This window comes from Lathyrus oleraceus, chromosome 1 (genome assembly GCF_024323335.1).
Source record: "Lathyrus oleraceus cultivar Zhongwan6 chromosome 1, CAAS_Psat_ZW6_1.0, whole genome shotgun sequence".
In the NCBI taxonomy this organism is placed as follows: Eukaryota; Viridiplantae; Streptophyta; class Magnoliopsida; order Fabales; family Fabaceae; genus Lathyrus; species Lathyrus oleraceus.
Genome location: NC_066579.1, coordinates 384,230,177 through 384,302,265, shown reverse-complemented (window position 1 = coordinate 384,302,265; position 72,089 = coordinate 384,230,177). Strand labels below are relative to the sequence as shown.

The window sequence follows — 72,089 nt, the reverse complement described above, 5'->3', positions numbered from 1 at the left end:
TTTGGTGGGTATTTATAGGAAAAATTTTGGAAGTTGGAAAAATAGGTGGTTGAAAAGTGAATAATTGTGGGTAAATGTGAATAAATGGGGAAGGTAAAAAGTTGAAGGGGTGTAACGTTCGTCTCCAACGGCTCCTTAACGTTCACCTAGTCTGAAGGGCGTTACGCTCGTTACAGGTGCATGACGGGCGTCACAGGTACTTAGCGTGACGTCCGTGACAGGATGTGTGACGCTCGTCACACTGTCGGTTTGGCATGGTTTCAACTACCGTCCTTCAGAGTGACTGGTAAGTTATTATTTTTTTTGTTTTGCTATGGGTTGATTTATTCTGCAATTTAATTTCTCCTGCATGCTATTCTACTTTGTATAATAGTGCATATATAATTCAATAAGTCGTAGGTAGCAACAGTAGAGAACATAATAGCTATTGCATAATAAAATTAAATAAATAGCTTCAATAAAATGATCATAATGTAATATTGGAAAGAAAAACAAAAAAAATGCGAAAGGGAAACAAATGCGAACATGAATTCAAATAACATTAATGAATAATCTAACTTAAAACTAAATAACTAAGAAGAATAATTTCTATCCATCTGCACGATCTCTGGCCGGAGGAGCAAAAGAGTTAACACGGTATAGCAACTCGTGAAACTGATTTGTCATACTGCTCATGTATCCTAGAACTTCGTGTCTCATTTCAGTAAACTCTTCTCTGAGGGCGTCTTGTTCTGACATCAAAGCTTCAATGGCGGTGTTATAATCAGTTCCGGGCATATTATGTCAGAGGTCGGATATTGCTGATTCTTCGGTCTGAACAGGCTGAGGAGGAGGGTCAATATCATAATAGCCAGATGGTGTCTGAGGGTCAGATTCAGCATAAGGGATCTGGTCATCACAAATCTCATAGTCCTGGATGGATTCAGCGGATCTAGCTGGAGAGGGTGTCGCGTTCAGATTGTAGAGCCAGTTATTGCGGTTATGAACATTAGTCCTGGGATTGGGTAAGGTGAATAGGCAAAGAACTTGGTTATTAATTATAAGCTCGAACTCGTCAGACCCTTGGTTTGCTATAAACATGGCATTGAAGAGGAAGGGTATACTCATAGTAGTAATGCCACAGAAGGGGCTTAAGTCAAGCATAGGCTGACGTAATCCGAGTGCATTACCAATCATGGATATCAAACCGCCTACTCTAATAGGTGCTCGCTCATCTTGGATAAGGTGGTCTAAATTTGCTAGCATAAAGGTGGCACCGTTTACTGGACGGTTCTGGGAAGCACAGAATATGATGAAGAGTTCATCACGTGAAACTGAAGTGTTGTATGGCTTCTGTCCAAATAAGGTGTGGGTCAGGATCCTATGGAAGTAGCGGAAGGCCGGGTTATGTATGTTTCCAGAGAGAAACTCATGTTCCTCGGGATCGTCATTTCCAGTCAAGCTACCCCAAAAGTGTTCGAGTTCTCTATATTCAAAAAGTTCTTCCTGGCTCACTGTGAATGTATCAAGGGAGGTAGGGAAACCCAAATGGTTGGTAAAGTCTCTAATATTAAATTGGTACTCCATGTTGAACATTCTGAACTGGATAAAACCTCTGTTAATTCCTTTCCCATGGCTGGGTAGATAGATTAATGAGCTAAGGAATTCTAGTGTTAGTCTCCGGTAGGTGACGAAATGTCGTAGGATAGGAGATGTTTCCCACCCTATCTGATTCAGCAAAAACAGGACACTTTCTCTTAGTCCAAGGGCGGTCATAGCCCAGTCATCAGCATATAAACTAGGTAGCATCTCTCTCGTGGCTAGTTCTTCAAATTTTAGTTTGTGAGCCATTCCTCTGAATTTGATACCCATACGGTCAATTTGTCCCATCTGGTTGGTGTTAGCTAGAGAAAAGAAAACATGAGTTTTAGTCAAGATTTGGCCAAATGCCGAAAGAAGAGAAAAGTTTTTAATAAATTAAAATAAATTAAGAATGAATACTAAACAGAAAAGAATAATTAAGGAGAAAATAGAAAAATAATAATAATAGGATAAGGAAATAAAATAATTTGTGGGTTGTCTCCCACTAAGCGCTTTGTTTAATGTCGCAAGCTCGACATAAAAACAATCAATTATAATCTATAATTTCTGGAGGCATTTCGTCTAAGTGCATGACTTGCGAATCTTCATTGTTTTCTGCATAGTGATAATGTTTTAGACGTTGCCCGTTTACGGTAAATGGTTCCATAGATTTGCCTTTAATTTCTACTGCTCCACTGGGAAAGACGTTAGTGATATGAAAAGGACCTGACCATCTGGATCGTAGTTTTCCCGGAAATAACTTTAGCCTAGAGTTAAATAAAAGGACTGCATCGCCTTGCTGGAAGATTTTCCTTGATATACGCTTGTCATGCCATTGTTTTGTTCTTTCTTTGTAGATTCTGGCATTTTCATAGGCGTCTCTTCTGAGTTCCTCTAATTCGTTTATGTCAAGGATTCTCTTTTCACCGGCGGCCTTATAGTTTAGGTTCAGATTTCTAATAGCCCAATAGGCTTTATGTTCTAATTCTACCGGGAGATGGCAGGATTTTCCATAAATGAGCTTAAATGGGGTCGTCCCTATGGGGGTTTTATAAGCAGTTCGATACGCCCATAAAGCTTCTGGTAATTTTAATGACCAATCTTTCCTTGAAGTGGCGACTGTTTTTTCTAATATTTGTTTAATCTCTCTGTTGGACACTTCCACTTGCCCACTGGTCTGAGGGTGGTAAGGTGTCGCTACTCTATGCCTTACGCCATACTTAAACAGTAGTTTTTCGAGTACCTTGGATATGAAATGTGATCCACCATCACTGACTACTATTCTTGGGATGCCAAATCTCGGAAATATTATATTCTTAAAGAGTCTAGTTACTACTCGGGTGTCATTTGTTGGAGAAGCTATAGCTTCGATCCATTTTGAAACGTAGTCTACCGCCACGAGTATGTATTTGTTACCGAAAGAGGATGGAAAAGGTCCCATGAAGTCTATTCCCCACACGTCAAAAATCTCTACTTCCAAAATACCTTTTTGTGGCATCTCGTCACGTCTAGATATGTTTCCTGTGCGTTGACATCTGTCACATTCCTTAATAGCCGCATGTACGTCCTTCCATATACTTGGCCAATAAAAACCGGATTGTAGGATTTTAGAGCAGGTCTTGGATGTACTTGCGTGTCCACCATAAGGAGCGGAGTGGCAGTGTTGGATTATATTTTCTACCTCTTCTTCGGGTATGCATCGACGGAAAATACCATCGGGGCCTCTTTTGAAAAGTAAGGGATCATCCCAGTAATAGTGTTTTATGTCATAGAAGAATCGTTTCTTCTGCTGGTAGGATAAAGTAGGTGGAACTATTCCGGCAGCTAAATAGTTGACGAGATCAGCGTACCATGGTGTAACAGATATAGCTAAGGTGGTTTCTACTTGCTTGTCAGAGTTATTCTCTTCCAAAGTAGCTATAAGCTTATCGTACGAGAAATCATCGTTAATTGATGTTCTTTCCGGTTCAAGGTTCTCAAGTCTAGAGAGGTGGTCTGCTACTACGTTTTCAGTTCCTTTCTTGTCTTTGATTTCCAAATCGAACTCTTGTAGCAACAAGATCCATCTTAGGAGTCTAGGTTTAGCATCCTTTTTTGTTAGGAGGTATTTGATAGCAGCGTGGTCAGTGTAAACTATTATTTTGGCTCCGACTAAGTAAGAACGAAATTTATCTAGCGCAAACACAACTGCTAGGAGTTCTTTCTCGGTTGTGGCGTAATTCATCTGTGCTTCATCTAGAGTTCTACTTGCGTAATATATAACATGAAGCTTTTTATCCTTTCGTTGTCCTAAAACAGCACCTACAGCGTAATCGCTGGCATCGCACATTATTTCGAATGGTTCATTCCAGTCGGGTGTCTGCATTATGGACGCGGAGATCAATGCTTGCTTAAGCGTTTGAAATGCTTCTAAACAGTTATTGTCGAATATGAATTCAGCATCTTTCATCAATAGTCCGGTTAAAGGTTTAGTTATTTTAGAGAAGTCTTTGATGAATCGTCGGTAAAAACCGGCGTGTCCTAAGAAGCTTCGTACTTCTCTCACGGTTTTAGGGGGTTGAAGGTTTTCGATTACCTCTATTTTGGCTTTGTCTACTTCAATTCCTCTATTTGATATAATGTGTCCTAAAACAATTCCTTCTTGTACCATAAAGTGGCATTTTTCCCAATTAAGTACTAGGTTTACTTTTACACATCGCTCAAGAACTCTTTCTAGGTTTTCAAGGCATTCTTCAAAACTTTGTCCGCATACGGAAAAGTCATCCATAAATACTTCCATGATGTTTTCGAGAAAATCGGCGAAAATTGCCATCATGCATCTTTGAAAAGTTGCAGGAGCATTACACAAGCCAAACGGCATTCGTCTATAAGCGAAGGTACCAAAAGGGCACGTGAATGTTGTCTTTTCCTGGTCATCAGGGTGAATTGGTATTTGAAAGAAGCCTGAATAACCGTCTAGATAACAGAAATGTGAATGTTTTGCCAATCGCTCTAGCATCTGGTCAATGAATGGTAAAGGGAAATGATCTTTTCGGGTTGCTTTGTTTAGTTTCCTATAGTCAATGCACATTCTCCATCCCGATTCGATTCGTTTGGTTATAGTTTCTCCTTTTTCATTTTCAATGACTGTTATACCACCTTTCTTTGGTACTACGTGTACAGGACTAACCCATTGGCTATCAGATATAGGATATATGATACCTGCCTCTAATAACTTGGTTATTTCCTTCTTCACTACCTCACTCAGGATCGGATTTAGTCTCCTCTGGTGTTCTCTAGAAGTTTTACAGTCTTCTTCTAGCATGATGCGGTGCATACAAATAGAAGGACTTATTCCTTTAAGATCGGTGATGTTGTAACCTAGTGCGGTTGGATATTTTCTTAAGATATGTAGGAGTTTTTCTGTTTCGAGTCTTCCTAGGTCAGCATTAACTATCACAGGTCGTTCAAGTTCTAAGTCTAGGAATTCATATCTCAGATTTTTGGGAAGTGTTTTCAGATATAGGGTTGGTTTCTTAAGACACTGCGTAGGGTCCGGTGTTATTGCTAAACATTGGTTAAGTTTATCTTCTACAAGATAGTCGGATGATTTGTCCTTTTCTAACTCTGTTTCTTTTATGCATTCATCGATGATATCCATGAAGTAACATGTATCTTCTATTACAGGTGCTTTCAAAAATTGGGAAAGAATGAACTCAATTTTCTCTTCTCCTACTTCGAAGGTGAGTCGTCCTCGTTTTACGTCTATGATTGCACCGGCAGTTGCTAAGAACGGTCTTCCCAGTATAATGGGTGTAATATCATCTTCTCTAATGTCCATAATTGTAAAATCAGTTGGGATGTAGAATTGACCTATGCGTACGGGAACGTTTTCAAGAATTCCTACAGGGTATCTAACAGAACGATCTGCTAGTTGCACAGACATTTTGGTTGGTCTTAATTCTCCCATTTTCAGTCTCTTGCATATGGATAAAGGCATAACACTAATTCCGGCTCCTAAATCGCATAAGGCTTTGTCGATGACAAATTTTCCTATGTGACAGGGTATAGAGAAACTACCCGGATCCTTGAGTTTAGGAGGCATGTTCTGGATTATAGCGCTACATTCGGCAGGGAGTGTAACGGTTTCGCTATCTTCAAGTTTCCTTTTATTAGAAAGAATTTCTTTTAAGAACTTGGCGTATGAGGGCATTTGCGTAATAGCTTCTGTAAACGGGATTGTAACGTTTAATTGTTTAAGGAGGTCAACAAATTTTTTAAATTGGCCCGCATCTTTGGTTTTAACAAGCCTTTAAGGGTAAGGGATATGTGGTTTATAAGGTGGTGGAGGTACATAAGGTTCCTTCTTTTCTATGGTTTCCTTATTACTCTCTTCCTTTTCCTTAGGTCTATTTTCTTCCTCAGTTGACTTTTTAGGGTTTTGGTTTTCTATCCTTGGATCAGATGGTCCTTCCACTTCCGTTCCACTTCTTAGTATGATTGCATGAGCGTGGCTTCTCGGGTTAGGTTGGGGCTGTCCAGGAAATGTACCAGTTGGGGCAGCAGTAGGCGCTTGTTGTTGAGCTACTTTTGATATTTGTGTTTCCAGCATTTTGTTATGGGTAGCCAGGGCATCCACTTTACTTGCTAGTTGTTTAATTTGTTCGCCAGTGTGTACATTCTGGTTTAAGAAATCTTTATTGGTTTGTTGTTGAGAAGCTATAAAGTTTTCCATCATGATTTCCAAGTTGGATTTCCTAGGGGCGTTATTGCTATGTGTAGATGGGTTCGGCTTCTGATATCCCGGAGGTATAGCTGGGGCTTGATTTGGAGACTGTCCAGGTGCGTACAAAGCATTATTACTCTTATATGAAAAGTTTGGATGGTTCTTCCAATTTGAGTTATAGGTATTCGAGTAGGGGCTTCCTTGAGCATAGTTTACTTGTTCTGCTTGGATTCCTGTTAAGAGTTGGCAATCTGTAGGAGTGTGACCTTGGATTCCGCAGACTTCGCAATTCTGAGTTATAACAACCACGGCGGTTGGAGGTGATACATTTAAACTTTCAATTTTCTGGACCAGAGCATCCACTTTTGCATTAACATGATCAAGGTTACTTATCTCGTACATGTCGGTTTTCGTTTGAGGTTTTTCCACCATTGTTCGTTCGGTCCCCCACTGATAGTGGTTTTGGGCCATGCTTTCGATAAGCTGGTAAGCATCAGCATAAGGTTTGTTCATTAGTGCACCACCTGCAGCGGCGTCTATTATTAACCTTGTGTTGTATAAGAGACCATTATAGAATGTGTGAATTACTAACCAGTCTTCTAAACCATGGTGTGGACAAAGTCTCATCATGTCTTTGTATCTTTCCCATGCTTCGAAAAGAGACTCGTTATCTTTCTGTTTAAATCCATTTATTTGGGCTCTTAACATAACTATTTTGCTTGGCGGAAAATATCGGGCAAGAAAAACTTTCTTCAACTCGTTCCATGTGGTGACAGAGTTGGAAGGGAGAGACTGAAGCCATCTTCTAGCGCTATCTCTTAATGAGAAAGGAAAAAGACGAAGTCGAATTGCCTCTGAAGTGACACCATTAGCTTTAACAGTATCAGCGTATTGGACAAATACGGATAAATGAAGGTTTGGATCCTCGGTAGGATTTCCAGAGAATTGGTTCTGTTGTACTGCCTGCAACAACGAAGGTTTAAGTTCGAAGTTGTTTGCTTCGATTGCGGGCGGAGCAATACTTGAATGCGGTTCATCTTGCGATGGAGCGGCGTAATCTCTAAGAGCACGAGCTGGTTCTGCCATCTCGGGTATCGAAGGGAAAATGTTTTTGAAATCAGGAAGTTCGACAGGAGGGAGGTTGTTTGCAGCACGATATTCCCGAATTCGTCGTAAGACTCGGAGATATAGTTCGATATCGTTGATTCGTAAGTAGAACGGTTCGCCTTGTGAGCGAGTGTGTGGCATACAAATCGACGATAGAAAGAAAAGAAAAAGAAAAGCCTTAGTCTCTACAGCGTAACGGAAGAGTTACGATATCGACTAAACAAAAGTCCCCGGCAACGGCGCCAAAAACTTGATCGCTCGACTTTAAGAGTCGAATTTGGGGTACAAACTGCAAGTGCACAGTTCTATCGCGTAGTTTTAAAAGATATCGATCCCACAGGGACTTATGAATCGATATACCGTTATCTAAGGTTACTTCGTAAAGCTAAGGCAGATAATGTTTGATTGTTTGGGGAAAAGCTAAAACTAAAAATAAAATCTAAATTAAATATCAAATAAACGGATATCGGTATGTAGTTCGTCGTAATTAGGGAATCAATTCTTTGTTGGTTTCTCGGTTTTAAAATAAATCATTTCAGTTGACTGTATTGATTAAAAGTTCTATCTCAAACTCTCGCTCTGTTGAATAAACCATGATTTTATGTTAACGTAGTTGTCACTTATAATTAAGTCAAAAACCATGTTTTGAAAGCAATAAAGTCCGTAGAAACTCTTTTTAAGAAAACACTAACCGTTTAAACACCCTTATCTCAAACTCTCGCTCTGTTGATTTAGGTTATATAATTAAATTCGAATGCTTAACTCTCGTCCTCACATTCAATCTTTAAAAATACTTTTTGGAAAAGATTAGAATTTAATTAACTCTAAAAATTGCTCTCGCCCTGATCTAGAATTAATGTCCAATTTACACTGTCCAGTTAAAACCTCAAACTTTCGCTCTATTGATTTTAACCTCTTTATGTCCTTTACTCTCGTATAAAAACTTTGTTATTAAACCTGTAAACTGAGACCGTAAAAAGAGTGATTTTAATTTTAAATTTAATTAAACCGACTTAGTTTTGATCCCTTATTCCGCTTACTTTACATACCGATATCTAGGCGAATTAGCCAGACATGCTAAACGAACTTAAATAATTACCATGCATAAACAGACTCATCTCAAGCAAATAATATAAATAAATAATAAAACAAAGCATTAAACAATAATTAAAGAACCTGAATAATTTAAACAGTAGTCTTGAACACTCCACCACAAGCCGGTAGGATTTGCTCTTGAATTCTTCAATCGAACAACAAATTAAAACGAAGGAATAAACAAACTAGATTCTAACGTAAGGTTAGATCCAGTAAAAAGGTACACAATAGTTTCCGGTGTAGAAACTATTATGTGAAAATTAATTAAGTGCTAGAGAGGAAAATAGAGTTGCAAGAGAAAACAATAAAAATTGCAAAAGCGGTATGTAAAAGGTATGCTTAAACTGCTGAAGAAAAGAAAATTGGAAACTGCCGAAATCTGGAAAAAGCGTGCAAACGTGGAAGCGTGGAACCTCTGCAGGGTTTGCAAAGTTGCTATTTATATTGATGCTTTCCGTAACGGTTTTCAAAGCAGTCCGCGTCAAGGAGTCTTCACGTAACGGATGCATCGCCGTGGAAATAGGATTCAGCGTGTAAACGTGGACTCTCAACGTCTCTGAAGGCAGAAATGTAGGGGGATGGTGTGACGTCCGTCACACCATGTGTGATGCTCGTCACATAAGTGTATGCAGCGTGACGTTCGTCACAGCATCCGTGGCGGTCGTCACAGGCACGACGCCTGTGTCTTCTTTGGGCTGGGCTTGGCTTTTGCTATTTGTTTCTTTTCATTCCTTTTTTCACCTCCTTTTCTTCCTTTTTTACTTGTGCTTCAAATAAGACACCTGAGGCAAATAGAAAGGAAATACCGCGTAATATCTAATAAAATGCAGTAAATTGAAATAAATAATAATATAATTTAATTGAATTAAGTCCTAAAATATGATATAATTTCATGTTATCAGATTGAATATGAAGTCACCAATGAGGTAAAACTCAAAGGTAAAAGAATCAATAGTATTTTTATGATAGCTTTAGATGATTTGTCTTTGAAAGTAAAATATCTCATGGTAAACAACAATGACTCGTGGATTTGGCATAAAAGGGAAGCCCATATTCATATGGAACATTTAAATAAACTAGTCAAACGTGGTCTTCTCATTGGTTTACCAAAAATAGTTTTTCAAATAAAAATTGTGTGATGTTTGTCAAACGGGAAAGCAAACCAAATCAACTTTTAAGTCAAAGAATGTGGTGTCAACAACAAGGCCACTTCAATTGTTGCATATGGACTTATTTGGTCCATCAAGAACAAGAAGCTTCGGAGCATCAAGGATTCCACAACAAAATGGAGTAGTAGAAAGGAAGAATCGGTTTCTAGTAGAACTTGCAAGAACAATGCTCAGTGACGCAAATCTACCAAAGTACTTTTGGGCGGATGCGATTAGTACGACATGCTATGTTGGAAATCGAGTCATCATTAGACCTATCTTGAAAAAGACTCCATATGAACTCTTCAAAGGAAGAAAGTCAAACATTGATCACTTTCACATTTTTGGATGCAAATGCTTTATCCTGGACAATGACAAAGACAATCTTTGTAAGTTTGACGAGAAATCCGACGAAGGTATATTTCTTGGTTATTCCCTATCTAGTAAAGCTTATAGAATTTATAATAAAAAAAACTTTAACTATTGAAGAATCTATGCATGTTTTCTTTTATGAAACTAACACCTCTAAGGAGGACATAGTTGTTTGTGATAATGATCATATTATAGAACTATCCTTGGAAGAAGTTTCTAATGATAAAAGTGTGAGTCAACCAGAACAACAATAAGAATTTTCACAACAATATTCTAAACATAGTGATCTTCCTCAACAATGGAGAACCCATCGTGATCATCCAATAGACAAAGTAATTGGCGACATAAGCAAAGGAGTTTCAACAAGACTAAATCTCAAGGATACTTGCTTGAACATGGCATTTATTTCTCCAGTAGAACCCTCCAAGATTGACGAAGCCTTAGGAGATGATCAATAGATGATTTCTATGCAAGAAGAATTAAATCAATCTGAGAGAAATCAAATTTGGGAACTTGTTCCTAGGCCAAGTGATAAGCACATTATAGGTACCAAATGGGTGTTTAAAAACAAACTTGATGAGAATGGTATAATTGATTGAAACAAAGCAAGATTGGGGGCTCAAGGTTATAATCAAGAAGAAGGAATCGACTTCGAAGAAACATTCGTTCCGGTTTCAAGGTTAGAAGTTATTCGTTCATTACTAGCTTATGTGTGTTCACTAAAAATTTTAGCTTTTCCAAATGGGCGTCAGTGCTTTCTTGAATGGTTACATCAATGAGGAAGTCTATGTAAAATAACCTCCCGGTTTTGAAGATTTCGAGAATCCTTCACATGTCTTCAAGTTGAAGAAAGCTCTTTATGGCTTGAAGCAAACACCAATAGCATTATATGATAGACTTAGCAACTTTCTATGCAAAAGAGGATTTGAAAAAGGTAAAGTTGATAAAACCTTATTCATTAAGAAGATCAAAGGTAATACTTTATTAGTTCAAGTTTACATTGACGACATCATATTCGGTTCAACAAACAAAGACCTTTGTGAAGAATTTTCATTGATGATGCAAGGAGAATTTGAGATGTTTATGATGGGTAAGATGAAATACTTTCTTGGACTCCAAATTAAGCAATTAAAGGATGGCATCTTCATCAACCAATCCAAGTATTGCAAAGAATTATTGAACTTGATATGGACAGTTGCAAGGAAATGGCTACTCCCATGGGTTCCGGATCTTATGTTGACATTGACGAATCCGGTATTCTATTTGATATCACTAAATATCAAGGTATGATTGGTTCTTTATTATATTTAATGGCAAGTCGTCCTGACATAATGTTTAATATTTGTCTATGTGCTCGATTTCAAGCAAATCTGAAGGAATCACATCTCACCGTCGTTAAAAGGATCATGAAGTATCTCAAAGGGACAACAAATGTTGGTCTATGGTATCCTAAAGGTAGTATCTGAAATTGGTTATTCTGACGCGGATCATGCATGAAGTAAAATTGATAGGAAAAGCACTAGTGGTACATGTCACATTCTTGGAAATGCATTAGTATCTTGGGCTTGCAAGAAACAAGCATGTGTTGGTCTTAGCGCGGCCGAAGAGGAATACATAGTTGTAGCTAGTTGTTGTGCATAAATACTTTGACTTAAGCAACAACTTCATGATTACGGACTCGGTCTTGGATGCATCCCTCTATGTTGTGACAACACAAGTGCAATTAATATTGCAAAAAATGCGGTCATGCACTCAAGAACCAAACATATTGACATACAACATCATTTTCTTCGTGATCACGTGCTTCAAGCAGATATCGAAGTTACATTCATGGATACTTATAATCAACTTGCTGACATATTCACAAAACCTTTGGCACGAGAACCTTTCTACAAAATTCGGAGAGAGCTTGGAATTTTGGATGAAAAGGACATATAAATGATTCACCTCATGTTATCTTACATCAATAATCAAAGGTGTACATGTGTTTTTAACTCAACTATTTATTTTTGCAATTTATTTCATAGCTCTCTACTTCTACTCCCTTCTTATATGTGTTTATTGTGTGTAATATGCATGAAAATATGTGTAAAATGTGACTTTTTTACTTTTTCCTCTAGGAAAATCGATTTCCCCATGGTGTAAATCGATTGCATTCTGAAACAGTGGTGCTGGTTTTCATATTTGGCCTATTTTGAACTGGGTAAATCAATTTACCCCTTATGTAAATTGATTTCCCCTGAAACTTTTCTATCATTTTTTGCGTGCTGACCTTACGGTAATCGATTTACCTGAGTAAATTGATTTACCCCTGCTCGATCAGAATTTTTTAATGCTTTTAATGGTGGTTAGTCCAATCACATCTCTTCTCTCTCCCATTTAAAAGCCATTTTTTCCCAAACCCTTACTTTACCCTAGCAGCTAAAAATCTGCATCTTGTGTGCTCTCAAATCCAAAAATTCCTCTTCTCCAAAACACCCAAAAACTCCATTAAACCTTATCTTCATCCTCTCCAAACCTTCATTCATGGCCTCAAGATTAAAGAGGAAAGTTGCAGGTGCTGAAAAAGGGAAAGGAACAACTCCATCATCATCCATGGAAGTTCAACATATCTTCAAAGACCACACCCCGGAGAAATTGGAAAGGTATGAGAAGTACTACCAAAAGAAGACAATACAAACTCCTAAATACGGTGATTTTTCCTCATTTCCTGAAGAATGTTTTAATTTTCAAGATAAGTTAGTTTCTCTAGGATTAGGGTCACTTATTACCTCTTATGGACCTCACTATCCAAATTTAGTGAGAATGTTTTGTTGTAATATGTTTATTGAGAATGGCAAATTTTTACACGTGTTAAAGGGAAAAAGATTGTTTTGACCCCTAAGAAACTTGGTCAAATTTTGGACATTCCTTTTGGTGTTAGCATATTATATGATCTGGATGATAAAGAATGGAAGGATTATAATAAGAGAGATTTTCATTTCAGTTTGAGTAGGATATTAGAAGAAGAATATCATGAGAAAAGGGTTGACTCACATGGTGAGGAAGAACCACCAAAGGATTTTTGGAGTGCTAGAAATTTCTTTATCAATGATAGATTGCTCCATTATTTCTTGGTTTATGTTATGATTCCTAGAAATTCCAATCATTGCAATATTACCGATTTGGAAATGCAAGCCTTGTATACGGTTAAGAACGACATTGCGGTAAATTGGTCACGTCTCATTCTTCATCATATGATGACTCACATCACCAAGCTTAAATCTCTTCAATATTCTTGGTTTATTACTCGTATTATAGAACACTTTAATGTTGATTTTGATGATGTTGAGTATAGTCTTATGGATACGATGAGTCATAAGATTTATATTAAGAATATGGATAAGCGGATGGGTTATCGATATAACTCAAAAACAAAGATGGTTACATTTATTGGTGGAAATAATAAAGGAAATGAAGAGAATGCTCAAGAAGGTGATGGTGGTGAAGATGTTCCTCCTCCAAATGGTCCAAGTAACCAAGCTCTCTTTGACTTCATGACAACCCGATTTTCCAACCTTAACACCTCCATCAATGATCAATGGACTTCGGCAAATAACCACATTGCTTAAAATCATGAAGCCACTACCAACCGTATCAACCTTCTCAAACCGATATGAACCAACAATTTTCTTATCTCTACTCACATCTTAATATACCTCTGTATGATCCAAATAACCTGACTGCTCCCGCTCCTTTGTGTACACCCATGTAACACCATTTTCCATACCAAGGCAACAACTTCTACAAAAAAAAAACAACACCAACACCAACAATGATATGTACCAACCTTAGTGTGTCCTTTTGTGTGTGTTTATCATGTTTTATGTTGCTTGTAGCATGTTGTTTTAATTATGAGACTGTTTTTTTTCTTGTTACAAGATATGATGTATGTTCTCTTTTCTACTTGTCATTATATTATTTTCACTCATTTTTCCCTTCTTTTTGATAATGTCAAGGGGGCGGGAGGTGTTATGAATTATGCTTATATGCTTATGAATTTCCTAAGGTACAAATGATGCAAATACTCCTTTAAGATGATCAAGTCAACATGATTATGAGCTTCACAAATTAAGGGGGAGTTATACACCTTAGGGGGGGATTTTTCCCCATAAATTGCAACGCATCAAAGAGGATTGTGTGTCATCATCAAAAAGGGGGAGAATGTGAAGTCAAGCTTCTCTATTATGAATATATTTTGATGAAGACAAAGCTCCAAGTGACAAGAAGGCAAAGATGTTACTCAAAGATAAAGCATCATGATTCAAGAATTTAAGTTATTGGATTTCAAGAAGGTATAATAAGAATATTTACCTTCACTAAAGTCTTAGATGCTCAAGTATTCAAACAATCATTCATTAACCTTTCCTTGTGCATGACAAATGTCTTAGGCTTATATATTTCATGTTTTTAACTAAGTAAACTGATTTACCTTTAGTGAAATCGATTTACCACTGAAGCCTACACATTCCCAAACGCAAAGAATTAATTTTTCAACTAGGTAAGTTGATTTACCTCTTATGGAAATCGATTTCCTATTGTAAGTTTTTGAAATATTTTTAAAATGTTGCCATAGGGAAATCGATTTACCCACTATGTAAATCGATTTACCTCTGCGCGTTTTTGAAAAATCAGTAGCTTTACTAACACCTCTTCATGCACCACTTCATGGAATCATTTCATTTCAACTTGACAATTGTTCATTATATTTTTCATACCTTTACCATGATTCATTAGAGGTGTTATGCACATATAAATACATGATCTTTCAAATTCAAAAATCACCTCATCCGATCAAAACTCTTAGAATTTTCAGAATTCACATTTTCTTGTTGTCAACTTTTATTCAAGATATTTTCTGCATATTTCCACATCATTCAAACCAGAAAATACTTGAGCAATCTAACACCTTTGTGTTTGTGAATTATTGTCATTGGAAGAGAAAATCAAGTACATTGATATATCAGTTAGTGTGATAATTATACTACAATCTTTACACTCAAAAACTATTGTTGTAATCCATATCTTATTTTTCATAATTGTTGAAAATAAGATTGTTTGTTTTGTAAACACCTTGTTGTCCCGGATTGTTGGAAGCAAGAGAGTTGAGTTTGAGAGGATTGTTCTTATATCAACTTGGTGAATCACAAGAGGATTGTTCTTGGTGATTGTGTCGGTCTTGTACAAGTCCTAACATATAGTAAAATATCTTTCGTGTTGAAAGGGGACTAGGCGTGCCTTCAGACTGTGAAGGGAACTAGGATACATCTTTGTGTTCTTTATTTTTCTGCATTTTATCGCTTTCTAAACTCATCACCAAACCATAAAAATAAGAACAAACTTGACTATAAAACCATAATTTTTAATTGGTCTTAATTCAACCCCCCCTAATGCATACTCTGAACTTACAAATCTTTCTCCCAGGCCACCAAAGAAGGACAACTTCCAACTCCGCCTTACGGACCGTTGATACTTGATCTCGCCAAAGTCTTCCTTGGAGTATATTGAGAAACTCCCTTATTGATCAATAATAAAGAAAACCAAATTGCATTCAAGAAATGATACATGCACCTGTTACAAATAGAAAACTTCACACATAAAAATTCACAATATTACAAAGAACCATCACGCGGTAATTCCCTCTGATGATGCAGACACTAAACTGCTAACAAAATACAAGATCCCTTAAGATCTTGATCCAATAACCTCGCTATCCACAATAATATGATCCAAGTATTTGTGTGTGGCGATCCCCTTTATCCCACCGATTTCTTATATGAGCGATTTCCATTAACTGAGCATATATTGGACGACTCTCAACTTTATTTGCATGCAGTCTTACAGAGAACTATCACAAGATTAATCAACTCATTATCTCTAATTCACAAACAACAACAATAAATTGCACAAGAACAAGATGCAAAGAAAGGAAAGTGAATTTGACATTGATTACACTCAAGAATTTATTCTAGATAAGAAGAGAAAGATTCATGGTGATGGGTATAGACACACTAAGAAGGGAAGACAAAATTACATCTTTGTCTCTATGGGTTTCAACCACATGTTTCACTCACTTGTTACTTTCATCAAAGAAATAACTATTTAAATCAAGGAAGGAATGAGTCTTGTGAAGCTTTGATTCGAATAAAAAAGAAATTGTGATTCAAATCAATTTGAGCAAAGCCCAAATATGGCTTCAAAAGGACAATTGATTCAAATTAATTTTTACACTTGATTCGGATCACGTGAGGTTGTGATTTGAATCGTGTTTATTTTGTGATCCTGATCAAATGGTCTAGAGGCAATCCCCAATTTTCTCACAGCTTATGATTTGAATCGTGTTTTACACTTGATTAGAATCAAGTAACTGAAAATCCAAATTTAAGAGTTCTAACTTGTGAGTCAAGCAACGCCTATTGAAACGACAGAGTAGCAATTTGCTAGGCTTAAAAAAGAAACAATATTATGGATCAAAACTAACTCTTATTCAATCGAGCAAAGAGGGTTCTTAGTGGTACATATCACAATAGCCGAAGCACTTATAATACAAACAAAATATTTATATTGTATAAGCACACGAATAATAAATGATAGGCAAATTACAAATATGTAAACAAAATAAGACAACTATATTCAAATTGACAAAATCATCAAAACACAAAAGCGATACCAAATGATATCGTGACTTCACTTCTAGACACAATGGACCATAATGAGGGGATACCAATGGGATAATATTCAGTCGAACTAGATATAGGTTTGTGCAATTACAAAAAGTTTCAAGCCTTTTGTATGCCATGCACCCATGTCATAGCGACATATTCACATGCTCGCCAAGACCCTTCCAACCTACTATCCGCCATTTACAAAGTCATAAACGTATGCAATGTGTACAACAATATCTTTTCGGTGGTAACAAAGGAGGATTATTGGCCTACATATCAATGGGGCATAGTTGGGCACAACGAAAATATGCGAAGAAAGAAAAAGGGTTGTCCTAACGGCACGCATATTTGAACCGAAATGGATACGGGGAACACAATGGTAAGATTATGTAGTACATGTCGTCATTCCGGACACTATCGTACAAACTATTCCAATGTTGGAACAAGCTCCACAACATAATTATTATATCCACTTTTAGTCCTGCTTTTGATATATAATTTTTCATAGTACGACAACCACTGTCAGTTTTAACTGATTCTCAGACACAATGTTCTCCATTATTAATAAACATCGTAACAAGCCTTTCAATTATTCTGATCTTTTTACTGTATCCAATGTCTCCATCTAACCAACGGATCAAGCTCCTATCAAGATGCTTGAAAGTCTCAGTGTTCCAAAGTCATATCTTCATCGGAAGCTCTACTGCCGAATAAATCAAATTAGCATATCTTTTGATGATATAAGATATTTTGAAAAAAAATTAAGGAGAGAATTAGAAGATGGATGGCAAATGATTGGGAAGAAATGACTAATTTCTTTTTAAAAACAATATAATATAGGAGTCAAGAGGAATGGTGCATGCTCTTAATGCCTGTATGCATACGCTATTGTCATTGACATGACACTACAACATGCACCAGAGACAATGCCGCCTACCAAATTAGAATGCATGTGCACTGGCTATGGCGCATCCTACATGTGACGGAATTTGTTTGTTTAAAATATGTTATTTTAGTAAAAAAAATGAAATTTTGTTATTTGAGTTTTTTTTAATCGATTATTTTTATTAAAAACCGAAATTTTACACATCATTCCGATTAAATTTTCAAACGTAGGAAACTTGTCTAGTAATTTTTTTAATTATTACTCTTGTTATAGTAGATGTTTTCAATAATTCCACCGTATTAATACATGACCACTTGTAACTACAAGCTTATTTAAGGATAAATTTATGACTACTTTAAATGACCAATCGATCTTATAATAATTTTTCATTTTTAATAAAAAAAAAAAACTTGAAATATCTTTACACAGTAATCCAAGAGCTGAATTGCTTTTAAAAATTTAAATACATACATTCAAGTCTCTTACAACTACTTTCATAAAATAATCTAACAAATGTGCAAACACCATTAAACTTGTCCTACAATAGTTATGACTTGTTTCTTGTCCTAGCAATAAAAGTTGCTCAAACTCAACCCATGAAGCATGGTGAGTTAACTTGCAAAACTTCTTAACCTCACAAGTATTAAAAAAGTGTGTTAAAAAAAAGTGTGTTTAGAAGAGTGTAAAAAAATGTCTTGCTAAGATAATTTAAGAGTGTTTTGATTCTGCGGTTAAAAAATTTGATTATGAATCAATTTTATAAAATTGATTCTGATTAAAAGTTGAAAATAAAATGATTTATGTTTAGAGAAATTTTTCTGTGTAAAAATTACATTTATACTAAAAAATTACAAGATCTTAGCTTCAAGTATAATCAAATCTAGAAAGCATACGAAATCAATCTATCATTGATTTAGTTGAGTCATGTATTGTACTCAACATTACTCATCAAACAGAACATAAAACTACTAATACAAACACATACATAGATAAAGTCATTCAGCTCTTCTTAGGGTATACATTGCTAGTAGAAAATACCCAAAGAAAGCTTATTTAATTTTCAACTACTTTGGTATTCTCCTCCTCAGGTAACACAGGCTGCTCTTCCTTCAGAACTTCTTCAATCATAGTTTCTTGAGATTGAGCTTCTTTTACATCTCCTGAGGCATCCTGAAGCTGCAATGCATTTTGATGTTACAGTACATAATAATTAAGTGTTGTGGGAAGCAATTTACAAAATTAACCCAATTTTCGATCCTCACCCCCAAGTTTCTTAAGCTAGTAGTAACATCTTCTTGTTGCTGCTGAAGAGTTGTCCTTAGATCTTGAAATTCCTAGTTTCGATATTATAAACAAATTTCACACACAAATTTAATTTGAAAGAGAGCAAGCACTCGAGGTAAAATTGAAAAGCACACTTACTGTTCTAAGTAGCTCCACTTCGACATTAAGTGTTTTCTTAAGGACTGTCAATTCCTGTGTGAACAAGATTAAGATTGTCAAGCGTGGCAAAACTACAAATTTATCACTGGCACAAAAAACATATAACAAGGATAAAGGTAAAGTTACATTAGTACCAGTCATAAAATAAGAGTTCAGCAACAATAATAATATCAACAACAGAAAAACAAGACACAAGAAGAGGATCAAATCATCTATTAATCCTTATGAGCTATGACCATCGAACACACTATGAAAGGCATGAACTCTATTAAAAACTGGCCAAAAATAGAAGCAACGATAATGATAGTCATGTTTCGTGGGACAAAAAGTTGAGTATTATTAATTCCATGTATGAGACTCCTTTTCAAATTAGTCCCACATTCCATCAGACATAACTCCAATAGATAGTGCAGCACAGACTGAATTGAAAAGACTTTGTGCATATAAAGATTAAGGTAGCATTTGGAAGAACTAATATGAATGTATAATATATGCATGTATACAAGAGTTTGAGAGAACTTGCAAAAATAAATATATAATATTGCGGCTTATTTTATAAGCTATTCAGAATAGGTTATAGACACAATATATTCGAAGTTTATGCAATGTTTACCCACATTCTCTCTTTGATTGTAAAAACAATTTGTACGCGAGTGTTTGATGAATACTAAACTATTTAACCAAATGCTCCCTAAAAGGAAAATGTTTCTGTATTAGTGACCAAATAGCAAAAGTATGCATCGCAACAGAAAAATATATCTCAACCCTTAATGAAGTTATTTAGCAAACATGGGTAACAACAAATTAGAAAAGAAGAATATAATTAATATAACACTGTTAACTTTCCTTGGTTCAGGAATCTAGATTGTAGACAACCAAAAAAGAAATTTCCAGAAGACTAGCAAAGAATCACTCCTTGTATGAATATATCCCAAGTCCTTATTTTAAGTTGTATAAAATTGAATAGGATAGGATAAACCACTTTATCAGGCCATTAAATTTCAGCTGCAAACATTTTAAGGGTATTGGTCACCTATATCTTGTGTATTGCTATCCAACTTATAGATTTAAGGCTGAACATGACAAGCTAAACACCATTCTCACTTTGCTCTCATCCAACCACTGCTACATCATCACTTAGCAGTTGTTTACAATGTCAATATTATTTCTGCTACCATTTTATGATTAAGCACCCACGCATCTCTAGGAGCTGTTACCAGTTTTCTAAAGCATCGATTCAATACAGAACACTTGATTTTATCTTTCCTGTTTGAAAAAACTGGCATACCCAAGAGATCTCTCCAGTTCTAATCGAATCCAGTCTTACTAATTACGAACACAACAACGACAGTGAAGGCTTTCAAACAACACCCCAACAACTTCCTTTTATAATAAAACTAGAAGGACACCTGTGAGGACGCATGGGGGTTGCGTGTTGCTGCTCCTTTTTTTTGTGACAAGTAGAAACTGTTTAAACATTATAAGAAGCATAGAAGAAATTCCTTTGGAGTTAATTCTCCCGGCAAAGAAGCATAGAAGATGTGAAGTGGTGGTTGTGGTTAAGTAAATGAACCAAATTATACAGCTTGAGATGCCAATTCCCAAATGAGCAGTGTTACGGATAGACAAAGGGCCTGATTGGATTATTTGAGCTTACTTACCGACATAATTTTGTGATATTGTTTGGAAGACCTTACAAAAACAGTGGATGACATTGTTCATACATTGTTTTTTCAGCTTATTATCATAAGTTCTTCAAGATAGTTTATGAAAACAACTTATAGCTTACACGAGAACAATTTCACTTTATTATATCTTTTGCTATAAAAATAGCTTATAAACCCTAAACCCACAAAGTCCTTCATTGTTGTTTTATAGAGTATAAAAATATGCTTGAATTGATGGTATATGGTGAAATAAAGGGTAATAAAACTGAATGAGAAACCATCCATTTTCAAAACTAACTAGCCTATTCATTTCATTTCATTCCACTCTATTCTGTCAATCTAAACGAACCCTAAATTCCCCAAATATATTCCCCTCGCCCCTTCTAACTTCAAAGCCCCAATCTAATACATTTACCTCAAAATATTCAAATAAAAGAAGTGTTCAATCACAACATTTCCACTTTAAAAACATAAAACTCAAAAACAAAATGCAGTATTTTAGCTAATTGAGATTAATGACCACGACTTACATCCCGATAACCCTTCACTTGTGTGTCTAACTTAGATCTCCAACCTTGCAAATCCTAGCAAAAGATTCAAAATCAACCAGTTAAATAACGGAAACACGCCCCTATAGAATCAATCAACACTAAAAAAAATCACCTGTTTTAAACTCTGAATTCTACCTAGAAGCTCCGATCTGGATTCGTTAAGTTCCTGAGAAGACAATAATCAAACATTAATAAATAGAGTATAACAATAAGCACGGTGTTAAAAGTTTCATAGCATTTTAATGATTAAGTAACTAATAAAAGCACAGTATAATGATAAAATCCAGTAAAAAGTACCGCGATTTTTGAGGAAATGGGAGTGTTGTTCTCTTTCTGAAAAAAGAAAGAAAAAAGAGAGGGTTAATATAGAAAATGAAGAAGCAAATAGAGTGAAAATAGAGTGAAAAAAAGATGAAGAGGACGGACAGTAGAGAGAGGGACGGTGGAATCTGGTGAAGACATTGAAGATTTAGGGTTTGGTGGTGGAGATGGTGGATTTGAAATTGGGGCGTGATGAGAAGATATGATAGGTAATGGCGGTTGGTTGGTGGAAGAAGAAAACTCGTGAGAGAGTGAGTGACCAACAGACTCAAATTTGAAAACTCGTGATAACGAACGAGATTTAGGAGTAGGCGGGATATCTCATTCAGTCTTCTCTTTCTCTCTGGTAAAAAAAAAAATTCTATTTTTTATTTTTAATTGTACCATTTTTATTTACTTATTTACTAACGTCTAAAAGGACATTATATGTATCCGTTTTTTTAACTAACAAACCTGAAAATATATATCATAATTTTTTTACGAATATACGTGAAAATATATATTATATTTTTTATTTAATATTAATTTTAATTAAAATTATATAAAAAATTATATGAAAGATAATGGTAGTAATTTTAATAGATATTATTAGGTAAGTTATTTAAAGATAAAATTGATAAAAAAGTAAGTTATATTAAAAAAATTGTTTTTATATAGAGATTAATTACTATGCACGGTCAGTGTAAAAAGATTTACACTGTCGATTCATCGTCATCACCCGTTTGCATTACTTTATAAATTTTTAAAGTAAAAGTCAAACTTATTTTAATATTCAACGTCTAAGATTAACTGACAGTGTAAAATCTTTTTATATTGTCAGTTTATTTCAATTAAATTCTTTTATATATTGTTATAGATTTTAAAAGGAATATTTAATAATAATACAATGTGAAAAAAAATATTATTTGTATGCAACATTGACATAAGTTAATAAAATCAGGGAATAATTTAATGCATTATATATATTGATACACATCGAACTCAAAATACTTCTTGATTTTAGAAATGCATTTCGAACGCACCACAAATATACATAATTCATGTAAACTTTAAGTGAGCCCTAGATTTTGTCTAATCTGTTTTCGAAAACGTGTCTTCGTAAACCTTACTGAGATGTATTTATAAGCGAAAATAATCACAGAAATTGAAAGATCCAATGCATAATGAAAAGTAAAATTAGCATAACATTAAAAATGAAACATTATATAGGTAATCGTTAACATAAACCAAATATTATATTTCACTATTGAGGTGGACGTTCCAACATCTTCATAATATTTTGGACCGATCTCGCAATTGTCGCATCTACCACGATCGGAAATTTTGTTTCATAATGAAAAATAAATTTACATAACCCTTAAATCTGCACGCGTCTTCAACTCAAAGTTGTTGAACTTAATCTTTCCTTCGTTGTTGAGCGGTACTCGAATTTCACAACTTTTTGATTGTCGGAATATGATAGGAGATTCTCTAGTATGCATTTCAGATCTGCAATATGGGTGTACTCATTGCAATATGGATGTACTCATTGAACTTAAATTCAATAAAGGGTTTTGCATCGTTAAAATAGACATTTGTGACATGTCAATTGATTTTCATTCTAGTGTAATGTGATTTGATAAGAAACATGAGATAAGAGTCTCGTAGTTATAGTAGTTCTAGACCTTAAAAAATTTATTTTGTACTAGAGAATGTTTTAGAGATCCATCTTCGATACCACCCTAATATGTTATTTCAAAAATGTGTTTCTGGAACTACTCATAAAAGAATAAAATTTTGGAACAGACAGAAATAAAACATATATTAAAATGCTGGTTTTTTTTTAAAACTTAAACCTGTCTTAAAATATTTAAAAATATATATATTAGACATTTTTAATATTAATATAATATTACATTTAAATATATATCTCATCCTCAATATTAAGTGTGTGTTTGATTTAAAAGAGAAGTTGTGAAGAGAGAAATAGATAACAAATAATATGAGAATAGAGTAAGAGATAAGAAATAAAATAGGTTTTAAATAGTGATTGATATAAGATAAAGAAAGTAAAAATAGAAAATAAATAAATATAGTTTATTTTTAAAAGTATTATAATGTCATTAAGCAAAATAATATTTTCATCAAAGTTCATTTAATTTTTGTATTTAAATTTAACTAATTAAATAAATAAATCATTTCTTTTAATGTTAATTTTTCATCTTAAAAAACTTTGATGATAATATTTTTTTGCTACAATTGATAATAATATTTTAATAATAATAGAATGTGAAAAAAAATTATCTTGTATGCAACATTGACATAAGTTAATAAAGTTAGGGAATTACCTGATGTGTCATATATATTGATACTACATCCTTGTAAAAAGAACTTACAATACTTTTTGATTTTAAAGATGCATATTCGGATGCATCACAAATACACATAATCCATGTAAAGTTTGAATGACGCTCCAGATATGTCTAATTTGTTTCCAGAAATGCATTTCTGTAAATCTTACGGAGATGTATTTCTAAATCCTATTGAAGTTTGGAAAGAATCACATAACCAGAAAGATGCAATGCAGAGTGAAAAATAAAAATAGCATATCATTAAAAACGAAATATTACATAGGTAATCGTTAATATAAATCAAATATTACATTTCACTATTCAAGTGGACGTTCCAACATCTTCATAATATTTTTGACCGATCTAGCAATCGTCGCATCCACCTCGATCCAAAATTTTGTTTCGTAGTGGAAAAAATATTCCACATAGCCCTTAAATCTGCATATGTCTTCAAGTTAAAGTTGTTGAACTCAACATTCCCTTCGTTGTCAATCAAGGGTGAGAAGTACTAGAGCTTCACATTTTTTTCAATTATCAGATTATGGTACGAGGTTCTCTAGTATGTATTTCATATCTACAATATGGGTGTACTCATTAAACTTAAATTTAATTAAGGGCCTTGCGTCGTTAAAGTAGACATCTGCGACATGTCAATTGATGTTCATTCTGGTGTAATATGGTTTGATAAGAAACATGAGATAAGATCTCCATTGTTATAGTAGTTATAGGAAAATATGAACCTTATAAATTCTATCTTGTAAAAAGGGGTGTTCTAGTGATGCATATTCAATACGGCGGTACCACCCTAATCTTTTATTCTAAAAATGTATTTTCTGAACCACTCAGAACATAATGAAATTCTAGAACAGATAGAAACAAAACCTGTATTGAAATGCAAAAAAAATTGGAAACTTAAACATGTATTGACTTAAAATTGTATATGTTAAACATCCTTAATATTAATAAAAGATTGTATACAAAACATGTCTAACCACATAAATACATTGTTGAATAAAAACTAAAATGAATCGAAACACACGTCAGCGTCTAAATCTATTGGTGGTATTGCATGTGACTTTTGTTTATTTGACTCTCTTCCAATCTCGCTCAACTTGTAGAACTCTTGCATCCTTTCCATAAAATGATATAGACAAGTCTCAACTTTCATTGTTGAATGAGTTGTTCACTCAGGTGATGTCAGTGGTATAAAACATCCTGGTTTCAAATAAACTTGAACAAAGTACCGTGATTTTGAAATCCACCCAATACATATAATACAATAAGTTGGATTTTAAGGTGGGGCGATGCACATTGGAAAAAATATTTCAGAGAAATTGTATCTTATAAGATCAATACACATTCTATCATACACATTTTCTATGACATGACCCATTTCAGAGAAACACATTCATTTATCCTCTTATGTCGGTCCACTAATGAAAGGAATATGACATTAATAAATTGCATCAAAATTTTCTTTTTTTCCCGTATAGTCGTGTGTATGAATCTTTATGACCTCACAACTTTTGGATAAGTTGATTGCGGATAAATGTGTGATCATCTTCTCTTTTACCGAGCAAAGCAAAAACAACTCGAAAACTGCAATTAGCGTCACACTTAACATTGACGATCAGTTTAATGTACATTAAAACCAGCATCGTAAATGAATGTAATTTTTGGTAGAGGTGGTTTGTTAAAGAGAGCTCCTTTGAAAACATTTTTTATGTTTTTGGAGTAGGAGAATCGGGAAAAAAATTATCAACATGTTCAAAACAGGAAAGAGACCGCATTGTTGAATTGTCACTCGGTGTTGGTCGGACCTTCTTAGGAATACCTTTTATTTTTACCGGTTGAAAGGGGGTTTCAATTATGTGGTTTCTGGATAAGCAATCTTCCTCAATTGCTCTCTGGTGTGGATTTTCAAATCATCATCGGCTTTCAAAAATGTCTCTTGTATATCTTCTTATTCAGTCAAGATAGAGATATTCGATATATCGTCCTTCATGACACCATCATCATCAAACTTGGGCATTTTCTTGTGAGTACAAACTTCATCCATATCGGCCTATCAAGTTTCACCTTCTTCAAAATAAGACAAACACATTGGAGACCATACGTTTTCATAAGTGTGTAACCACACTTTGAGATATCGGAACCTACATTTTCAACTCGTTTGGCTTCGTGAAAAATATAATTCAGTCCTGCTCGAGAAATGTTTTCGACCAACTGAGAATAAAGATTGTTGTCTTTTAATCTGTGTTCTAACACTCTGATGCTACGACCAATGATGTATGTATCTCATTATGTTGATTTTGTATCATTTAGTTCACAATTTTTCAATCTCTACCCAAATCACCCTTACTATTTCCCAACCAATTCTTCAGTGTAGCATGGGCTGACTCAACTTGGTTAATTGTTGTATTTCCAATGTGTCTAACCTGATCGGTCGAAGATACTCGGATATTTCCATACTATTTCCTTATTTTTCTTAAACCTATCCATCCACTTTATGTAGGAAGTATTGTTGGTCGAAGGAGATGAGAGAGCCAGAGAGAGAGAGAGAGAGACATAGCCATAAAGAGGAGAAAATATTTCAATTTCCCTCTATAAAAAATTGGACAAGTGGTGTTTCGAGATTGACATGTGGTATTTTTTTGGTAAACAATAAGATTAGATGATTTATTTTAATGTGATTTAATTTCGTGGCCCATAATCATCATAGGAAACCAGAGTAATGATAACAATTTGCATGCACGTTTGTGACGTAACAATTTGGTCGTGAAAACAATTCATGATGACTATGACGTATGCAGGCTATCTTGAACGATGTCGAGAAGTTACTAAAACACTATCTTTCTTCCATATGATACATATGATTAAAAGTGACATTTTTGTGGGGCATTTGTTTGCCTATAAATTTTGGCTGAAGAAAGTCAACAAAGAATGTTAATAATCATGTTGGAAAATTCTAATTAGTATAAGATTCAATATATATTTTGACATACTAACTATATCAACTAAAATTGTTCGACTAACCTATCAGACGAGTCGAGGCAAATGCTGGTTTTAAGGATTCTCAAGAACAAATCCACAAGATTAGGATCACTCTCTCTTCAAAACATGTTCAAAATCTCAAAGGGTTACACAAATTATCTCTTTAACAAAGGTTGTGATCGACACGTCCACCAGATGTTATGGACTTAGGATATTCTTAAGTCCAAAGACTATGTGATGTGAAGATTTATCAACAACACTATAGGAGTCGACGAAAGACTCTCGATAAATGCAGTTAAGAAGTTTAAAGCATTTATCAACGCAATTATAACATATTGGTTAGTTTTCAGTAGTTTTATCCTTGAAGATGCGTGGAAGCAAGTTGGAGTGATGAAGCCTATGTAAAGAGATACATGTCAGGTCCAAGAGATAAAATTGTGCAATGTGTGAATAACTATAATGTTGTGTGTGCCTTCCAGAATCAAAATAAGAAAGAGAAAAATAAGAATACTCAAGTTTTTTACAGCAAAAACAACAACAAACTCAATACAAAGAACAACATATAGAATAACAATGAGATCCTTTCCATAGAAAAGGCAAGGAGTAATATATCACTTACTTACTGAATAAGCAGAAGGTGTTGAACATGATGAAGGATGGACACAACCATAACAGGTAGTGATGTTGTAACGAAGAAGCTGCAAATGGTAATATACAATAGCAAAATTTTAATAATCATTATACCATGATGAGTTGTAGTAGGATAAAGTATGATAAAAAATATCATTATACAGGGAAAGATAAGAACCTACATGCTCGTCTTGATAATGCTAGGGATAATGATGGTTGTTGAAGCAAACTATCAAGAATCAGAATAGGTGGTAAATCAAAAACAATCATAGCACTTGAATTGGTACTACCAGCGAGTCTGATACTACTACAAATAACTCAATTTCACCTCGGACGCGAAAGGGATATAATATTAGTTTCACAAGCGAGGTAACAAAGGGCGACAAAAAAACCTGTCACTTTACCCCTCGAATTTTGAATAATCGAGGGCAAAAGTGGCACTGTCATGGGTTCGATCCCCAACAACTGCATTTTTTGAATTTTTAAAATTGCGCTACTTTTTACCTCGATTTTTAACAATAACCAAGGGGTAAAGTATTGTTTAAAAAAAATTTGTTTTAACTTTTTTTTTGTTTTCATATGCAAAGCATCCAATTTGTTGACAAATTCTAAATCTTCCTCCTCATCATCAACAACAACAAAAACAAAATCAATAAAATCCTTAAACATTAAATTTCAACAACAACAACAACAACAACAACAAAATCCATTGAATCTTTAAACATTAAATTTTAACAACAACAACAATAACAGATAAACAAAATCAACAGAAGCATTAAGTACTAAATTTAACAACAATATTAAACATTTTACTTGATAAAACTACAACTAACATTAATAAGTTACTTTCATGCTTTCCTAACTAACATTAAACATTTTTAATAAGGAGTTATTAGAGAAAATATTACATTAAGAAACCAACCTTGAAATATTTCCATACTCTTGCTTTCATTATCATTATTTTCAATATGTTAAGTTTAAATTCTAGCATTTTGCATCCAAGATGGATAGTTGTGGCGTTCACGTTTTAATTGGCTAGTGAGAGTTTCACGCATATCACTAATGTTTCATGTGGATTGATGATTTGATAATGTCTTGACCATTCTTACCTTATAAACGGATGTAAAAGATTCATTACTTGATTTTTTAATCAAATTGGTCATAAATAAAAAATAAAAAAATTACGCTACTTTATCCTCTAGTTTTCAGCAAAACTGATGTAATAGGTCATAAAAAAAAATTTAAATCAAAAGGTGATAACATGTAGTTGCTGGGATTCGAAGACGTGTTCTCTAGATACTTTATCCCTCGGTTTTCAATAAAATCTACCAAATATATAATATAAAAAAATTAAAAAATTAAAAGGTGTTAAAATATAGTTGGTGGGATTCGAAGGTGTGTCCTATAAATACTTTACCCCTCGGTTTCCATATCAACCAAGGGAATATATGGTATTTTAAAAATAAAATAAAATGTGACGCGACTATGGTTTACACCTCGGTTTTTTCTTGGGTGAGGTGAATGTTTCGTTATGAAATGTATCATTTGTAGTAGTGGGGTAAGTCAAACAACAATCTAATAGAGAAAATTAACAGGGATCAAATCATGCCACGTGATCAAATTAATCAACTATATCATACTAAGGGAAGTAAAGGTATAAATGAGATATGCACAAACAACGGTAGAGACTCCTTGCTACACATCAATCATAATTTGATGAGAAACTCAAATGATAGAAGCAATCACCTCTTGCATCAAAATAATCCCGAGGAGCAAATCAACAATCACAATGAGGATAAAAATAATCATAACTCAAACAAAGTTCACGATAAGGAATGCAAAAGAAAGAACACAGACAACCTAGATAGTAAGTTTAAGCTTGATAACCATCCTAATGGTGACGACGAGAGCAAGTATGCTGTTGATTCCTTAGGATTGGCATTAATTTTAGAAAACAAATAATGTAATCATCTCAGTTGTTTTAATATGTTGGGTTGAAGAAATTTAACATCTGGACCAACATGTCATGTACGATGTCACGACATCAGGTCTGTGACATCGCACATGTGTAGAAAACTGAATTAATTAATTCAGTATATATTCTGGGATCAGCAAGGATATCTGGTGAATATCCTAACTCCCATGTGGAGGTCTTGAAGACTCAATCAGAAGATATATAGGCTCAAAATATGGAGATATATATGGAGAGATTCTAGGATTGAAGACCTTGTTTGTAGCAGAATTTTTCTGCTGAAGTTGTAACAGCAAAGAACAAGTCTGCTACGATTTCTGAAGGCCCAAATCCAGTTGGGTGATTAGGTTATAAATAACTGATTGTAACCTAGTATTTGTAAGCCTCCTAGAATGAAAATTTAGGGGTGTGTGTGAGGTAAACCTCCCAATCTGTGGGAAGGTTACCATATGTTTCTCAGTGGTAAAAGCTGAGAGTTTTGTAACTCAAAGCCTGTAGGCAAGAGTGATTTTGTTCTTGAATGAAGCTGTGAAGCAAGTTCAAGGTGTGTTAACATTACATTGTACTTGTAGTGATAGGAATGGAAATTGGAGGTTTCTATCTAGGAGTTCCTAGGTATAGATTGCATTGGGTAGGGATTAAGTGAAGAGTTGTAAACGGGTGAGTTTAACTCTGAATTAATACTGCTAATAGTGGATCTTCTTCCTGGCTTGGTAGCCCCCAGATGTAGGTCATGTTGGACTGAACTGGGTTAACAATTTCCTGTGTTTGCTTTCCTTCTGCATGTGTTTATTACTGCCATAACTCAGCAGGTATTCCAGTCAGCTTATCAAGATGATAACTGACCTGGCATATAGCCTTCTGTTTGAATGTCAATCAGAAAGCTGTAACATTCATCAGGGACAGTGCATACTGAATGATAAGTAAGTTAACTTTAGTTCAGTATTTATTTAAGTCTGTTCTCTTTAAGGATTACAGACCTGGCTGAAGGATCATAGTGAAACTGTCAAACTGGATGTTCTGACAGTTGATACTGAAGGCTGATACTGAAGTAGAGACTAGTTGGTCTTTTACAGTATTGCAAACTTAGCACAGCACGTGTCCAGGAACATAACAGACTCAGCATATGTTCTGGATGTCGAACTGAATGTTGTGACATTCACTCCCAACAGCAGGTGCTAAAGTGTAGGATGATTGGTTTTTCTGGTTCAGTATTTTTCTCAGGCTATTCTTCAGGGATTCAATAGCTTAGAGAAAAACCAGGAAACCAACTACCAACCTACAATTAATGAACCTAACAAATAGCCTAGTTGTTAGCAATCTAATAAGTGGAAATTAGATTGACGTGTTCAACCTTTAATTCAGGAAATACAAGTAAAAGATATACACACTGGAACAATGTAACAGATGATGTCCTCAAACAACAGTAAGACATCATGCTGATAATTGTGGAAGAAAATAACAGAAGTGAGTGCTAGGTTTGATTTCTGTTGAGTCTTTCTTCCTGATGCACAGAACCAGGTGTTCATACATTCTAGGGTGACATAGAATGAGATGTCGTGACATCTGTGAACTTGTGCATATTAGTACAGTGGTTAATAACTATCTTGCTGTATTAGTTACAATGTTAGATCAGATGTCATGACGTGGAGTAGAACATCTGAATTCTGACTACACCAGAATTTCAATTGGTATCAGAGCAGGCATCCTGTTCTGCTTCTGGATGAGATCCATGGGTGATACTTTCTGGTATCTTGCAAGAAGTTATGTTGGAACCAGTGGAAGGTTCTGTAATTTCCCTGAATGGTCCCTTGAAGTAGGTGGATGGACTGTTCATGACAGGAATAATGTGTACCTGTATCTGGAGGTTGGCAATTGGCCTGTGTGTGGGACAGCTGTGCCAGTATTGAATCACATTCAAACTTGGTATGGTCCTTGAGGCTGATCTGGTGAAAAGTGTGTTCTTAGGTTGAGTTGTATTATGATTTCCGCTGCATAATACCTGGCAAAACTCAAACTCTGATGTAGTTTCCCCTCATGTGGATGAAAGGCTGCTGTGTTCAAGATTTCATCAGAACCTCTGAAGATGTCAAAGCTACTTGAGTCCCCTCAAGTCCACTCATCATGATGTACTCACGTCAGGATGGTAAGAATCACCTGATCACTGATTCTTTTACACTCTTGGGTAGTGTATATGAAGACCTTGAAGTCTTTCAAGGAGGGTGTGTTCCAAGGAGGTGGAACCAATGTTCTATGTGATGTTAGAACATGTTGTTCAACAAGTATGCAGCTGCTGGTTGAAGAACAGATGTTTTTAGGTGTCAAACAAAGGGATACTCTTGTTTGGAACCTACTCCTGACCGGGAAGAGGAGACACCTGTGTGGGATAAGTTGACAAGGGTAGGGTCAACTGTGTGTATGCTCAAGAAGGTCACATGTAGAGGTCTGGTCTCTAGAAGTGGAGCTGGGTGAGATGTGACATTGAGCAATTTCCTGCTGCTTGTCCTACTCCTGTAGATTGATCAGGGATGGATGGCTGTTCTCTGGAGTACTATGGAGTGTTAGAAGACAAGTCCTCTGGATGTTAGCAGTCAACAATGGGGTAACCTGACTGCTGCTTCAACTCAGAGGATTGGGACCATGAATCTTGTTATTCAAGCACCACGATCAGAAGTGGCAGTTCTCTCAAGGAGTGAGAATATGAAGATTCATAGGTTGGTTGATGAAGTATGCTCTGGCAATGCATATCTGCTATTGACTGGTGTTCCTCTAGTACTTATGGTCAGCTAAAGTCTGATTGGTGTGGTAGGAGTATGCGTAGGTATAACTCATAGAGTTAGTTACCACTGGTAGGGATGGAGTATGTCTGTACAATGCATGGATATTAGTGTGAAGTTTCCATGATTGTTAATTTGAGGGGGAGTTTTGGTTAACCTCCTCACATTTGGTCAGCCTAGGATCTGGTTGGCTGTTGACCTGTGTCACATGGGTTCTGGTAGTTGTGTGACACAATTTGCAAGGAAGAATTCATCTCTCTCATTCCTAAGGGTGAATTTAATCTGGGAAGACTTTCAAAATTGTCTAGGTGCTTGCAAGCAGAAGATGTTGACACAAGAAGAGTACTTTCAAAGTATTCTTATGGTGGAAGTATCTGAAAGGAAAATTGGGAAAGGATTTAAGATCAATGTCTACTTGTGTCAAGTACAAGTGTTTAATTGATTATCCTTGGAGCTCAAGATAACGGATGTTCTTAAAGATGTTGGAACATCACTTCTTCAAGACCCTGTGCAGAATCACAGGAAGGATAGTACATTGGCTTATGATCTATATCTTTGGTGGCAGCAAAAGCATATGATCTCTGAAAAGGTTTCCTGGCAAGAAACATGACTCAGCCTTGGTATGTACAAGAAGAAGAAGACATCATAGTCTTGATGGTGGTTGCTTGGATCAGTTTATTTCTGATCTAGGTAAGGAAGTGCATTAGCTTATGCACACTGTGGAGTCAAGAACTAGTGGCAGCAGTCTTGACATCATGGAAACAGCCTTGCCTTAGGATATGGAATCATTGGTAGAGCTGAAGGGTTGGTTTCTAACTGGTCCTTATGAAGACTCATACATCAGAGTGTCTGATGTCTTTGGAGAAGAAGCAGGGATTCATCAAGGTGTGAGCTTGGATGACTTAACTGCAAACCTGCAGGATGGAGGTTGTTTACTCAAACTTGGTTCCACAATCAAGTCTATGAGAACATTGAACTTAGTTCTGGGAAGGGAGGAAGTTCCTTCAAGTGGCAGAAGAAGGAGTTGAATTCAACAGCTAGATGTCAAAACACAATGTTGTGACATTTGGTTCAACATCAGATTCTTAGTTGGTGAGGTGGCACATCAACTTGAGATAGAAAGGTCTACAGGGTTGTAGATTGGATACTTCAAAAAGCTTGAAGTTCTAGTCTCACTTGGAAGGTCAGAATATCTTTGGGAGAAGTCTGATAAACTTGGGGAGGTCAAAAAAGCAGCATTTGACCTTTTCATATGAGGATTCATGAAGGAGGTAATCAACCAGTGGCAATTGGTCTACCTCAGAAGTGAGTTCGAAGAATCAAGATAATCAACATATGGCAGCTGATTATGCTTGAGGAAAGTCTGAGACAAATTACTCTTAAGTAGAAAAGTAGTAAGTTGAAGACTAAAGGAGGTGTTTTCTATTCATCCCTTGGAGCTTGTGGTAGGAGTTCTGAGCTATCTATGGAAGATTATCTCGTGTAATGGGATGAAAATGTATATTTCCCAATGAATGGCTGGGTTCTTCTTGATCAACCCGATGACTCAGTGATATCTGAAGTCTATCAGATGGTGTGCCTTGTCTTGTTGTGAAGGATGTCCCAGCTGATGTTAGAACATCCAGTGAAGTGGTCGTCTATTCTGGTTAGAAGAGAGATTGACACAGAGTGTGAATGTGTTCAGCTAAGAGGGTTGAACAGAGGGTGTGCTCTTGAAGACATGAAGATGCGTCTTGTGTTTTCCATTCATCAAGTGGTATGGATTCTCTATGAATCAGGAAGTATGTGAAGGTCCAACTTTGGGATGTTGGATATGCCTATGTGTGATCTCCAATCTTCAAGAGGAGAGTGGGGTGTCCATGACAGGGGGAGTTCTGGCCTTGAAGCTGCAAGTAATCATCAAGCTTGTGGTCTATGTGTACTCAGATAACCAGGTATGGCACCTTGTCAGCTATCAGGATGTTGTGTAAGACTGAGTGAGCTGAAGAATGTCTGACCGAATGTCATGACATTGCCCTGGACAATGCTGCTAATTCCTTCTAAAACTTAAAGTCAGTAGGAATTATGAAGGTGATGTGTCAAATTCTGGTAAATCAGAATAAGCCAGATGGCCACAGCTGTGTGGTACAGGGGGAGTGACCATCTGCTGAAGTGTGGGAATTTGACTGTATCAGTGCCAGATGTCAAGTCTCTACTGGAGGTATGACAGGAACCTTGGAAAATGGTGAATACTAGTAGAATGCAGGAAAAAGCCGCGTGAAATGTTAAGACATCGCGTGCAACGTGTCTGACTGCATATATGGAATAGTCTCCATGCACTGGAACGACTGTTTTGGAAAAGAAACAGTCAAGAGCTATAAAAGGTATTCAAAGATAATCTGAGATTTTGTTGGTGATTCTCTGACTGTTTCTCAGCAAAAATAAATGCATCTTGACCAAGCATTTATTTCTACCGGAAATTCCTAAGCACGGGCTGGACTATTTAAAGGATGCAATAGCCCTCTTCCTCTCACAAGAAAAACACTCCATTCTCATAATCATGGGGTATGTTAAGGTTTGGGCAAGCTGCGCCTGGATCTGGTTTTGTGAAGGTTACCTTTACAAATGTTTAGCTAAAAAGGGGGAGAGAAATATAGTCCTGGGGTTGAGAATGTACCAGAAGCAAGCCAACTGTGGATGTGGCAGCAAACAGAAGTTGGCATCAGGCACAAAATCCACCAACTGGGTTTACCACTTGTGTCTTGTGATCTGAGTTAAGAAGACAGTTGTGCCTTGTGATCTGAGTTACATTGACTATGTACTCAGTATTACATATTCTTCAGAAAGCTCTCCGGTTGAGGGGAAGGGTTCTGGTACAACTGAGTCTTGTCCCTCTTCTTCCCCATGTACACCAACTTTGGTGTTTGTGGTGGTGGAGCCAATGAAGGAGATGAAGAGCATTCCCAAATTGGGATGTTTTGTCCAGTGTATTGTTTATTTGTTTTAGCTAAAATTTGCCAAAGGGGGAGATTGTTGATTCCTTAGGATTGGCATTAATTTTAGAAAACAAATAATGTAATCATCTCAGTTGTTTTAATATGTTGGGTTGAAGAAATTCAACATCTGGACCAACATGTCATGTACGATGTCACGACATCAGGTCTGTGACATCGCACATGTGTAGAAAACTGAATTAATTAATTCAGTATATATTCTGGGATCAGCAAGGATATCTGGTGAATATCCTAACTCCCATGTGGAGGTCTTGAAGACTCAATCAGAAGATATATAGGCTCAAAATATGGAGATATATATGGAGAGATTCTAGGATTGAAGACCTTGTTTGTAGCAGAATTTTTCTGCTGAAGTTGTAACAGCAAAGAACAAGTCTGCTGCGATTTCTGAAGGCCCAAATCCAGTTGGGTGATTAGGTTATAAATAGCTGATTGTAACCTAGTATTTGTAAGCCTCATAGAATGAAAATTTAGGGGTGTGTGTGAGGTAAACCTCCCAATCTGTGGGAAGGTTACCATATGTTTCTCAGTGGTAAAAGCTGAGAGTTTTGTAACTCAAAGCCTGTAGGCAAGAGTGATTTTGTTCTTGAATGAAGCTGTGAAGCAAGTTCAAGGTGTGTTAACATTACATTGTACTTGTAGTGATAGGAATGGAAACTGGAGGTTTCTATCTAGGAGTTCCTAGGTATAGATTGCATTGGGTAGGGATTAAGTGAAGAGTTGTAAACGGGTGAGTTTAACTCTGAATTAATACTGCTAATAGTGGATCTTCTTCCTGGCTTGGTAGCCCCCAGATGTAGGTCATGTTGGACTGAACTGGGTTAACAATTTCCTGTGTTTGCTTTCCTTCTGCATGTGTTTATTACTGCCATAACTCAGCAGGTATTCCAGTCAGCTTATCAAGATGATAACTGACCTGGCATATAGCCTTCTGTTTGAATGTCAATCAGAAAGCTGTAACATTCATCAGGGACAGTGCATACTGAATGATAAGTAAGTTAACTTTAGTTCAGTATTTATTTAAGTCTGTTCTCTTTAAGGATTACAGACCTGGCTGAAGGATCATAGTGAAACTGTCAAACTGGATGTTCTGACAGTTGATACTGAAGGCTGATACTGAAGTAGAGACTAGTTGGTCTTTTACAGTATTGCAAACTTAGCACAGCACGTGTCCAAGAACATAACAGACTCAGCATATGTTCTGGATGTCGAACTGAATGTTGTGACATTCACTCCCAACAGCAGGTGCTAAAGTGTAGGATGATTGGTTTTTCTGGTTCAGTATTTTTCTCAGGCTATTCTTCAGGGATTCAATAGCTTAGAGAAAAACCAGGAAACCAACTACCAACCTACAATTAATGAACCTAACAAATAGCCTAGTTGTTAGCAATCTAATAAGTGGAAATTAGATTGACGTGTTCAACCTTTAATTCAGGAAATACAAGTAAAAGATATACACACTGGAACAATGTAACAGATGATGTCCTCAAACAACAGTAAGACATCATGCTGATAACTGTGGAAGAAAATAACAGAAGTGAGTGCTAGGTTTGATTTCTGTTGAGTCTTTCTTCCTGATGCATAGAACCAGGTGTTCATACATTCTAGGGTGACATAGAATGAGATGTCGTGACATCTGTGAACTTGTGCATATTAGTACAGTGGTTAATAACTATCTTGCTGTATTAGTTACAATGTTAGATCAGATGTCATGACGTGGAGTAGAACATCTGAATTCTGACTACACCAGAATTTCATATCCAATCAAAGAGAACGAGTAATATCGGGAAATATAGTGAAGTATACCGATAATGATTGGATTAAGTACAATTCTAATGCAAATTTGTCGAAGGAGGGGGTTTCGGGTCTCAGAGCAATCTTCAAGAATGAAAAAATGTGAATCTATGGCAACAAATACATGAGTTACAGAAGGTCAAAATGACCCTTTGATGATGGAAGTTATTGTACCCCAAAATTTTCCCTCCCTTTTTGCTTTTCATCTAACCTATAATTTGAGATCCATCTATGCTCATTCATATTTCATTCATGTGCATCATTCATTCATGATTAACATTTGCTAACAAGCATCATAGATTCAAGGTTGTGGTTAATGAAAATCAGGGTTTTGGCCTGAAGATTGTGGTATTGCTCATCATGTGGAATAAACCCTAATTGCTTGATTCTTTGGGAACCTTAAATTCTGAGGCCTACATCTGGACATTCATATGTACGTCCGAACCCCAATTCTTGACTATGCTCCTATAGGAGTTTGTTACTTGACCTCTAAACCCTGACTTGGGAGCCCATGGGTTGAGATGTTGTTGGTGAAGCCTTTTGATTGGTTTGAAACCCTAAGCAGGGATAGTTGGGGCATAAATGCCATGAGGGTTTACCTCTGGACTTGGTAATCACCCAAACTATAATCATTGATCTTGAGGCTGGTTAACCTTGTAGTTTGTTTCGAGGGAGTGGAAGCCATAGTTTGGTCCATGGCAATAGTGGATCACTTGTGACTCATTAGGTTTGATACTTTTGGTTATTGCTTGGTGTAAGACCCCAATTTTGACCCTAAGATCCCTCATGGCATCATAACATTGCATTTGCATTGCCTCAAGGATCTTTAGCATCTTGGTTCCCTTTGCCTTTGGGTGAGACTCCTTGTGATTGGTTTGAGATCACCAAGCATGCTTGAATTATACATCATTGTTTCTCTTACTTTTGTTTACTAACCAAAAGCACAAAAATGTGTCACTAACATCTTTTGTTTGAAGCTTGAGTATCATCCAAGACACTTTGTGGGTTCTATTTAGATGATCAGTCAACACAAGGGAATGGCTTGAGATACTTCCAACAGGTTCAAATGGGGTCTATTCGTCAGTCAAAACGTTAATCTTGAAGGAGCAAAAGTTTGTTCATGAGCTGTCATGCTCGCTAGGCGAGCAGAGTGGGTCGCCTAGCGAGTCCCAAGAAAAGCCACCAGAATCACCTACGCTCAGAGGAATTTCTTGAACTGTCATGCTCGCTAGGCGAAGCCCACGTGTTTAAAAAAAATAAATAAATAAATAAATAAATTTAAAAAAAAACGAAAAACGAAAAAAAATATAAAAAAAATAAAAAAAAAAAGAACGAAATAAATAAATAAATAAAATATAACAGAAAAATTTTGGACTTGAACCTCTCTCGTTTGAGCCCACACTTGGTACTTAGATGTTTGACTTAGCTAAACCCTAACCCTTGGTGCCTTGTGATTGGTCTAGGGGGCATGCCTACATTCGTATTCCAATACATATCATCTTTGATTCATTGGTCACTTAGGTAATAATGGATGGTCTATTAACCTTTGGTCCATTCAAATTTGTTTCAATCATTTCATTCATTCATAGCCCATTCAAACTTGTCAGGTCTAAGGTCTGAGTTTTTATAATTGATCCGTTGGATTTCTACACTATTCATTTCCATTAGTCTACTCAATCAAGTCCACAACCATTTTCTTATCCACACAATTCAACATTATACAACATCATTCAAATTCATTTCAATCCATACAAGTTAAACTCAAATATCATTTACACTCATATTTGGTTCATTTCATTATAAAAAATGTACATATTCATACAAAAACAACAATTTGGCCAAAATTTACAAAATTTGACTTTTTGTCAAAAGTTGACTTTTTGGTCAACCAGTTGACCAAAGTCAACTACCCTCCCTTTTACCCCCTAAGACCTATTTCCACCCATATTGCCTATATTCATCACCAAAATCCACTTTTTCCTTTGTTTTCTTCATTACTAAGCAACTTGGCCCATATCCATGATCATGACCAAAACCGTCCAAGTTGGACATACAATCGAACCATGCCACATACTATCTTGGATTGCTGCCATGTTATGTCAAGCTTTGCCAAAACTTTGCTGCCAATAACCAAAACCAAATGCAAGTAGCCACACTCATATTTTAAGCATTATGGATTCACAAGAACATGATACAAGTAAGCCAAGGAAAAGCCAAAACATGACAACCAAAATCTTTAAACCATAAACCATTCTATGAACAATTCCTGACCAATTTAATTTACAATTTAATGAACTAACGATGTACATTTCTATACGATTGCAAACCAAATTCCCAATCCAACATTCCTAACAAGATGCTCAAAATGCTTTCTATTTCAAATCTATCTACATTCATAAAATTTATAACCATGACAAAAGATCTACAACAATGAAATACCCTAAGTGCACTCTAAGTTAACTCCAAAATATTCCATTATACATGAGCTCAAAATATAGAGGTTTACACCATGACACCAATGCAAACATATGTTAGAACTGAAGCCAACCAAGCAGATGCTGCAACTCTGCATTTATCAGCAACAAGACAGTATGGCAGATGAGCAAATCAATTCATGCAAACAGGGTCCCTGCAGTATGTAAACCAGACATTAAGACTCCATACCACTATCCTGAATTATCATGAAGCTAGCATAGGAAAGCTGCAAAATAATAGACAACATCCAACCATTAAGATTCTCTTTTTCCAAGACCAAAGAAAATGGAAAAGAAAACTTGTCTACAGGGAGTGGCAACCAAAGGGATACATTCATGGCCATAACAAGAAACACATAAGCCAACATGGAGTACATTGGCATACCGGGTCATCACCGTCGGTAATAGCAACAAACATTGACATTTCCTTGCTTTCAAAAGTCATTCACTTGCAAGCTACCCGTAGCTCGGGTATAATGATCAAGCATTCATCACATACCAAGCAACAAGTCATCATATTAGTGTCACTGCATAAATCCCATAGGCCATTCAAATAAGACATTACATAGCATTCAATAGCAGTAGAGCATTCATTACAATTATACATCATGAACTAGTCCAAACAAAACCAGATCTAATCCATTCATTAGTTCTGTAGTTTTCATGGTTTGTTGTTATTTGAATGCATTCCATCTCAGTTAGCTAATTTCAACTAGTGCACAACATAACAGGCATAGAATGACCAATCCAAGTGCAATCAAACTCACCACAAAAGTCACATGTCAGCAACTAGTAGTTCATTGATATTAATTCACTTTTCTTTTCTCTTAACTGGATTTAGTTAATTCCCATAACGAGTTTGAATTTTAAACCTACTAACTGGCATCCCTAACTCCTTAGTTTAAACACATTATTTGACCAATTCATTAAGTAAACCTAGCAATGCATAACAGATTCAACTAACAACCAACTTCATAACATAATTTAACTGAACTTGCCCTAGCTGCCCTCAAACAAACCTAGCCTGCCCCACTCGATTATAAAGGAATCCCTATAAGAGTTTATCATGTCTAATCATTGAAGGGATTGAAAATCACAAATCTGAGAATTTTCACTCTCACTCTATTCTGCTCATCTCATTTCTCTCCCTCCTTCACTCAAAGCTCAACTCTAAACTCCATTGAAGCTTCAAGAAGAGCGAGTTCAACCTTGAATCCTTCTCAGCTCAATCTCACCATAGAGATTTAGACGAAGAAGAATTGATTTAAAGAAGAAGTGAAAGCAGAAGAAGAGATATACGAGTTCGTACTTGCTAATCAAGTGATTTTTCGTCACCTATTTCGTCTTCTCCGATTCAACTTTTTGTCGGAGTGATCCTCAACTTCAGAGGTAGGTTCCCACTCACTCTTTAACTGCAACCATGTTGTCATCTTGTAGCTTATTTAAGGACGACTCAAAGCCCTAACAGTTAGGGCGCTGAGTCTTGAGCCTCACTATGTAATTCGCGATTGAACCTCTAGGGTTCTTGAGATCTTTAATACGAATTGGGATGTTAGATCAAATTTTTGTTTGGAATTGAGAGAAGATTAGGTTTAAGGAGGTGGAGACGATCTTAATGTGATATCTGGTTTGTGTCTTGGTGGCCACCGCCGCCGAAAGCGGTTTTCGGTGCGGTGGCCCGCGATGGTCATCTGATCGGAGACGGTGGGTAGTGAGCGTGTAACAAAAGGTCATTCAATTTCAATTATTGAAGGTCCGTTTTGGATTTTTTTGTCAAGGGAGAGTTTTTTCGTTTAGGGTAATAACATCTATTAGGCTCAACCAACCTTCAGTGGCGTCATCCTCCAACGGGTCCATGCACCCCTCCGTTCCTCCAACGCCTTGGATTTTTGTTTGCTTCTTGGGCCTAAGGCCCATTTTCTGACCAAAACATGTTCCAGCATCCAGACCACTGGGCCTAGACCCCTTTTACGCTTCCTGAGAGCCCATATCCAGTAGTTGGGCCAGATTCTTGACTTTATTAGGTTGATTAGCAATTAGGGGTTTGCAGTTAGTAATTAGAGATTTGGGCTTCTAATTAGGGTTTTTAAATTAGTGATTAGGACTTTAAATTATATTTAGTAATTAGGTTTTTTGAAACTTGATGGATTAATTAGTTTTTAGAATTTGATTAGAATTTAGGAGATTAGTATAGAATGTTTAATTAGATTAAAATTAGGATTCAAATTTTAATGGATGTTGGAATTTAATTAATTCCTAACATTAGGTTAATTTAGATTTTAAGATTTAATCAATTTTAGATTCTAATTATATTTTCTAGTTAGAATTAATTTTGTGTTCCTAATTGAAATAATCCTTGTGAAATGACCATTTTACCCATCAGGAGTTTATTTTGTTGAAATACTTTTGATGTCTTACTCCTACTCATTGTATGACTATATATGCACACTGACACCCTAGAAATATTTTTCTTTTTACTTACATGCATCTATACAGTCATGCATTCATACATTTTGCTAACTAGAAAACAAAATGCTTACCCTATCCATTCCCTCTACAGCAACTACGACGACTCGTCATCACTATTATACCCGTGCAAACAAATCCAAACTCATGGCTGATTACAAATCCGATAACGCTGTCGTCAAGGAGACTCTCACCCAAGTCCAGGGCATAATGGATCTTTTTTAGGGAAACATGGAGACCATTCTGAAAATTCTCCAATCTCAGAGGGTTTCTACCTCTATTAACCCTACTGTTGCAAATGTCACCAATGTTGTTGGGGTGGCCAATGCTACTGCTGATGTCATTGTCATTGTCAAAACTCCTATGGAGACCGTGGTATCGACCGTTATGAATCAACACATGTGTTCCTTCTGCTGCAAATAGGCTTGTTGATGCTTATCCCTGTGAAATGCCCTCAAACTTTGATGCTCAATTTGCAAATGGGGGTGCCTTTATCCCTCATCAAGCTCTCGTCGCCCCTAATGTTGTCGGGAATGTTGTTATCCCATGGGGTGTGCCCATGATCCAGACTTCTCCCACAGTTGATGATGTCAACCCCAAGGATGCCCAAGATCAGGTTCTTGCTGAAACTCCTAACAAAGAAGATGAGCACCGAGGCCCACGCCTCCACTTTCAGATTCCTTCCCAGGCTGCTCAACCTGCGAATCCGAATCAATTTCAAGTTGCTCCATTTGCTTACATTGGGGACACTTTTGTTCCAACATTGTCGTATGCACTTACAAACCCTGCACTCCAGTATGTGCAGGTTGGGGCCCCTCAGGTCCCTAATGCTCAAGCTGGAGGGAAGTTCCCTCACATGATGCATGTTGCTTCCCAAATAGTGCCTCCTGGTTTCTCTTATCCGCCGTAATTGTTGTTTGCTCCCTAAAATGTGTATGTTCAGGCATTTGTTTAGGACACCTCCCGGCCAGCCAGTCAGGTCGTCATTCCTACTGCTAGTTCGGCCCGGGCAGCGGATTACAAGTTATTGGATGATAAAATAAGGGTCATCAAAGGTTTCTCTGCCTTCGACATAAATGCAAGAGATCTTTGTTTGGTTCCTAACGTGGTACTTCCTCAGAAGTTCAAAGTACCAAATTTACTGAAGTATAAGGGGCTAAGTTGTCCTCGAAGTCACATTACGATGTACTGCAGGAAAATGGCATCGTATATTAACAATGATCATCTGTTAATCCATTATTTCCAATATATTCTGTTAGGCACAAAAGTCCAGTGAGACTTTTAAAGAGTATGCTCAATGTTGGCGTGAAATGGCTTCCAGGGTCAGACCGACTTTATCAGATAATGAACTCGTTGACATCTTCATGGGTACTCTTCATGGGTTGTACTTTGAGAAAATGATCGGCAATTCTTCCACTAACTTCGCAAACATGGTGACTATTGGTGAACGTGTCGAGAATGGGGTCAAATCGGGAAAGATTGCAGGTACCGTCGCCCAATAGACTATGAATAAGAAGCCGCGTGAGGGCTTTACGAAAAAGCAATAAGGGGAGACAAATGTTGTAACGACAAGTGTCCATCCCCTATATCAATTTCCTATGGATCTCATGCCATATTATCTGTATCTTTATGTTGTCGTTGCTCAGTATCAACAACCTTCGTGTAAGTATTAACCCCATAATCGCAATCAGCAACCAACACCGGCTCAGAATGCCCAGAATCAACAGAACACTCGTGAGTATAGGGGTCAAGGCCAAGGCCAAAACAATAGGAATGGCTATGGAAAGCGTCTTTATATTAATAAGATATTGGTACCATATGCTAAACTGGTACCCTATCTGATTCACATAGGGGCCCTCATACCAAAATAAATTCCACCTTGCCTTTCTTCCTATCATGCCAAATACAACCCTAATGCCTCATGTGCCTTTCACACAGGGCATATATGGCATTCCACTGAAGATTGTTGGCCGCTCAAGAATAAAATCCAAGAGTTGATTAACCAGAAGGTTTTGTCTTTCTCAGAAGAAAAGCATAATGTGAAAACAAACCCTCTGCCTAATCATGGTGGCCCAGCAGTCAGTGTTGTCATTGAAGAAGAGATCACTGAATCTGTTAAGAGGGCTGACAATGTGAAGACTTCAATGTTGGTAGTGTTGAAAAAGCTTCAACAGTTTGGGTTTCTAGTTGGCATCCATGAAGATTGCATTGTGTGTGAATTTGATCAAGATATTTGTAATGACCTGAAGGATTGTATATAAGAGTTGATGAATCAAGAGTTGATACAGTTTTCCATATCTAAGGCAGTTGAAGAGATTGTAGTGATTGAGCCTATAATTATTGTGTATAAGAAGAAGAAGGTTGAAGCTCCTCCTAGGAAGGTTCAGTCGATTCATATTCGTGTTCCTAGTCTGTTCCCATATCAGAACACCAAGCCGGTACCTTGGAAGTATGAAACAACTGCGTATGTGGGTGAAAAAGAGATTCAACCCTGACACTGAAATTGTTAATATATCTAGAGTGGGAGGCATGACTCGTAGTGGTTTTGTATTCGCTCCAAAATACACTCCTAGGGTGTCTCTGTAGGAGAATTGCCATCCAAGGCGCAGCGGAATTTAAAAATTTCTCCATTTAGTTATCCTTACGAATGGGCATGATCAGTGATAGAATCGTTACCTCTTGTGGCGATTCAGACCTTTGGTGCAGATCTCTGATAATGATCAAAACCTTTGATACAGATCCACGGGGCGATCACGAACGTTGAACGATGACAACGTTTCTACTCAGTCCACATGAACGAATTCCTTCAATCGCAGTGCTAGCTGTTATGAATGAAGGCTTTGAGTGAGAGAGAGATACGAAATTCCAACTCTTCAGTTGTGTTTTCTGTCTCAGTGAGTTACAATGCTTCTACCCAAGGGGTTCTATTTATAGAACCACTTGTGTGGGCTTCAAGTCAAAAAGCCCACTTAAGTGCATTTTGGCCCATATCTCATAATATGCCAAAATCACTTAAGTATTTGGTACATTACCATATTTCGTATTCTACTTAAGTACACCGTACCTTACGATGTTCCTTAATTATTCTATCTCTCATCAATCTGTCCTTTGTGTGTGACCCTATAGGTTTTCGCGGCGTTGGCAATTATATTAAATCACGCATTTAACATAATAAACAGTGAGCGGTATCTAGCAACACATCACTGCTACCCAAGTCACGAAAATGGCATGTGATCTGACAAAACCTCATATGATAATAATTATGTGTATAATTACCCATTTGCCCTTATGTCTATTGTCATACGGTGAACTGACTTGGGGTATTTTGCTTTTTATCGCAATGTCGCGGATAGCAAGAGTCGCCACCGACTTTTCTTTTATCCAATAAGGAAAGGTGGAAAAGAACAGGAAAGACCTCAATAGATTTTGGGTTCGGGAGGTACATTATATAAAGGGAAGGTATTAGCACCCTTTGTATCCATGGTTATCCATGGGCTCTTAATTGCTGGATCACTTATATTTTTGTCTGAAAAGTGTTGGTGAATTGTTTAAAAATGTTTCGAAAGAGAGTTTAACTTTGTAATGATTCTCGTATGAATGTATACAAAGTATTTATCTCGTTTGATTTGAAAAACAGTTTAGAAAAATATAACTTGATAATGATTCTAGTATGAATGTATACCAAGTGGTGATTTTCTAGGACTTGCAAAGTGTGAGGGGTGGAAAATGTTTTAGGTTATGATCCAGTAATTGAGAGTTATACCTTCCTAAGGTCGTTATGGGCATTTCCTATCCTTATGAGGGTAAAACTGTCCTTACTATTGAGAAGTAAGTAGTTTTATCCTTTGGATGTAAAAGGGTCATTGTAGGGTCATCGATAGGTCATTGAAGGCAACAGTTGTAAGGATACCTTAGCATTCGAAGGGACGATCATCATTTAACCGTAGGCTACACCGAAGGGTCATCGAGGGACAAAATCATATATTCGAAGGCAACATCCGAGGGACTATGATTTATTTTAAAGGGACATGATGATTTAATCGAAGGGTCTTTGCTAAGGGTATCCCCACATTCGCGGGACATGACCGTAATACCGTAATATCGTAAGGCAATAAAGAGAGGTCCAAGATCACATATTTAGAGGCCGTATTTTACAATCGATTAGGTAATTAGGATGAATCTCCACATTAAAATTAATACATTAAAATTAATACATTAAAATTAATTAGGTAATTTAGGGTGAAACTCCACAAGGGTATCCCACAAATAAAGTGGAAGACCTAGACAGCAATCTTTTCCTGGGAAAGGTGAACCTTTACAAAATTCAGCAAACGGGTTAGAGTACCAAGTCAGGATGCAATCAAGGATTGCACTGCAAAAGAAACCAGAACAGCAGTAGGGTCAGATAAACAATGCATGGCTATGATAAAAACATGACAGGTTAGCAAAGGACAGAACAGAAAAATCAGCGACCGTCCCGGTCGCCGCTGCCTCGCCTAGCGAGGGCTTAGCGAATACTCGCTGCATGCTCGCTTAGCGATGTGCTAGCGAGCAGCTGCGGATTCTGGTCTTGATAACAGCATAATGTCAGCAAGCTTCACACCTTATAGCATCCATTACAGAGATTATGTGGTTAGACATTCAGGTGTTCATGCATACTTAAATTCATATGTAAAACTTAAGATAGTTTCATAAATTCAATCATGATACCATATGCAAATTAAGAACATAAGGTAGTAATAGCAACGCCAACCTGTTTGTAATCGAATTGTAACCTTGAGTTGGCCGATCGGATCGAATTGAGCGGAAGTGACCTTGCTGCCGCCGGCTTTTCCTTCAGGGTTTCCTTTAGGGTTTTCCGTCTGTGAGCGCTAGGGTTTGCTTGCTAGGGTTCTCCTTTCGTCCTTTTTCCATTACTGAAGTGCTGGTATTTATAATGCTCTTCTTTGTGACCTAATGGGCTCAGAGTGAAGCCCAGAATTTTCTGTTATCTGTCAGCTTCGCTAGGCGAGCGTGTAGCGAACGTGTAGCGAACGTTCGCTAGGCGAGCGTGTAGCGAACGTGTAGCGAACAGGCCAGTTTGGGCCATTTTTTGGATTGGGCCATTCGTGAGTTGGGCCTTCGTTCCTTTAAGATCAGTGTCATAAAAATGAGTCGGAGTGCCCTGAAAAATGTCTTAAAATATTAATGGGCAAATTTTGGGGTATGACAGCTGCCCCTGTTCAATATTCTTGAACCGAGAGAGTCAGAATGGTATGTACGCCATTCGTGGTCTGGAGGTGGAAGATTATTGAACACTTAGAACGCCCCAAAAATTTGCACTTGTCAATTAGTTAGTCTTGATGGAGATGGGCTTAAAGATGCCATCTCGGAAGTTTGATGATGAGAGCTTCAGAGTGCGTCGTACGTTAGAAGATATCTGAAGTCATGGGTGTCACTGGGTCATACGCCAGACCGTATAGTGAGTCATTCATTAGGCCGTCGACTTCACTGGGGAGTTAGAATGGGTCATACGCCGCTGGGGATAAAGGATCAGAATGGATCGTACGCTAGATCGTATCTGAGTTGCGAAACGAGCCGTCCGTTAGGCTGTATCGTTACTGGGGGTGAAGGATCAGAATGGATCGTATGCTAGATCGTATCTGAGTTGTAGACTGAGTCGTCCGTTAGGCTGTACCTGATGATGAAGGGGGTAGTCATACGCCAGACTACACTTCAGAATGTACCGTACGCTAGGTAGCATTTGAGGGGATGAACCTCCAAGCGGGTCGTAAGCTAGACCGTCTCTGAGTAGCAGAACGAGCCGTCCGTTAGGCTGCATCTGATAATAAAGGGGTAGTCATATGCCAGACTACACTTCAGAAGGTACCGTACGCTAGGTAGCACCCGAGGCCTTGAAGGTCCAAATGGGTCGTATGTTGGACCGTATTGGAGTTGTTGAAGGTCGGAATGGATTGTACGTTAGATCGCATCTGAGTTGAAGGAGTCATATGTTGAGATGAATCAGGATGGACCGTATGCTAGGCAGTACCTGAGAAATAAAGGTCCAACTGGGTCGTACATTAGACCGTGTTGGAGTAGTTGAAGATCAGAATGGATCGTCCGTTAGATCGTATCTGAGTGGAAGGAGTTATATGTTGGGCTGAATCAGAATGAACCGTACGTTAGACTGTATCTGATCGTATTTGTAGATGCTGTATTTGCAATGAATATCTGGGGTGGGCTTAAAGATGCCACCATTAGGAGGATATCAGAGTGCTTATCAGAATGAATGTATTTGAATCTTGAATGTAATCGATAAAGATGTCCGTCTGAATGGATCTTCATTTTGACTGTATCAGGAGGATAATTAACCTGAAAAATAAAGTTAGCTTCATGCCATGTCATGATGCATGAGATGTTTTATGCTTCTGAAACTAAATGCGTATGTTGTGAAATGATGTAATGAATGAATTATGCATCAGAAAAGTTCTTCCAGGGGACTCTACTGGGGAAAATAAATCTCAATCTTCTGGTTGGGAGATACTGGTATCGATGACCCTTTCTTAGCCGGAGATGCTTGATTTCTGTCTGATGGTAGAAATGTTCAACAGAAGCCCGGCTGGGGGTGGAAGAGATGACCCATTTGTCTAGTAATGCCACTCTCTTCTGGGAATGACTGGCTTTGCTGGGGAATAGGATTAGCAACGGATTCATTGGAAAGCATGATTAGACCTTCTCCTCGATCCTGAAGCCTAGTAGTAATCGCTATTTCTATTTTATGCACGCATTTTTGGTAAACATCGATCATATCCAAATGCATATATTAATTCGAATTAAATCAATGGACGTTTATGCAAACAAAACAGAGAAAGTAAAACAAGAGCATTTTTTTTTGAAACTAAAATTATATTGATTTCGAAAGAGGGCCTATAAACAGGCAATTTGTGTACAAGGAGACAAAAATCCTAGTAAGAGGAAATTGTCAAGAAAACAAAGAGAAAGCTATGCCGAAAACGTCCTATTGACCTTAATTCCACTACTGCCATTATGTCTTCAAGCCTCTCATCTCCTGCTGTCGGATAGAAGTGATTAGCTTGTTCAGTCCTTTGAACTTGGATGAAGCTGTCTGAGAACGGGACATAGTCATACGCTTTGATCCCTAATTTTTGCCTGGACCGCCTTTTCAGGTTTTCAATCCACCAGGATACCCCTTTTTGCCCAAGCCGCCTTTTCAGGTTTTCGACTTGCCGGGTGTACATTTTTTTATGTTTATCCCTAAATTTTGCCCGAACCCTTTTGGTTCGCCGGGATGCCCTTACTTTTGCCTAGATACGTCGACCTAGCGGGTCTCTTTTATGCGTAGTATTTTTTGACTATGTCTGCGTTCACGGGATGCGGGAAGTCTTCGCCGTCCATTGTAGCTAGTATCATGGCTCCACCAGAGAATATCTTCTTAACTACAAACGGCCCTTCGTACGTGGGAATCCATTTGCCTCTGGGATCACCTTGTGGTAGAGTGATGCGCTTTACCACCAAGTCGCCAATTTGATACACCTGTCTCTTGACTCTTTTGTTAAATGCCTGGGTCATGCGTTTCTGATATATCTGTCCATGACAAACAGCCGCAAGTCTCTTCTCATCAATCAAGTTTATCTGATCGAGTCGAGTCTGAATCCATTCATCTTCATTTAAGCCCGCCTCTTTCATGATTCTTAGAGAGGGAATCTGAACTTCCACTGGTAAAACGGCTTCCATTCCGTAGACTAAAGAGAAAGGAGTTGCTCCTGTCGAAGTGCGTACTGAAGTGCGATAACCGTGAAGAGCAAACGGTAACATCTCATGCCAGTCTTTGTACGTCACCGTCATCTTTTGTATGATCTTCTTGATATTCTTATTAGCAGCTTCTACAGCGCCATTCATCTTTGGTCGGTACGGAAAAGAGTTATGGTGTTTTACGTTGAACTGCGTGCAGAGTTCAGTAATCATCTTGTTGTTCAAATTAGTACCATTGTCGGTGATAATCCTTTCAGGGATACCATACCGACAGATAAGACTATTCTTGATGAATCGTGCCACCACATTCTTGGTGACAGAAGCAAATGAGGCGGCCTCTACCCACTTTGTAAAGTAATCAATAGCGACAAGGATGAAGCGATGTCCATTAGAAGTAGTAGGTTTAATCTCCCCAATCATATCAATGCCCCACATTGCAAAGGGCCAAGGTGCGGTCAACACGTTCAATGGAGCAGGAGGTGCATGTACTTTATCCGCATGTATCTGGCACTTGTGACAGGTTCTGGAGTGATGGTGGCAATCAGCTTCCATGGTAGACCAATAATACCCTGATCTCAGAATCTTCGTGGCCATCGTATGTCCACTAGAATGAGTCCCAAAAATACCGTCGTGCATATCTCCCATAATCTTTTCTGCTTCCTTTTTATCCACACAGCGAAGCAAAGTCGAATCGTGGTTACGTTTGTATAATACTCCATTACTCAGAAAGAACTTAGCGGAGAACTTCCTCAGGAATTTTTTGTCATTGATGGATGCCCCTTCAGGGTATTCCTGAGCTTCTAAATATCTTTTTACTTCGTGGAACCAAGGTTTTTCCCGTACTCCCTCAGTGTTAAGTTCATAACAGTATGCCGGTTCATCTAGTCGCTCAATGGTGATCCTGGGAGCTTCATTGTCCCATCTGACTCTGAACATAGATGACATGGTAGCTAATGCGTCTGCCAACTGATTCTCTTCTCGTGGGATATGTTCGAATGTAATCTCTTCAAAGTATGGGATTAATGTCATCACCCGTTCTCGGTAAGGGATGAGATTCGGATGCTTAGTGTCCCATTCTCCTTTGATCTGACTGATTCCTAATGCTGAGTCTCCGTACACACTCAAAAACTTGACCCGCCGGTCTATAGCAGCCTTGAGTCCCAAAATACATGCTTCATACTCAGCCATATTATTGGTACAATGAAAACATAGTCTAGCAGTGAAAGGCGTATGGTAACCCTCGGGAGAAATGATTACCACACCAACACCATTGCCCAATGCATTAGAAGACCCATCGAAAACCATAGTCCATCGGGATCCTAGTTCGGGTCCTTCATCCGGTCCAGGTTCTTCATAATCAGTAACAAGCATGACATCCTCATCTGGGAACTCAAAATTCATAGATTGGTAATCATCCACTGCTTGATGAGCCAAATGGTCGGCTAGTACGCTTCCTTTGATTGCTTTCTGGGTAGTATACTGGATGTCGTACTCTATTAGAATCATCTGCCATCTTGCTATTCTTCCGGAGAGAGCGGGTTTCTCAAATATGTATTTGATAGGATCCATCTTAGAAATCAATAAAGTGGTATGATTCAACATGTATTGTCTTAGTCGACGAGCAGCCCAGGCCAAAGCACAACAAGTTTTCTCGAGCAGTGAGTATCTTGTTTCACAGTCGGTAAACTTTTTGCTAAGGTAGTATATGGCATGCTCTTTTCGGCCAGACTCGCCATGTTGTCCCAACACACACCCCATTGAATTTTCTAACACGGTCAAGTACATGATTAAAAGTCTTCCTTCAACTGGTGGCATCAGAATGGGAGGTTTTTGAAGATACTCCTTGATTTTGTCGAAAGCTTCTTGACATTCATCATTCCATCTCATCTCTTGATTTTTCCTCAGTAGTTTGAAGAGGGGTTTGCAGGTAGCAGTCAAGTGGGAGATAAATCGGGCAATATAATTCAAACGTCCCAAGAAACCTCTGACCTCTTTATCTGTACGGGGAACTGGCATTTCTTGAATAGCCCTCACCTTAGCCGGGTCTAGCTCAATCCCTTTACCACTGACAATAAAGCCCAAGAGTTTGCCGGATCTTACTCCAAAGATGCATTTGTTCGGGTTTAACCTCAACTTGTATTTCTTCGACCTCTCGAACAGTTTGTATAAATGATCGAGATGCTCTCCCTCAGTATGAGATCTGGCTATCATGTCATCCACATACACTTCTATTTCATGATGGATCATATCATGGAACAAAACCACCATAGCACGCTGGTACGTTGCCCCTGCATTCTTTAAACCAAATGGCATTACTTTATAACAGAACGTGCCCCATTGTGTCACAAACGTAGTTTTCTCCATGTCCTCAGGCGCCATCTTAATCTGGTTGTAACCTGAGAATCCATCCATGAATGAGAACACCTTGTGTTGAGCGGTGTTATCTACCAGAACATCAATGTGCGGAAGTGGAAAGTCGTCTTTGGGACTCGCTTTATTCAAATCTCTGTAGTCTACACACATTCGCACCTTGCCATCCTTCTTCGGCACTGGTACCACATTAGCAACCCATTGAGGATAAGAAGTAACAGCCAGAAAACCTGCATCAAATTGTTTCATAACCTCGGCTTTGATTTTCTCAGACATTTCAGGACGCATGCGACGAACCTTTTGCTTAACAGGACGACAATCTTCCCTCGTTGGCAACCGATGTACTACTATATCAGTATCCAGTCCTGGCATGTCATCATAAGACCAAGCAAAAATCTCTACACAGTCATGTAACATCTGAATCAACCTTCTTTTGACACTGTTTCCCAAGCCTGCTCCTATTTTGACTTCTTTCTTGTCTACTTCGGTACCCAGATTTACAATCTCAACTGACTCCTCGTGCGGCTGTATAGTCCTCTCTTCCTGCAGTAACAGTCTGGCAAGTTCTCCAGGTACTTCACAATCTTCCACACTTCCATCCTCGGCTTGGTAGATCGGATTTTCAAAGTCATAATGAACAGTAGTAGAACTATTGTCAACAGGATCCAGAGTGGGTATGGATCTGCAATTTGTTACGTGAGTGTGTGTAAGAAAACATAGCTTGTTTGGAAGATGACAGAAAAGACAAAGAGCGCAATATTTGAATGCAAAAAGTCCATTGATTTATTGAATATGAATATGCTTATGAAAATGACAAAACCCTTAACAAATTAGCTATTGTGCCCCGGGCATAGACACAACGCTTGGAGAAGTTCAATTGTAAAAAAAACAAAAATTTGCAACACTAAAATAGACAATAACAATTACTCCTGACTAAAGGAAATCGGGATAGTGTCTTCAGCCTTCCAATTATTGAGTCTGTCACCAATTGTTGGGAAAATCCAGCTATCCAGGTCGCAATCGCTGTCAGCATCTTCTACAGCATTAATTTGACTCTTGTCAGAGCTGAACCCCAGGCCAAATTTGTCAGACTTGTACGGTACGTCGATCAATTGACCCCAGCCAGTACGACCACCATCTTCAACCACGGCTTGAGCGTCCTTCAGAGAAATCATAGCAGGAGGAGCACGAATAACCTTGGGTACACAGGAAGTTGGCTTAAGGACAGGATTGGTCGGAGGAACTACTTCAAATGACTGACAAGGAGTCTCAATGAATTCACCATCCATCTCGACGTATCTGAAGGTATGCACACTACTGACAATGTACTCTTCTTCTCCACACACGGTGACAATTTTGCCCTTTGTGGGATACCTCAACTTTTGATGGAGAGACGAGGCTACAGCGCCTGCCCCATGAATCCAAGGGCGTCCCAGTAAGCAGGAATAGGCAGGACGAATGTTCATTACATGGAAGGTAGTGTTGAAGACTTGAGGTCCTATCTTGATAGGCAGGACTACTTCGCCATGGACAACACTCTTCGCACCATCGTAAGCACGTACCACAATGTCACTAGGTTTCAGTTCAATGCTTTTACAATCCAGCTTATCCAGCACGGTTGTCGGCAGCACATTCAAGGAAGAGCCATTATCGATCAACACATGAGACAAAGTGATTCCCCTACACTCAATGGAGATATGCAGGGCTTTATTGTGATTCTTTCCTGCTGGTGTCAGATCAGCGTCGGAAAAGCCCAGGCCATTGTCAACAGCCAAGTGAGCAACATAATGTTCGAATTGATCGACAGATGTCTCCTGAGGTACATGAGCGGTCTTCAAGAATTTTATCAATGCATTGGCATGAGGTTCTGAAGATAACAGCAAGGATAACATCGAGATCTTAGACGGGGTATGCCCCAACTGTTCTACAACATCAAAATCACTCTTGCGAATGATTTTCAGCACTTCTTCCATTTCTTGTTTGGCAACATCTTCGGGAGTAACTTCGACCGGTGTCTCTGACTGAGAAGGATTGACTGGTTCCTTTCCTCGAGTTTCAAGGACAGGAGGTGAGATTTCTGGAGAGAAGATCCTTCCGCTTCGAGTAATTTTTCTAGTCCCAACAATGCCACTAGTATTAGCAGCATTATCCACTTGCTTCATGCCATGGACGTAAACATCACCGCCATAATTTCACGGAATAGCTTTGCTTGAGGAATACGGGATCGGGCCAGGTGCAGTGATGATTAGGGGAGTAACCCTGGGCTCAACAGTAATCTTCACAGGCGCCCTGGTAGCGGTAATCTTCACTGGAACTTTGGACCTAGCAATCACAGATATTTCTTCAATAGGGTTTTCCGCCTTAGGAATCCTTTCGAAGAGAACTGTACGATCGTCCATCAGCCGTTGAATACCATTCTTCAATTTCAAATAGTCCTCGGGCCGGAGTATGCAGAGATTGCAATCTTCAGCACAACCTGGAAATAAACCAGCTTGCAATAAATTCCTCTTTATGATCGGGAGAGGAGATGTTAAGTCCGCCACATTAGAAATGTGAGAATCGTCATCCATAGCATTAACAGTCTTGTCATGGTTAGGCATAGGAGCAGTGATGACATTAGGAGTCTCCGGAGGCTCAAACTCAATTTCTCCAGCTTCGATCATATCCTGAATCTTATTCTTCAATGACCAGCAATCGTTTGTATCATGCCCGGGGCTATCGGAGTGATATGCACACCTGGCATTGGGATTATAACGAGAAGAGGTAGTGTTGGGATTTGTAGGAGGATCTCTAAGGGTGATCAAATTTGCCTTTAGCATTCCCTGCAGTGCCTGTGCCAAGGTCATATTGATCCTGGTGAACTGCCTTCTTGGCCTGTCTTGTTTTGGCTGGAAGTTTTGAGATGGTGGTGCTGCAATCGTAACTGCTCTAATGTCGTGGTCACGGTTTTTCTTGTTACGACCCTTTTGACCGTACACAGCATTTGATTCGTTCCTCCCCTGATAGGACCTTTTGGTGCTTGCAGAGGTAGCCGCCTGTATCTTTCCACTTCGGATGCCGCTTTCAACACGTTCACCTGTTAATATAAGTTCAGTGAAACCTGATGAAGAACTTCCCAGTAGATGGCTGTAGAATGGGCCGGTCAGTGTGCCCATGAACATGTCCACCAATTCTCTGTCAGTCATAGGGGGTTTGACTCTGCCAGCCAAATCTCTCCACTTTTGAGCATATTCTTTAAAGCTTTCTTTAGATCCCATAGTCATATTCTGCAACTGTAGCCGGGTAGGTGCTAGTTCAGAGTTATACTGGTACTGTTTATAGAAAGCTGTTGCTAAATCAGTCCAGGTGCGGATGTCAGAGCTCTCGAGCTGATAATACCATTCCAACTGTGTGCCAGACAGGCTCTCTTGGAAGAAATGGATCCATAGCTTCCTGTCAGTGGTAAGCGGCTGAATCTTTCTCACATAAGCTCTCAGATGCATCTGAGGACAAGACGCACCATCGTACTTAGTGAAAGTGGGGATTTTGAATTTGCGAGGAATGGTCACATCGGAGACCAGACCCAAACTTTCGAAATCCAGACCGGGCGCCTTCTGACCCTCCATAGCTAGCATACGTTCTTCCAGCAACTTGTACTTATCATCTCTTGGAGAGTACTGTTCATTTTCATAATCTTCATCGTCATCCTCAGGGTTGGAGAAATCAGCATTCTCTTCCTCTGAATCATTCTCCGCCCCCCTCTTCTGGACCATTCGGGATTCCAAACTTGACTCCTGTGGCCTGTCCTTTACGCCTTCTTCCCGGGTTAATGAAACTCACAGCTTTCTTGTCTTTCTTCTTTTCGAGCAAAAGAGCCTTCAGTTCCTCCTGCCCCTTGGATAAGCTTAGCATCATCTCCTTGAATTGAGCATTCTGAGTCTGGAGATCTTTGACAGTTTGTTCAAGATCCATTTTTCTGTTTGTAATGAAGACCGTGAGAACATTGAACTTGTAGAATACCTGTTATGCAGTGTTATGTTATGCTATGCAATGTATGAAATGTTTTCAAGGACTTTTGGAATTTAACTTTGCGTAAATCACCAACAAGAGAGACATGTTTATTGCTGATTTCTTTGATCAATGTTCATTACAAAAGGAATAATAATAAAAATACAATGAAAGCTCAAGTCTCCCAGGGGCGACTTCTTTTTGGGCGAAGATACGCATTGAGTCTTCGTTCCTCATTAAGCTGACTGGTAAGTTCTAGCACTTTCTTCCTTTCTGCGACGAACTGAGTCTCGAAAGTATCCCTTTCTTCTCTCAACTGGATCCAAGATCTCTTTAGTTCCTCAACATTGGTAGGCATATCTGGATAAGGAATGATCTGAGGAGCACCTCCTTCAGCTTCAGGTTCGATAATCTGAGGTTCGATTGCAAGATATGGCATGACAAGTTCACGAGCTCTGGTGCGTACCCATCTGAGATAAGGTTCCATAGGAATAGAATTTTTCTGTCCTAACGTACCTCTCTTCACCATGCCCCAAGCTCGTACAAATCTTTGACGGAGGCCTTGGGAATCGTTGTCATAGTCGAACATGATGCCTTCGATGATCATTTCATGTGGACCATCTCTTCGAGCACAACCAAACTGTCGCAGAGCTAAAGCAGGATTATAAGTAATACCTCCTCTTATTCCTAGGAGTGGTACATTAGGGAACTCGCCACAACGGTCAATGATGGTAACATTTTCCTTAAACTGAGGACACCAACAGATGTCTGGGTGGGAGAGCGACATTATCCTTTGAGACCATTTCAAATTCTGCTCGTTCTTCAAGACTGATTGAGGAAGGTGCGAAATAAACCACCTAGACAACAAAGGTATGCAGCACATGAGAGTCCCTTGCTTCTTCATGGTACGAGTGTGGAGGGAATGCAAAATGTCTAGGTAGGTACAGGGTTGTGAGTGAGAAATATCTTAATAGCATTCATGTCTATGAATTGGTCTGGATTAGGGAATAACACCAAGCCATAGATTAGCAACGCCAGGATGTCTTCGAAAGCACGGACATTCATAACTTTTAAGAATTCTCGGGCCTTATTTGTCAGGAATTTGGCAAGTAAACCCTTAACTCCACTCCTTGTTACCCAATTAGCTTCAATGTCGGACTTCGTCATGTGTAAAGCTGCGGCAACTTCTTCAGACTTCGGAACCTTTTCTAAACCACTGAAAGGTATTTGATCAAGGATAGGTATCCCAAGCAGTCTGGAGAATTCTTCCAGTGTAGGTACCAACTGATAATCCGGGAATGTGAAGCAATGATGTTTAGGGTCGAAGAACTGGAATAAAACTCTCATCATATCTTCTTTGAAACCAGTGGTAACCAAATTGAGGAGAGAACCGTGTTTCTTGATGAACTGCGCATGATCGGAAAGTTCTGACACTAAGTTCTTGAGTTGAGGAGCGATTGCTACAAAATTGATCCGGATGGTCTTCCTGGGAGCCATAGCCTTACAAAACAGAGCAAAGTTAAATCCCTAAGTCCTTGAAATGGTTAGTACAATGTTATGATGTCATGATGTTATGATGTTATGAGGTTAAATAAATAACAAGCACAAGCAAGTCACACAACCATCATTCCTAGGTTTTAAGGCTTGCATGAGTTCCATAGGTAAGTACCCTCCCCACTGAAGTTTAGTTGGTTCAACCTGTCCTAGAATAGTAACCGGGTTCTAAAAGGATCTCCAATCATTGACCTTCCTTCAAGTCCACTTCAGTGCAACACCAAGTGGTTGACCGAAGCTTCCCTAAAGTCCAATCTCAAAGAGTGTAGTATCGAGTCTCAACCAACCCCAGTCGGAACCGAAGTCAGTTATCTCACTACTTTCTAATGGCCAGGATGAGTCAATTAGGGTTCTAAAGGTCTGGTTAATGCTTTAATGACACCACGCGGAAGCCAAATTTTTCCTCAAGTGAACATGAGGAACATCAGGACATCCAAAGTGTCACATTAACCGTAGCCATCATTTTAACCATTCCAGTATACGCCGGATAGTCGCGATGATCTATTGCTACTTACCTAAGGTACACTAGATCCGGGTGTAGGATCTTTCACTCAAAAATACCCAAGCAATCCCTTAAAAGTAAATCAGACAATTTGGAATAAGTGATCTTGTTTTTAAGGTAACCTCTCTTTTTAAAGTGTCCCCAGCAGAGTCGCCAGTTCTGTCATACGGTGAACTGACTTGGGGTATTTTGCTTTTTATCGCAATGTCGCGGATAGCAAGAGTCGCCACCGACTTTTCTTTTATCCAATAAGGAAAGGTGGAAAAGAACAGGAAAGACCTCAATAGATTTTGGGTTCGGGAGGTACATTATACAAAGGGAAGGTATTAGCACCCTTTGTATCCATGGTTATCCATGGGCTCTTAATTGCTGGATCACTTATATTTTTGTCTGAAAAGTGTTGGTGAATTGTTTAAAAATGTTTCGAAAGAGAGTTTAACTTTGTAATGATTCTCGTATGAATGTATACAAAGTATTTATCTCGTTTGATTTGAAAAACAGTTTAGAAAAATATAACTTGATAATGATTCTAGTATGAATGTATACCAAGTGGTGATTTTCTAGGACTTGCAAAGTGTGAGGGGTGGAAAATGTTTTAGGTTATGATCCAGTAATTGAGAGTTATACCTTCCTAAGGTCGTTATGGGCATTTCCTATCCTTATGAGGGTAAAACTGTCCTTACTATTGAGAAGTAAGTAGTTTTATCCTTTGGATGTAAAAGGGTCATTGTAGGGTCATCGATAGGTCATTGAAGGCAACAGTTGTAAGGATACCTTAGCATTCGAAGGGACGATCATCATTTAACCGTAGGCTACACCGAAGGGTCATCGAGGGACAAAATCATATATTCGAAGGCAACATCCGAGGGACTATGATTTATTTTAAAGGGACATGATGATTTAATCGAAGGGTCTTTGCTAAGGGTATCCCCACATTCGCGGGACATGACCGTAATACCGTAATATCGTAAGGCAATAAAGAGAGGTCCAAGATCACATATTTAGAGGCCGTATTTTACAATCGATTAGGTAATTAGGATGAATCTCCACATTAAAATTAATACATTAAAATTAATACATTAAAATTAATTAGGTAATTTAGGGTGAAACTCCACAAGGGTATCCCACAAATAAAGTGGAAGACCTAGACAGCAATCTTTTCCTGGGAAAGGTGAACCTTTACAAAATTCAGCAAACGGGTTAGAGTACCAAGTCAGGATGCAATCAAGGATTGCACCGCAAAAGAAACCAGAACAGCAGTAGGGTCAGATAAACAATGCATGGCTATGATAAAAACATGACAGGTTAGCAAAGGACAGAACAGAAAAATCAGCGACCGTCCCGGTCGCCGCTGCCTCGCCTAGCGAGGGCTTAGCGAATACTCGCTGCATGCTCGCTTAGCGATGTGCTAGCGAGCGGTTGCGGATTCTGGTCTTGATAACAGCATAATGTCAGCAAGCTTCACACCTTATAGCATCCATTACAGAGATTATGTGGTTAGACATTCAGGTGTTCATGCATACTTAAATTCATATGTAAAACTTAAGATAGTTTCATAAATTCAATCATAATACCATATGCAAATTAAGAACATAAGGTAGTAATAGCAATGCCAACCTGTTTGTAATCGAATTGTAACCTTGAGTTGGCCGATCGGATCGAATTGAGCGGAAGTGACCTTGCTGCCGCCGGCTTTTCCTTCAGGGTTTCCTTTAGGGTTTTCCGTCTGTGAGCGCTAGGGTTTGCTTGCTAGGGTTCTCCTTTCGTCCTTTTTCCATTACTGAAGTGTTGGTATTTATAATGCTCTTTTTTGTGACCTAATGGGCTCAGAGTGAAGCCCAGAATTTTCTGTTATCTGTCAGCTTCGCTAGGCGAGCGTGTAGCGAACGTGTAGCGAACGTTCGCTAGGCGAGCGTGTAGTGAACGTTCGCTAGGCGAGCGTGTAGCGAACGTTCGCTAGGCGAGCGTGTAGCGAACGTGTAGCGAACAGGCCAGTTTGGGCCATTTTCTGGATTGGGCCATTCGTGAGCTGGGCCTTCGTTCCTTTAAGATCAGTGTCATAAAAATAAGTCAGAGTGCCCTGAAAAATGTCTTAAAATATTAATGGGCAAATTTTGGGGTATGACATCTATATTGAACACAAGGTATAGACCGTGTCATCCTTGTCCAGTTCAATATTGGGCCCATAGACATTTATCCTGTTACGCAGGATGGGCAAATTCCATCTAGGACACTCATGTCCCTCACCATGCTTTGTGGAGTACCCATCAACTATCTTTATGGTTATCCAGTTACGGACAACGTTGGATCATCAATAAAGCACTCGACTCTACATCTAGGATCCATAGTGGTTTCAGGTCGAAGAGTGGTATACACCATTATCACCATGAGAATAACTTATGACACTTTGCATAACTTTCTATATAGTATTCTCATAGCGGGTCAATCCGGTATAAATATTACTCCTAATATTCATACCTATGTTTAAGACTTGATAACTCTTTATCCATGATCCATGAGATGTGATCATCAGTCTACAAACATAATAGTCTTAATGCTTTAATGTTATCCCACTTCACACTAAAGCTCGACTACGGATACTTTAAGAATAGTGTCCTTATGTTCAATGTGTTCTCATGATTAAGTCACACTTAATACATTAAACAGACTATCTATTCCAGGGACTTTATTAATCAACCATAATAAAGAAAATACCTTTAAATAATTCGATACAAGTACCAAAAGTATTGGCCTCTAGGGCTTACACCAACAGTCTCCATCACCCACAGTTGTCCCACCTAAGGAGAAGGTCCTTCCTACTCCTCCTCTGCAAGTAAGGGCATCTGTACCCGTCACTCCGACCATGACAACTGTTCTAGTGCCAACAAAGGTTATTGCCGATAAGGTTGAAGAATCTAAAACTTTTAAGGGTAAGGGGTTGATGGTTGAAGATGAACAACTTGAAGGTCACAAGAAAAGTATCACTTTTGAGGAAGGCCAAGAATTCCTTAAATTGATCAAGTAGAGTGACTTCAAGATTGTTGATTTGTTGGGTCAAACCCCTTCCAAAATCTCCATTTTATCTTTACTTCGGAGTTATGAGGCTCACCATAAAGCATTATTGAAAGTCCTGAATACTGCTCATGTGATGCAGGATATCACAGTCGATCAATTTAATGACGTGCTTGCAAATATCATCGCCAGCAGATACTTAGGATTTAATGAAGCAGAATTACCTCCTGATGGAAATGCTTACAATAAAGCATTACATATTTCAATCATGTGTACAGACTCCTTACTATCTTGAGTTCTCGTTGATACTGGTTCCTCACTTAATGTAATGCCAAAAACCATATTAAGTTAATTACAATTTAAGGGGCCCGAGATGAGGACTAGTGCACTGATTGTTCGAGCTTTTCATGGCTTCAGAAGACAGGTCATTGGGGAAGTGTACCTAACTATTTATGTTGGACCTCATCAATTCAGTATCACCTTTCAAGTCATGTACATCAACCTGACCTACAGTTGTTTGTTGGGTAGACCGTGGATTCATGTCGCTGGGGCAGTCACTTCTACACTGCACCAAAGGTTGAAATTCCTGATCGATGACAAATTGGTTATAGTATGTGGAAAAGAAGACTTGTTGGTTAGTGAACTTTCTTTGTTCAGATATGTCGAGACAGATGAAGGGGTTGTTGAAGTTCCACTCCACTATTTAGAGTTTGAAGAGGTCAATTCAGCTACTACTAATCACGATCATCCATTTGCTACCATTTTATCTCAAGTCAAAAGCGCCAAGCAGACTTTGGAGAAAGGTCCATTAGCCGGTTGGGGTAAAGTTGTAAATATGGCAGAGAAGCGTGACAATTTCGGTATTGGCTATCGTCCATCAGCGTGCAAAGCAAGCCCGAAGAAGAAAAAGTTCAACCCGATCATATTTAGCAGCGCAGGCTTCCAAAGCGATCACACCATGACAGTCATTGGAGAATCTAGTGGAAGCAAACTAGAGACTCCCAGTCTTGTACGTAGGTGTCCTCTAGGATTCAAGCTCACCGACTGGACAACTCTCGTGATTCCTATAGTGTATTCATAGAAAACGTAATGCATTTTGTTTTCTTAATCCCTTGTCTTCGCCCAAGACAAGAGGGTAGCTTGTAAAGGCCCCCATGTTTAAAAGTATTATGTGATTAAATAAAGAATGTACTTTTTGCATGAAAATTTTGTGTTCCTTTTCTTTCAGTTATTTTTACTTATTCACAAAAATGAAATGGCAAACGTTTCTTTTTCTTTTTTCACTTTATTAAAAAGCATACTAAAAATAAGCTCATAACATGCAGAGCAAATAAAACCATTGGTAACAACATGGCAAGAATCGACTGTAAGTCTGGATTTCCAATTAACCAAGTTGAAGATGACAGTGAGGAAGATTGTGAATTACCGGCTGAACTAGCACGGATCCTTAAGTACGAAGAAAAAGAGATTCAGACATATAAAGAACCAGTGGATGTCATTAATTTGGGTTCTGAAACTGATAAAAAAGAGGTAAAGATTGGGGCATCTCTTGCCAAACATGTACACTCTGAGTTGGTCAAGTTATTACATGAATATGTTGATGTCTTTGCTTGGTCATATCAAGATATGCCAGGATTAGACACCAACATTGTTGAACATCACTTGCCACTCAATCCTTAATGTCCTCAAGTCAAGCAGAAGCTTAGAAGGACCAGACCTGACATGGCACTCAAGATCAGAGAAGAGGTTAAGAAGTAGTTTGACGTTGGCTTTTTAGCTATTTCTGAGTATCTATAATGGGTTGCTAATATAGTTCCAATTCCGAAGAAGGACGGCAAAGTCAGAATGTGTGTAGATTACCAATACCTCAATAAATCAAGCCCAAAGGATGATTTCCCTTTGTCTCATATTGATGTTTTGGTTGATAATACAATTATATTTTCCGTCTTTTCCTTCATGGATGGTTTCTCAAGGTATAATCAGATAAAGATGTCGCCAGATGATATGGAGAAGACAACTTTCACCACACCTTGGGGAACTTATTGCTACAAAATAATTTCGTTCGACTTGAAGAATGCAGGGGCAACCTATCAACGTGCCATGGTAACCCTCTTTCACGACATGATTCATGAAGAGATTGAGGTTTATGTGGACGACATGATTTCTAAATCCAGAATTGAAGATGATCACTTAGAAAACCTGAGGAAGTTCTTTGCCAGGCTCCGGGAGTTCAGGTTGCATTTGAATCCACCAAAATGCACTTTTGGGGTCCGATTTGGTAAGCTATTGGGTTTCATAGTTAGTCAGAAAGGTATTGAGGTTGATCCCGACAAAGTTCGAGCCATCCAATATATTCCATTTCCCCAAATAGAAAAAGAAGTCTGAGGTTTCCTTGGTCGACTTAATTATATTTCCAGATTCATATCACATTTAACAACTACATGTGAACCGATATTCAAATTATTGAGGAAGAATCAATCGATTGTATAGAATGATGATTGTTAAATGGAATTTGACAAAATAAAAAAGTACTTGCAAGAACCACCGATCCTTATACCGTCGGTTACTGGTAGGCTGCTTATTATGTACCTCACGGTACTCAATGAATCTATGGGCCACATTTTGGGTCAGCATGATGATATAGGCAAGAAAGAACATGCAATATACTACCTCAGCAAGAAATTCACTGAATCTGAGACCAGATACTCACTTTAAGAGAAGACTTGTTATGCTTTGGCTTGGGTTGCTTGACGCTTGAGATAATACTTGGTTTGCCATACCACTTTATTGAGATCCAAAATGGATCCGATAAAGTATATATTTGAAAAACCTGTTGTTACTAGTAGAATTGCTCGGTGGCAAATGTTGTTAACCGAATATGATATCCAGTATGTGACTAAAAAAGTAATAAAGGGTAGCGTTCTGTCTAACTACCTTGCTCATCTACCCGTGGAAGGTTATCAACCATTGAGGTTTGACTTTCCAAATGAAGACATCATGTTTATCAGAGATTTCGCTATTACATGCCCCAAGGAAGGCCCCGAACCAGGATCGCGATGGACACTCGTGTTCAACGGTGCATCCAATGCTCGTGGTCATGGAATATGCGCAGTTATCATTTCTCCAACTGGTTTTCACCTTCCATTTACTGCTAGATTATGCTTTGACTGCACTAATAATATGGCAGAATATAAGGTGTGTATCTACAGTATGGAGGCGGCCATCGACTTAAGGATCAAGATTCTTGAGGTATACAAAGATTCAGCTCTGGTAATAAGTCATGTAAAAGGTGATTGGGAAACTCATGATACCAAATTGATACCCTATAAGGAGCATATCAGAAAACGGATACCCCACTTTGATGAAGTTTCTTTTTATCATATTCCTAGGGAAGAGAATCAGTTAGTAGATGCTCTAGCTACGTTGGCATCTATGTTTAAAATCAAATGGAAGAATGAAGCATTTGTTATCCATACTCACCACTTAGATGAACCAGCACATTGTCTAGCAATCGAGGCAGATCCTAATGATAAGCCTTGGTTTTATGACATAAAGACATTTTTGGAGAAACAACAATATCCCGAGGGTATATCTATTATTGATAAGAAGGCCTTAAGGAGATTCTATTCCAAGTTTTTATTAAAAGGTGATGTGTTATACAAGAGGAATTATGATTTCATGCTGCTCAGATGCGTGGATAGACACAAAGCTAGTACAATCATAAAATCTATACATGAAGGTTGCGAGGGTGTACATGCGAAAGGTCCTGCTATGGCCAAGAAGATCCTTCAGGATGGGTATTACTGGACCACAATGGAGGTTGATTATTATAACTTTGTTAGAAGATGCCACAAATGTCAAATATATGGTGACATGATCTATGTGCCACCGACTCCATTGAACGTTCTGACGTCTCCATGGCCCTTCTCTATGTGGGGTATTGATATGATTGGGATGATAAAGCCTAAAGCTTCCAACGATCATCAATTCATCATAGTTGTTATCGATTACTTCACGAAATGGGTCGAAGTTGCTTCGTATGCCAATGTCACCCGACAGGTGGTTACTCGATTTATCAAGAAAGAGATAATCTTCCGCTCTGGAATTCCTAGAAAGATCATCACTAATAATACTAGTAATCTAAACATCAATATGATGAAGGAGTTGTGCGAAGAATTTAAGATCGAGCACCACAACTCTTCACCATATCGGCCCAAGATGAATGGAGCCGTAGAAGCAGCTAATAAGAACATTAAGAGAATTATCCAGAAAATGGTCAAGACATACAAGGATTGGCATGAGATGTTACCCTTTGCTTTGCACACTCAGAGGACTTCGGTTCGTACATCCACTAGGGCAACTCCGTACTCATTAGTTTATAGGATCGAGGTCGTTCTACCAATTGAAGTTGAGATCCCTTCACTTAGGGTGATCATGGAGTCTGACCTTGATGAAGTTGAATGGGTTCAATCTCGGTATAACCAGCTGAATCTGATTGAAGAAAAGCGTTTGATGGTTGTTTTCCTTGGTCAGTTGTACCAAAGACGCTTCAAACGAGCTTTTGATAAGAAAGTTCTTCCTCGTGAGTATCGCTCATGAGAACTCGTGCTCAAATGGTTTTCTGCTATTCACTCAGATCCTCGGGGTAAATGGATTCCCAACTATGAAGGACCTTTTGTCATTAAGAAGGGTTTCTCAGGTGGAGCGCTAATCCTCACAACAATTGATGGAGGAAGATTTGCCATCGCTAGTGAATGTAGACATGGTCAAAAAATATTATGCCTAAAAAGAAATGATGATAAAAGCCCGCTAGATTAATCTTCACAAGATTAATCTAGGAAAAAATGGATATCCCGATGGACCAAAAGAAATGAATTGTCCATGCAAAAGTTAGGGATCAAATAAAATATAAAGTTCGCTAAGTAGAAAACCCGAAAGGGCGACTTAGGCAAGAAAGAGCATCCCGATGGATGAAAAGAATAGAAAATGTCCAAGAAAACATTAGGGATAAAGGCATTGACTATGATCCTTGAGTATACAAGCTAGATCTCAGATGGTCAAAGATCAATTCAATCATCGTCAATCAAAGCAAAGTCTTGGGATTCAGATCCTACAGTGGATAACGACCAATGTTGTAATCAATGGAAAAATACAAAAATATTTCCCATTGCCATTTATTTTTATTTTATCAATTTTTGCGATGTCCTCTTTAAGGATGTTTGCATCTTTGTACACACCATATGTACAGTTTTGTTCATGATCAATAAAATTCAATCTTTTATCAATTGTTTTTGCTTCTCCTGCATTTTGTTTGCGAAAGAAATGATTTATTTTTATCACATAATGCTTCAAAATCTCGGGGAATAATAAAAGCTACATTAAAAGAAAATCTTATGCATTACTGTAAAATCCAGAAGAGCTTAAAGAGATGATCGGTAGTAAAGTTTATTTGAACACTCGTAGTTGTCTTGATGATTGCCCGGCTAGATCATGTATCCTTATGATCCTCGGTGGGGCTAGATGGATCCTTAGCAGTAGTGTTAACACCTTGACTTCACAACATCAGTCTCTTTGATATAATTGATGACGAGTCGGAGTTCCCTCCATACCAAAGAACCATACCCCATGAATGACATTCGTCTGACCATATAAACACTCATGCACCATGAAAATAAAGCATACATCATGCAACATGCATATCATACTTTTCATCTGCAATTTCCCTATAAAATATCAAAAATATATATGTACCTCAACAGTATCACCATCCTTGACGGGATTTTTTTGTGGACATTTTAGTATTTAATCCTCTTTTACCTTGAATACCTGAAAAGCTTTCACAATTGTTGTATTCAGGTTCAATAAGATTAAATAGAGGCGACAGTTGTACCCTAAAATTTGCCCTCCCTTTTTGTTTTTCATCTAACCTATAATTTAAGATCCAGCTATACTCATTCATATTTCATTCATGTGCATCATTCATTCATGATTAACATTTACTAACAAGCATTATAGATTCAAGGTTGTGGTTAATGAAAATTAGGGTTTTGGCCTGAAGATTATTGTATTGCTCATCATGTGGAAGAAACCCTAATTGCTTGATTTTTTGGGAACCTTAACTCTTGAGGCCAACATCTGGACATTCATTTGTACATCCCAACCTCAATTCTTTACTATGCTCCTATAAGACTTTGTTGATTGATCTCTAAACCCTAATTTGGGATCCCATAGGTTGAGATGTTATTGGTGAAGCCTTTTGATTGGTTTGAAACCCTAAGCAAAGATAGTTGAGGAATAAATGCCATGAGGGTTGACCTCTGGACTGGGTAGTCACCCAAAGCCTAATCATTGATCTTGAGGCTGGTTAACCTTGTGGTTTGTTTCGAGGGAGTGGAAACCCTAGTTTGGTCAATGGCAATGATGGATCACTTGTGACTCATTAGGTTTGAGACTCTTGGTTATTGATTGGTATTTGGATGTTTAACTTAGCTAAACCCTAGCCCTTGGTGCCTTGTGACTGGTCTAAGGGGCATGCATACATTCATATTCCACTACATATCATGTCACTTAGGTCATAATGGATGGTCTATTAACCTTTGGTCCATTCAAATTTGTTTCAATCATTTCATTCATTCATAGCCCATTCAAACTTCTTATGTCTTAGGTCTGAGCTCTTATACTTTATCCATTGGATTTCTACACTATTCATTTCCATTAGTCAACTCAATCAAGTCCACAACCATTTTCTTATCCACATAATTAAACATTATACAACACCATTCAAATTCATTTTAATCCATACAATTTCAACTCAAATATCATTTCCACTCATATTTGTTTCATTTCATTATAAAAAAATGTCCATCTTCATACAAAAACAACAATTTGGCCAAAATTCATAAAAGTTTACTTTTGGTCAACAGTTGACTTTTACCTATTTCCACCCATCTTGCCTAAATTCATCATATAAATCCATGTTTTCCTTTGTTTTCTTCATTACCAAGCAACTTGGCCCATATCCATGATCATGACCAAAGCCATCCAAACATACAATTGAACCATGCCACTTACTATCTTGGATTGCAACCATGCTATGTCAACCTTTGCCAAAACTTTGTTGCTAATAACCAGAACCAAATTCAAATAGCCACACTCATATTTGAAGCATTATGGATTCATAAGAACATGATACAACTAAGCCAAGGAAAAGCCAAAACATGACAACCAAAATCTTTAAACCATAAGCCATTCTATGAACAATTTCTAACCAATTCAATTTACAATTTCATGAACTAACCATGTACATTTTTGTATGATTGCAAACCAAATTCCCAATCCAACATTCCTAACAAGATGCTCAAAATGATTTCTATTTCAAATCCATCTACATTCATAAAATTTACAACCATGACAAAAGATCTACAACAATGAAATACCCTAAGTGCACTGTAAGTTAACTCCAGAATATTCCACTATATATGAGCTCAAAATAGAGAGGTTTACACCATGACACCAATGCAAACATATGCTAGAACTGAAGCCAACCAAGCAGATGCTGCAACTCTGCATTTATCAGCAGCAAGACAGTAGGGTAGATGAGCAAATCAATTCATGCAAACAGGATCCCTGCAGTGTGTAAACCAGTCATTAAGACTCCATACCACCATCCTGAATTATCATGAAGCTAGCATAGGAAAGCTGCAAAATAATAGACAACATCCAACCATTAAGATTCTCTTTTTCCAAGACCAAAGAAAATGGAAAAGCAAACCTGTCTACAGGGTGTGGCAACCAAAGGGATACAATTATGGCCAGAACAAGAAAAACATAAGCCAACATGGACTACATTGGCGTATCGGGTCATCACCGTCGGTAATAGCAATAAACATTGACATTTCCTTGCTTACAAAAGTCACTCACTTGCAAGCTACATGTAGCTCGGGTCTAATGATCAAACATTCATCACATACCAAGCATCAAGTCATCATATTAGTTTCACTGCATAAATCCCATAGGCCATTCAAATAAGACATTACATAGCATTCAACAGCAGCAGGGCCTTCATTACAATTATGCATCATGAACAAGTCCAAACAAAACCAGTTCTAATCCATAAATTAGTTCTTTAGCTTTCATGGTTTGGTGTTAGTTGAGTGAATTCCATATCAGTTAGCTAATTTCAACTAGTGCACAACATAACAGGTATAGCATGACCAATCCAAGTGCAATCAAACTCACCACAAAAATCACATGTCAACAACTAGCAGTTCATTGATATTAAGTCACTTTTCTTTTCTCTTAACTGGATTTAGTTAATTCACATTACTAGTTTTAATTTTAAACCTACTAACTGGAATCCCTAACTCCTTAGTTTAAACACATTATTTGGACTAATTTATTAAGTAAACCTAACAATGCATAATAGATTCTACTAACAACCAACTTTATAACAGAATTTAACTGAACCTGCCCTAGCTGCGCTCACACTAACCTAGCATGCCCCATTCTGTTACAAATGAATCCCTATAAGATTTCATCATGGCCAATCATTGAGTGGATTAAAAATCACAAATTTGAGAATTTTCACTCTCACTTTGTTTTGCTCATCTCATTTCTCCCTCTCCCTCACTCAAAGCTCAACTCCGAACTCCATTGAAGCTTCAAGAAGAGGGAGCTCAACCTTGCATCCTTCTCAGCTTAATCATACCACAAAGATTTATACGAAGAAGAATTGATTTGAAGAAGAAGTGAAAGCAGAAGAAGAGATATACGAGTTCGTACCTGCTAATCAAGTGATTTCCCGTCGCCTATTTCGTCTTCTTCGATTCTTGCCGAAGCAATCCTCAGCTTCAGAGGTAGGTCCACACTCACTCTTTCACTTCAACCATGTTGTCATCTTGTAGCTTATTTCATGACGACTCAAAGCCCTAACAGTTAGGGCGCTGAGTCTTGAGCCTCGTTATGTAATTCACGATTGAACCTCTAGGGTTCTTGAGATCTTTAATACGATTTGGGTTGTTAGATCATATTTTTGTTTGGAATTGAGAGTGGATTCGGTTTAAGGAGGCGAAGACGATCTTAATGTGATATCTGGTTTGTGTCTTGGTGGATACCGCCGCCGAAAGCGATTTCCAGCGTGGTGACCCGCGACGATCATCTAATCAGAGACAGTGGGTACCGAGCGCACAACAGAAGGTCATTCAATTTCAATTATTAAAGGTGCATTCTGGATTTTTTTTGGCAAGGGAGAGTTTTTTCGTTTAGGGTAACAACATCTATTAGGCCCAACCAACCTTCAATGGCATCATCCCACAACGGGTCCATGCACCCCCCGTTCCTGCAACGCCTTGGATTTTTATTTGTTTCTTCGGCCTAAGGCCCATTTCCTGACCAAAACATGTTCCAGCATCCAGGCCGTTAGGCCTACACCCCCTTTACGCTTCCTGAGAGCCCATATCTAGTAGTTGGGCCAAATTCTTGACTTTTTTTAGGTTGATTAGCAATTAGGGGTTTGCAGTTAGTAATTAGAGATTTTGGATTTTAATTAGGGTTTTTTAATTAGTGATTAGGACTTTAAATTGTGTTTAGTAATTAGTTTTTTTTAACTTGATGGATTAATTAGTTTTTAGAATTTGATTGGAATTTAGGAGATTGTTATAGAATGTTTAATTAGATTAAAATTAGGATTAGAATTTTAATGGATGTTAGAATTTAATTAAAATCTAACATTAGATTAATATAGATTTTAGGATTTAATCAATTTTAGGTTCTAATTAGATTTTCTAGTTAGAATTAATTTTTTGTTCTTAATTGAAATAATCCTTGTGAAATGACCATTTTACGCCTCAGGGGTTTATTTTGTTATTTTATCCATACCAATGCATGCTCCCTTAAGATAAATCTAGACTTAGAGTTTTAATTAGTTTTAAATCAAGTCTTTGATTAATAAATACGTGTTCCCCTTAGGAATAACTTGTGGATTCAATTTTAACCTTTAGATTAGGATTAGTCATAAGTTTCAAATCAATTCAAGCCCTCCAATTCAAATTGATCAAAAGCAATTTTGATCAATTAAATCCCTTGATCATGCATAACCCCACAATCCATTCAAGCGAACAAAAGTCACTTGATCACTTAGTAGGATTAACTCCAACGTTGTGGATCCCCAAGCTTCAAGACCAGTCTTCCGTGAAATATATCCCAATCACACCAAGCAGCGTATTATACAAGATAAATCAAAAGTCAACACTTGGTAAATACGATTCAAATTGGAAGATATGAGCCTTAAGTAATAAGGAATGATGAGACGGAGTTTCTCCTATCCTTGTCTAGAGTGACTTTGTGTAGAGGGCATAGGCCCCTAGCTATTCAAAGCATTCGCCCTTATTCATAGACTTTAGTGCAATACGAATCGAATAAATTACAAAGTCTTCTTCATACAAATCAATAACAACTCAAGGAGCAACAATGAGGATTCTTCTCTAACGACTTGTCAGTTATAAGCAGGATCATGCGCCATAAGCCTTAAGTAATAAGGAATGATGAGACAGAGTTTCTCCTACCTGTCGCAACCTAAAAAAGGAGATGCGGAAAAACAACCGGCGAGAAAGAAATGACAGAAGAGTCGCCACCGTGCGTTATTTATCCCAAAGGAGGGAAAGGAAACGCTCGAAGTAAACCTGGGAGAAAGGAAAGGAAAAGACAAGGTCTCGCAACCAAATCTTGGGTTCGGGAGCCGATTATGCGAAGGGAAGGTATTAGCACCCCTACGCATCTGTAGTACTCTACGGGATCCACTCTTGTTGTTCTTGTCTAAAGGGTGTGGGCTTATCTAATGTACTATTTACTAAAAGAGGGGTCAAAAGAAAATGACTCGCACGGATGTCACATCCACTGCATACGTATCTCATCTGAATATGA

At 37.9% G+C, this 72,089-nt stretch overlaps 2 protein-coding genes, 2 long non-coding RNA genes and 1 other non-coding gene across 6 annotated transcripts; 2 read left to right on the top strand and 3 right to left on the bottom strand.

The window, feature by feature from the left end:
- Window positions 1-6,866: 6,866 nt before the first annotated feature.
- LOC127116114 (small nucleolar RNA R71) lies at window positions 6,867-6,973 on the top strand. The gene has a single exon (XR_007801097.1). It is a non-coding gene; the product is annotated as a small nucleolar RNA R71 (small nucleolar RNA).
- Window positions 6,974-18,467: 11,494 nt separating this feature from the next.
- On the bottom strand, window positions 18,468-21,928 carry LOC127138573 (uncharacterized). Its single transcript, XM_051065048.1, has 7 exons — window positions 21,665-21,928; window positions 21,536-21,571; window positions 21,351-21,404; window positions 21,218-21,271; window positions 19,000-19,053; window positions 18,840-18,911; window positions 18,468-18,753 (listed from the first exon to the last, which is right to left on the bottom strand). The coding sequence occupies exons 1-7, from the start codon at window positions 21,698-21,700 to the stop codon at window positions 18,631-18,633; spliced, it is 429 nt and encodes a 142-aa protein (XP_050921005.1). The 5' UTR covers window positions 21,701-21,928; the 3' UTR covers window positions 18,468-18,630.
- A 17,342-nt stretch (window positions 21,929-39,270) lies between these two features.
- Window positions 39,271-40,267, bottom strand: LOC127138566 (uncharacterized). The gene is made up of 2 exons (XR_007808812.1): window positions 39,777-40,267; window positions 39,271-39,678 (listed from the first exon to the last, which is right to left on the bottom strand). It is a non-coding gene; the product is annotated as an uncharacterized LOC127138566 (long non-coding RNA).
- Window positions 40,268-40,700: 433 nt separating this feature from the next.
- On the top strand, window positions 40,701-66,396 carry LOC127138547 (uncharacterized). Of its 2 annotated transcripts, none has more exons than XR_007808804.1 (2): window positions 40,701-40,912; window positions 42,084-48,841. XR_007808804.1 is itself a non-coding variant. In XM_051065021.1 (2 exons), exon 2 carries the CDS (start codon window positions 63,969-63,971, stop codon window positions 65,766-65,768), a length of 1,800 nt encoding a protein of 599 aa, XP_050920978.1. In that variant the 5' UTR covers window positions 40,794-40,912; window positions 62,495-63,968; the 3' UTR covers window positions 65,769-66,396. The 2 variants fall into 2 exon arrangements, 1 of the variants encoding a protein (XP_050920978.1); XM_051065021.1 differs by lacking the exon at window positions 42,084-48,841 and adding an exon at window positions 62,495-66,396 and having other exon boundaries at window positions 40,794-40,912.
- Window positions 66,397-68,387: 1,991 nt separating this feature from the next.
- LOC127138558 (uncharacterized) lies at window positions 68,388-70,713 on the bottom strand. Its single transcript, XR_007808809.1, has 2 exons — window positions 69,951-70,713; window positions 68,388-68,867 (listed from the first exon to the last, which is right to left on the bottom strand). It is a non-coding gene; the product is annotated as an uncharacterized LOC127138558 (long non-coding RNA).
- Window positions 70,714-72,089: the final 1,376 nt, after the last annotated feature.

Coding starts and splice junctions, on each gene's coding strand:
- LOC127138573 (XM_051065048.1), bottom strand. CDS start 21,700: ATGTCTTCACCAGATTCCACCGTCCCTCTCTCTACT. Junction 21,572..21,664: donor CCACCGTCCCTCTCTCTACT/GTCCGTCCTCTT, acceptor TTCTTTTTTCAG/AAAGAGAACAACACTCCCAT. Junction 21,272..21,350: donor GAATTCAGAGTTTAAAACAG/GTGATTTTTTTT, acceptor ATCTTTTGCTAG/GATTTGCAAGGTTGGAGATC.
- LOC127138547 (XM_051065021.1), top strand. CDS start 63,969: ATGGATCCGATAAAGTATATATTTGAAAAACCTGTTGTTACTAGTAGA.